At 41.4% G+C, this 72,089-nt stretch overlaps 2 protein-coding genes across 3 annotated transcripts; one reads left to right on the top strand and one right to left on the bottom strand.

Annotated features, from left to right (window-relative positions):
• Positions 1-20,959: 20,959 nt before the first annotated feature.
• LOC120052947 (zinc finger protein 764-like) lies at positions 20,960-23,810 on the bottom strand. Its single transcript, XM_039000190.1, has 3 exons — positions 23,340-23,810; positions 22,572-22,702; positions 20,960-22,401 (listed from the first exon to the last, which is right to left on the bottom strand). Exons 1-3 carry the CDS (start codon positions 23,623-23,625, stop codon positions 21,217-21,219), a joined length of 1,602 nt encoding a protein of 533 aa, XP_038856118.1. The 5' UTR covers positions 23,626-23,810; the 3' UTR covers positions 20,960-21,216.
• A 6,840-nt stretch (positions 23,811-30,650) lies between these two features.
• On the top strand, positions 30,651-57,655 carry LOC120052926 (zinc finger protein 143-like). 2 transcript variants are annotated; one of them, XM_039000162.1, is made up of 7 exons: positions 30,651-31,142; positions 31,548-31,678; positions 31,824-31,988; positions 34,029-34,193; positions 53,514-53,625; positions 54,407-54,528; positions 56,065-57,655. In XM_039000162.1, the coding sequence occupies exons 1-7, from the start codon at positions 30,854-30,856 to the stop codon at positions 56,878-56,880; spliced, it is 1,800 nt and encodes a 599-aa protein (XP_038856090.1). In that variant the 5' UTR covers positions 30,651-30,853; the 3' UTR covers positions 56,881-57,655. The 2 variants fall into 2 exon arrangements, with proteins under 2 accessions (XP_038856090.1, XP_038856089.1); XM_039000161.1 differs by lacking the exon at positions 56,065-57,655 and having other exon boundaries at positions 54,407-55,814.
• Positions 57,656-72,089: the final 14,434 nt, after the last annotated feature.

The raw sequence follows: 72,089 nt of genomic DNA, 5'->3' as shown, positions 1-72,089 counted from the left end.
TTGCACAGCCATTGAAGAGGAGTGGGACAACATTCCACAATCAACAGCCTGATCAACTCTATGCAAAGGCGATATGGCACGCTGCATGAGGCAAATGGTGGTCTCTACTCTTGAAAGTTGTAATAGTAGAACTCACTAAGGTGCGATTTCGAAATTGGGTAGTGCATCATAAGTTCCTCTCGTCATGTTAGTCATTGCATACCATAGAGAGATTTATAACTTGTCAGAAATGTCCAGATCAACTAGCCCATGTCAGCTAATGTTTTTTTTAATGTAGGTGTTTTAGCCCATTCAGCTCCCGTTTAACCCAATCAAAGCTCTTCTGTCCTGGCACCCCAATGGTGGAACCAGTTTCCCCCTGAAACTAGGACAGCAGAGTCCCTGCTCAACTTCCAAAAACATCTGCAACCCTGCCTCTTAAAAAGAATATCTTAAATTAACCCCCCCACCAATATTTTTTTACTTTGGCTACTAGGACCGACTTTGCTGAGAACTACTTTGAGGGAACTGTATTTGCTACGACTGCAATGTGGTTCTAATCCAGCCATTTTAAGATGAATTAACTAATTGTAAGCTACTCTGGATAGGAGCTCCTGCTAAATTACTCAAATGTAATGTCTCAACAAAATATCTGCATGAACTTCATAAACTGCATTCATTCTATCAATAAAAGTGTCTTGGGAAAAATGTCAATAGTTGAATGGCAGTAATTAAACTGACACTTGTGAAGATATAGCCTACACAGTACAAACACAATATCTAACAGACTTTTTAGGCTTATATATGCGTTATACAGTGCCTTCAGAAAGTATTCATACCCCTTGACTTATTCCACATTTTGTTGTGTTACAGTCAGAGTTCAAAACTGATTAAAAAATGAATAATTCCCCTCACCCATCTACAAACAATAACCCATAATAAAAGTGAAAACATGTTTAGACATTTTAGCAAATTTATTGAAAATAAAATACAGAAATTGACATAAGTATTCACACCCGAGTCAATACTTTGTAGAAGCACCTTTGGCAGTGATTACAGCTGTGAGTCTTTCTGGGTAAGTGTTATGGGAATTTTATGAATAATGACTAAATTATGTATACATTTAACGTAGCATTATAACTAACAGAATTATATCCTGTCTGATGAATCATGTTTGTCCATAAGAAAGAGGGACTGTTAGCAGGCAAGGAACTGTGTCAGACATCTTGTGACCACTGTGGAACTGATAACAGGGAAGGAAGTCTCCCCAACCAGGGAGGGGAGAAACCTTGGGCTTGTAGTAGATTGTACAACAGGTGGCAGACAATATATGAGAAGGACTTGTAAACTATATTATCATTGTATTAGAGGGACATTTATGACGAAATGAGAGGTATATAAACCAATGTACATGTAATGATTGGCAGAACGTTCAGTAAATAAATAAACATTTGACTATTGTAGACTGGGCCTCTGTCTGTTTTTATTTCTATCAGTATCCTACAATTCCTGATATAGCAGACTGAGTAATTTAATTTAATTGGTTAAAGAACATGAGAACTTAATTCTCTTATCAGTAAGTCTTTAAGAGCTTTCCACACCTGTATTGTGCAAATTTGCTCATTATTCTTTAAATCAATTATTCAAGCTCTGTCAAATTGGTTGTTGATCATTGCTAGACAACCATTTCCAGGTCTTGCCTTACAGTTTTGACTTAAATCTACTAGAAAATCTAACACGGCCACCCAGGAACATCCAATGTCATCTTGGTAAGCATCTCCAGTATATATTTGGCCTTTTGTTTTAGGTCATCGTCCTGCTGAAAGGTGAATGTCGCCATGTCTGTTGGAAAGCAGACTGAACCAGATTTTCCTGTAGGATTTCGCCTGTGATTCTCTATTCTGTTTCTTTTATCCTAAAAAAAAACTCCCTAGCCTTTGCCAATGACAAGCATACACCTAACATGATGCAGCCACCACTATGTTTGAAAATATAAAGAGTTGTACTCAGTGATGTGTTTGTCTTGATTACAAAGTGTTATGTTTGGGGCAGTTCTTTTCTTTGCAGGTTTACTTTAGTGCCTTATTGCAAACAGGATGCATGTTTTTGAATATTTGTATTCTGTACAGGCTTCCTTTTCACTCTGTCAATTAGGTTATTATTGTGGAGTAACTACAATGTTGTTGATCCATCCTCAATTCTATCACAGCCATTAAACTGTTTTAAAGTCACAATTTGGCCTACCGAGCGGCGCAGTGGTCTAAGGCTGTGCCACTAGAGATTCTGGGTTCAAGTCCAGGCTCTGTCACAGCCGGTCGCAACCGGTAGACCCATGGGGCGGTGCACAATTGGCCCAGCATCGTCCGGTTTAGGGGAGGGTTTGCCTGGGACAAGGATGTCCTTGTCCCATCGTGCACTAGCGACTTCTGTGGCGGGCCGGGCGCAGTGCACCCTGACACGGTCACCAGGTGCACGCCGTTTCCTCCGACACATTGGTGCGGCTGGCTTCCGGGTTAATTGGGCATTGTGTCAAGAAGCAGCGCGGCTTGGTTGGTTGTGTTTTGGATGACGCACGGCTCTTGACCTTCGCCTCTCCCGAGTCCGTACGGGAGTTGCAGTTATGAGATAATTGGATACCACGAACAAGGGTCAAAGGAAAAAAATTATATAAAAAAAAAAAATGTAAACATTGGTCTCATGGTGAAATCCCTGAACAGTTTCCTTACTCTCGGCAACTGAGTTAGGAAGGACATCTGTATCTTTGTAGTGACTGGGTGTAATGATACACCATCCAAAGTGTAATTAATAACATCACCATGCTCAAAGGGATATGCAATGTCTGCTTTTTATTTTTACCCATCTACCAATAGGTGCCCTTCTTTGCGAGGCATTGGAAAACGTCCCTGGTCTTTGCGGTTGAATCGGTGTTTGAAATTCCCTGCTCGACTGAGGGACCTTACAGATAAATGTATGTGTGGGGTACAGAGATGAGGTAGTCATTCAAATTTCATGTTAAACACTATTATTGCACACAGAGTGAGTCCATGCAACTTGTTAAGCACATTTTTACTCCTGAACTTATTTTGGCTTGCCATAACAAAGGGGTTGAATACTTTTCAGCTTATCATTTATTATAAAATTTGTAAAAAGACAATCAATTTAATCAATTTTAAATTCAGGCTGTAACAACAACATTTGGAGAAAGTCAAGTAATGTGAATACTTTCTGAAGGCATTGTATATCACACAATGTCTGGATGCAATATTCTACCCAGGAATATCCAACACTGAAATATGTTACTCTCATTATTCCGAATGCATCTGTGGATTTTTTCAGCTGACAGTAAAAATTAATCTTTGACTTTATTCTAAACGTTAGAAGCTATCGAGCAGAATGGTTACTTTCTATGTTATACAGCGGCATGTTTTTTCTGCTGGTGTGTCCTTAGGTAGCTCCTCTCTGAGAACCTCTTCCCACAGTGCATACAGGTGAATGGCCTCTCTCCCTCGTGGACCTTCAGGTGCATCTTCAGGTTGCCAGCCAGGGCAAAGCGCATGTGACACTGGGTACAGCTGAAAGGTTTCTCCCCTGTGTGGACCCTCTGATGCCTCTTCAGGTCACCAGCCTGGGAGAACCTCTTCTCACACTGGGGGCAGCTGAAGGGTTTCTCCCCTGTGTGGACCCTCTGGTGCCTCTTCAGGTGGTCTTGGCGGGAGAACCTCTTCTCACACTGGGTGCAGCTGAATGGATTATCCCCTGTGTGGACCCTCTGGTGGATCTCCACCTTCTGGAGGCAGCTGAAGCCTTTGTTACAGAACATGCAAAGGAACCGCTTCTCTTTACTATTGCCTGATGCTGCTCCCCCTCCTCGAACCTTGTCTCTAGCCCTTTCGTTGGAGTTAAATACCTGATCGAAAAAGACGCGGCCATGTGAATCGGAAGGTACCATCGACGTGGACACTGGGACGCGATCCCTGAACGCGTGTGAAGGGGAGTGGGTCGCGACATTTAGACTGGTCTCTAACCCATCCCTGCAGTCTAAGAAGTTACTGGTGTTGCCCTGCAAGTATCCTTTCCATATAGGAGTCTCGTCTGCATTACATGTCAGAGGAGTGTCGCCTTCCACTTTCACCTCATCTATCCCTATAACATCCCCTTTCTTATCTAGGCACCCTTCAGAGTATACGCTACTACTGTATGGGTTCCAGTCCCCTCTAGACAGATCAGTCTGTGTCTCTAATAGCAAGGGCATGATGCCAGGGTCCATCTCTGTCGTATAAGAACGAGACAGATCATTACCAGTCTCTAATGCATCACTTGAGTCTTGATGGGAATGAACTGTCCTTGGGCTCGAGTTTTCATAAAGTAAATATTTTGAGTCAGGAGCAGGAGAACAGCCCAGTCTCCCCAGCAACAGTCTCTCTGGGTCTGATCCGAGGTCAGATCCTGTGTGTAAGATCCTGTGTGTCTCAGTGTCTGTCTCTGACTTCAGGACGGCGTTCAGCGTTCCACTGACATCCGTGATGCTGGGTCGGGTCCTGGGCTGGGGCGTGGTGGCAAGGTCCACCACGGCTACTGGGGGCGCCACTCCAGCCGCTGCGCCAGCCTGGATGTCTTTGCTGTGTTGTGGGTCCTCCTCTCCTTCAGTCCTCTCCTGCTTGACCAAAGACAATGCTCCAGGACCTACAGCCTCTGCATCCGCAGGCTGACAAGAGAGGAGATGATTATTATCGGTAAAGGAGTTGAATTCGATAAATGTCATAGGGAAGTCTCACAAGCTCCCCTATGGCAGATACATATCCCAATTTGCTTACATGTATATCCTAATGTATGTGGCATATGTTCTAGGATTCATCCAATAGCACTAAGCAGCGAGTTGTGCCGGGAAAATAATTCTGGGGCCCGTAGTATTTCCTGATCTGGTAACCTAACCAGGACCTTATACAGCCTGGGGTGATTAATCTGTAGTAAAAAAGGTTAATTATAGGCTAATATATGATGGGACTAAAGTTTTTCTAATCATGTTTCATGTTTCATGTTTTTTCATCACATTTCATGTTTTGTGTGGACCCCAGGAAGAGTAGCTTCTGCAACAGCTAAATGGGGATCCTAATAAAATACCAAAATACATGGTTTAAAAAAAAGAGGATAAACATGGTTGGACAATAAAACTCACAGGGCTGTGCTTGCTTTATGCAGGTTTGAATCGCGTAGTCCTGCCCTATGCAACTGTCAGCTATTGTGTTTGATTAAGTCCAGTTAATAATTGAATTGAAAAAGACTAGGTAGCCTAGTCAGCCCAAGTTTGAATATAAACCAAATCGGATCCCATTCACATTTTCTCACTAACAAATGGGCTATAGATACACAATGTTACCGCTTTGTTTACCCTGGCCAGAGCGACAGGGAGCATAGTAGGCTAGACTATGCAGCTGTGGTTTTTAGTAGCCTACAGTTGATAAGACTGAAAAACTGTGTCATCTCCAAGCAATACAGCATATCAGATAGCTAGTGTTTAGGTGTATATGCTGCCACATTTATGTAAGAGTTTTTTTATGGTGTCTAAATAAATAAATAAATACCAGGGGAATGTGGAGAGCACACCTTGATTTCAGTGAATCTGATTGGTAAAAACACTCAGAGTGCAGCAGCACTCTGATGTGGACAGAAAAATGTGAGCGAGTTGAAAAATCAGTGTATGAGACCTGTCAATTTTCTATAATGCCTGCCACAAGAAGTAGTCATTCTTGAATGTGCATTATGCATGATTCTGTTTAAATTGGTAACATAAGCGAAATTTTAGAGACACTCTTGAAAGCCAGATCAGTGATTACTGCAAAAAAATACTATTTTGATAAAACAATATATTATTTGTGGGTCTTATGGTTGTGGAAGGCTTATATTTAGCCTAGGTATAATTTCACAAGCCCTGAATTCATTAGATTATTTCTGACTGCTTAAAATCCAGCGTATTTGACCATTAAATTGTACAACATAGCTTATTTAGAGAAAACCTTTTTAAAAATGAGATACAGTGCATTCGGAAAGTATTCTGACCACTAGCCTTATTCTAAAATTGATTAAATAAAATGAAAAACAGTGCATTCGGAAAGTATTCTGACCACTAGCCTTATTCTAAAATTGATTAAATAAAATGAAAAACTAATTAAATCTACACACAATACCCCATAATTATAAAGTGAAAACAGGTTATACATTTTTGGTAATTTATATTTAAATAACATTTAAAATACCTTATTAATATAAGTATTCAGACCCTTCGCTATGAGACTCGAAATTGAGCTCAGGTGCATCCTGTTTCCATTGATCATCCTTGAGATGTTTCTACAACTTGATTGGAGTCCACCTGTGGTAAATTCAATTGATAGGACATGATTTGGGAAGGCACACACGTGTCTATATAAGGTCCCACAGTTGACAGTGCATGTCAGAGCAAACACCAAACCATGAGGTCGAAGGAATAGTGCGTAGAGCTCCGAGACAGGATTGTGTCGAGGCACAGATCTGCTATCTGCAGCATTGAATGTCCCCAAGAACACAGTGGCCTCCATCATTCTTAAATGGAAGAAGTTTGGAACTACCAAGACGCTTCCTAGAGCTGGCCGCACAGCCAAACTGAGCTATCGAGGGAAAAGGGCCTTGGTCAGGCAGGTGACCTGCAGCACTCCACCAATCAGACCTTTATGGTAAAGTGGCCAGACGGAAGCCACTCCTCAGTAAAAGGCACATAACAGTCCACTTGGAGTTTGCCAAAAGGCACTTAAAGACTCTCGGACCATGAGAAGCAAGATTTTCTGGTCTGATGAAACCAAGATTGAACTCTTTGGCCTGAATGCAAAGCATCACGTCTGGAGGAAACCTGCCACCATCCCTACGGTGAAGCATGGTGGTGGCAACATCATGCTGTGGGGATGTTTTTCACCGGCAGGGACTGGGAGACTAGTCAGAATTGAGGGAAAGATGAACGGAGCAAAGTACAGAGATCCTTGATGAAAACCTGCTCTAGAGCGCTCAGGACCTCAGACTGGGGCAGAGGCTCACCTTCCAACAGGACAACAACCCTAAGCACACAGCGAAGACGCAAAGGGGTTGCTTTGGAACAAGTTTCTGAATGTCCTTGAGTGGCCCAGCCAGAGCCCAGACTTAAACCAGATCTAACATCTCTAGAGAGACCTGAAAACAGCTGTGCAGAGACGCTACCCATCCAACCAGACAGAGCTTGTAAGGATGTGCAGAGAGGAATGGGAGAAACTCCCCAAATACAGATGTGCCATGCCTGTAGCATCATACCCAAGAAGACTCAAGGCTGTAATTGCTGCTTCAACAAAGTATTAAGTAAAGGGTCTGAATACCTATGTAAATGAGACATTTCAGTAAAAAAAATATATATGCATAAATGTAAGAAAACCCGTTTTTGCTTTGTCTTTATGGGGTATTATGTGTAGATTGATGAGGGGGAAAATAACAATTTAATCAATTATAGAATAAGGATGTAACGTAACAAAATGTGGAAAAAGTGAAATGGTCTGAATATTTTCTGAAAGAACTGTATATTGTGAATCGGCCCTTTAAGTTTGAAAAAAAAAATGGATATGATTTTTAAGCCATATCGCCCAGCCATAGGTGGAATCCTATTACACCAGCTCCAACGCTTGTCGTATGTGGCAGGGCTTGCAGACGATAACGGATTACAAAGGGAATCCCAGCCGTGAGATGCCCAGTGTGATGCAGCACTCCCAAATGAGCAAAATGCCTTTTATGCTAGCTTCGAGGAATACAACACTGAGTCTTGCGTGAAAGCCCCTGTTATTCCGGATGACTGTGTGACCCTGCGACTGAACACCTTACCTCTGCAACTGGATCCTGGACTTCCTGCCAGGCCAGCCCCAAGTGGTGAGGGTGGGCAATAACACCTCCGCCACGTTGACCCTCAAAACCAGGGCCCCTCAGCAGAGCTCTACACTGACTTTTTTTTACAAGGAGCACATGTGAGCATAAGATGAAAAATGTAGGCGCACAATGAAAAACATTTGCTGTAACAAGCAGTTCTCTTTGTAGTAATGGTGCAAGCATGACAGTCATGAATCTGCAGGGCTCGACATTAACACTTGTCCTTTTGTCCGGGACAAGTAAAAAAAGAAGTCCGACAAGAAAAATGTAGATGAGTTGTCCGAATGGATAAGTAAAAATAAACACACAAAAAACACTATCAAACAATGACTCCGATCAGAGGCCAACATTGGAATACTATTCACATTTATTTTTCATGTTAAAGTGTAGGTGATATGCATGTTGGTTACAGCCTCATGTCCAAATCGATGCCGACATGAGCCAGAAATTGTAGCCGTTCTAACAGACAACAATAAGTGGGTCTGTCCAGGTGCTGTTGGCTGTGCCTCTGTACTACATGGACATTGTTGGCGCCCCCCCTTGGGTTTATGCCGCAGGGGAGATCTTCGTGGGCTATGCTCGGCCTGGTCTCAGGATGGTAAGTTGGTGGTTGAAGATATCCTTCCAGTGGTGTGGGGGCGGGGTTATATCCTGCCTGTTTGGCCCTGTGCGGGGGTATCGTAGGACGGGGCTACATTGTCTCCCGACCCCTCCTATTTCAGCCGCCAGTATTTATGCTGCAATAGTTTATGTGTCAGGGGGCTAAGGTCAGTCTGTTATATCTGGAGTATTTCTCCTGTCTTATCCGGTGTCCTGTGCGAATTTAAGTATGCTCTCTTTTTCTCTCTCGGAGAAGGACCATGCCTTAGGACTACCTGGCCTGATGACTCCTTGCTGTCCCCTGTCCACCTGGTCGTGCTGCTGCTCCAGTTTCAACTGTTCTGCCTGCGGCTATGGAACCCTGACCTGTTCACCGGACGTGCTACCTGTCCCAGACTTGCTGTTTTCAACTCTCTAGAGACAGCAGGAGCGGTAGAGATACTCTCAATGATCGGCTATGAGAAGCCAACTGACATTTACTCCTGAGGTGCTGACCTGTTGCACCCTCTGCAACCACTGTGATTACTATTATTATTATTAGAGCCTGCTGGTCATCTATGAACATTTTAACATCTTTGCCATGTTCTGTTATAATCTCCACCCTACACAGCCAGAAGAGGACTGGCCACCCCTCATAGCCTGGTTCCTCTCTCTGTTTCTTCCTAGGTTCCGGCCTTTCTAGGGAGTTTTTCCTAGCCACCGTGCTTCTACACCTGCATTGCTTGCTGTTTGGGGTTTTAGGCTGTGTTTCTGTACAGCACTTTGTGACATCAGCTGATGTAAGAACGGCTTTATAAATACATTTAATTGATTGATTGACAGGCATTGGCTTACCCAAACTACAACTCATGCTCCGTTTATTTATTGGCTTCCTGGTAAGATCCTAATTTGATAAATCCATAACTATCTTTGTTTTTGTCACAGGAGGCTGCTGAGGGAAGGACGGCTCATAATAATGGCTGGAACGGAGCTAATGGAATGGCATCAAATACATGGAAACCATGTTTATTTTTTTATATATACACTTTCCCCCCCCCTACCCTTATTAGAGTAAACTATGGACAACAATACTTCTACTTACAGCTACTTCGTTCCCATCTACAGTACCTGTAATTAAATAATTATACATATAATCCTAATTTCCTCTTTCTTCAAGTGCTAGATTATCACTCACAGCGGCCAATCCACCAGCCATTCTGAGTTTAACTCCAACCCTTCGATATCCACAGATTAACCCATCTTTCCCAGTATAATGCATTTTGCCATTTCCTTTTGCAATATATCCCTCCATTTTACTATGATGTCTTACAAGGGTCTTGAACCTCCCTATTTGTAACATTTCTACCAATAATTCCCTAACAATAAATAGCTTACCCAACAGTATAATGATATTTCCTATTGACTGATGGTTTTTCAGATCCTGCAACAACAGTTTTAGGGGTTTAGTCCAGAGAAATCAGAGAAATGAATTAAATAGCCACTGCTAAATAGTTAATTATTTAATTATCTGCAGTGACCCTATATTGCACTGACTATGCCAACGTGTCCCAAACTAAGGGTCGTGAATTAAAAATGGGGTCGCAAGAGAAACAATGAAATAAAATACGCTTGGTTCATTGAACCCGGGTTACGTCAGTAACCTCCGGTAGCCGCGGTTGTAATAAACTGAGCGGTTTCGGTTTCCTTCCTACAAATAAAATGTGGCTCTATCTTTTGTACGGTTTAAGCTACAAAATATTATGACCCCCATCACTGAAAGATAAGACTCAGGAATACATATGTGTCTCCCTCTATAAAATGCCCACAAGTCTCATTAGAACAGAGTGGACTAGACCAGTCACTAAATCAGACTGGTGGAGAAAGAACATCATCGATGATGTTCTTTTCTACACAGAAGATCATACAAAATGATCACCTGATGACTTTCTTAACTTCCCAATACCTTTCTGATCCCTTATTGAGGTCACTTGTTAAGGTATTGTGGCTTTCACCTGGTCAGTCTATGTCATGGAAAGAGCAGGTGTTCTTAATGCATTTTAGAACCCGCTACCCAATGAATGGTTTTGACCACTAACGTTTAAAAAAATATGTTTTGCAAGGCCCGGTGCTGCAGGTGAGCAGGATTTGCTCATTTGCAACCATTCCACTGATTCTAAATAGAAATCTCTACCCACCCTGGGGACCGGGCCAAACAAAACGAATACACGCTCCAAACCATACATTAGGCTATCCATATTACCAGATCTTCTATTCTCTCTATTTCTATGGTGGATTTGCAGCTGCGATTTAGATAATGCATTGATATATAGCTAGCTAGCTGAAATGATAGAGAGAACAAAGAATATAGCTATTTGATCATGTCTGTGTGCATATCCAAATATTAATGACATCTGGAATCCTATATGGTTTCACTGGAATTATCAACAGACAAGAATCAGACAAACGGCAACCCTCAACAGCTCGTATAGGCTCGGTTTAGCTGAGATTCAACTGTTGACAGGTAGTATTTCTGAAATAATTATTTTCACCTAACAGTACGCCTGTTAACTGAAATGGTGCTCACATAACTTTCCTGTGTCAGTCTGAGGTGGAACCTAAAACGAGAACTTCCTCTCTAGGACAGGAATGACTCGAAATAGGTGCAAAGACTTCTTCTGAGGTGGGCCTTTAATAGCTGAGTGAAGCCTTTCTGAAAGACAGGGCACATTTGATGTACTGTAATGTTTTATGTTACACTATGACACGAACCTCTATCACGATAACATGCTGGGTTGAGGTTCCAGTCTCCTCATTTATATCTATGGGTTGGTCATCTCTCCACGGGTTGAGTCCCGCTGGCTTCACAAAGCTCCTGTGGCCTCCAGTGAAATGTTCTTCACCTAGGAGTGTGAATGGAGGAAAGGGGTGGTTAAGTTAGATACTGTCAATGCTCAGTGCTATATTGTACACTATTGACACTGTCTACAATTGGCAAGGATGCAGGGTAACAGTTCTCATAATTTCTTGATATCCTAATTTATTGATTGATACTTTTCCATGCACCACATTTTTTTTTATTGAGTATGACAATAGGAAATTGGTTAGAAGCTGGTTAGAATATGATACTGTCTGTGTCTGAAATCCAGCTTGCCTACTACTTACTTAAACTGCATACTGTGTACTAATCGTATAACATACTACTTAGAATTTACTGGTTAGTAAAAAAGAATACAGTAAGCAACAAATACCAACATACTAGGCTAATCCATTTTTCTACATTAGATAGTGTGTCGATTCTGCCTGCACTCCGTCGAGGGACGAGCATCGCGGAAGGGTGACGCCATCTGACGTAGGACAGTGAGGCTCATTGTGCTTTCAAGACAACTGAGAATTCGGAAATAACCGAGGTCAAATAATGACGAAAAAAGAAAGGCGCCCGAATTTCCGACATGCAATTTCCAGTCAGAGCGAGTTTTTCCCCCGAGTTCCCAGTTGTTTTGAATGCAGAGAAGTTGGAAGTCGGAGATGTACTTGTTCTGAGTTGTTTTGAATCCGGCATAATACAGAACGCGTCATCTAATTGCGATGTTTCCCGCCAATCGTTAATTTAGTAACTCATCCATATCAGCTGTTGTCAAACACACGTGAGTCTTACTCGAAAGTCAACATTGATTTATACTAGATGAAAAGCCGACATGAGTATAACATACTGGCACTCAAAGCTTACTCAATTTTCGAAAAATTCACATACTATAAAACTATTTTGGCATACCTAAAAGGCCTATTATTTAGAACGAAAATATAGGTATTCGGACAAAGCAATTCTGTCGGTGCAAGAATACTTTTCTTAATTGACCTTCCTCGTAAAATACAAACATTGTACAGTATGGATATCAGAGAAGTATGACATACTATCCAAAAACTGACCAAGTTCCAAATCTGGGTAACACATCTGAACACGAGCAGAGGGGAACGGGGCGACAGGCCGCGCAGCCTCCACATTTAGCAAAATGTACCTCTTGCCATTCCTCTGTATCCGTCGAGGATCTTGACACTATTGGGACGACTCGAGAGGACGCGCTCCCGTGACACCTTCAGTTCCAGAAGCTGTAGTTTCCTCCGCATTGCCCTGTTTTCTTTCTGGCTTTGAGACATTTCCAAACGAAACACTGCATAGTCGTCGTCTACGAGTTTACAGATCTCAGCAACGGCTGCATTCGCTAGCGCCTCCATAATGGAGGCTATCTGAGTGTGAAAAACCACGCCGTCACAGTTTTCCATTGTTAGCTAACGCAAATTGAACACAAACTGGTGTAACGTTAAGTGTGTGATGCTGTGCAGTTAAATTAACAATGTTCCAGTGTGTTAATAAATGTCTGAATAGCAATAAAAACCTTAACCTGGAAATTGTTATTGGTCACTTCCGTTTGTTCGGCGTCATAGCTTAAAGGGTGTGGTTAAATGAAAAGGTCGTGCGCGCTGTTCTGTGAATTACGGTACATCTTATTACGTTACACATCAAATCTCTTATGATCTGTATCTTTCAAGACGGTAGGAGAAATTGATCATGAATACATTTATTCCATCTACACCTCAGTAAGATAAATATTCAATAGTCCTTGTTCTATCCAATGTTTACTGTCTCTCTAAAATCAGGTATTTACACAAGCCTGTTTCAAATGATAAATTATAGGATTAATGAGGGGTATGTGGTTATTTACCCTCTTACCCCAAGACACTAAACATAACTACAGTGCGTTCGGAAATTATTCAGACCCCATTACTTTTTCCACATTTTGGTACATTACAGCCGTATTCTAAAATTGTTCAACCCCCCCCCCTCAATCTACACAAAATACCCCAAAATGACAAAGCAAAAACAGGTTTAGGAATGTATTTCATTTTTTTATTTGTTATAGGTATTTAGACCCTTTACTCAGTACTGTGTTGAAGCCACTTGGGCATCAATTACAGCCTCAAGTCTTCTTGGGTATGACGCTACAAGCTTGGCACATCTGTATTTGGGGAGTCTCCCAATCTTCTCTGCACATCCTCAAGCTCTGTCAGGTTGGATGGGGAGCTTCACTCCACAGCTATTTTCAGGTCTCTCCAGAGATGTTTGATAGGGTTCAAGTCCGGGCTCTGGCTGGGCCACTCAAGGACATGCAGAGACTTGTCCTGAAGCCACTCCTGCGTTGTCTTGGCTGTGTGCTTAAGTTTGTTGTCCTGTTGGAAGGTGAACCTTTGCCCCAGTCTGAGGTCCTGACCATGCTTCTCATGGTCTGAGAGTCCTTTAGGTGCCTTTTGGCAAACTCCAAGCAGGCTGTCATGTGCCTTTTACTGAGGAGTGGCTTCCGTCTGGCCACTCTACCATAAAGGCCTGATTGGTGGAGTGCTGCAGGGATGGTTGTCCTTCTGGAAGGTTCTCCCATCTCCACAGAGAAACTCTGGAGATCTGTCAGAGTGACCATCGGGTTCTTGATCACCTGCCTGACCAACGCCCTTCTCCCCAGATTGTTCAGTTTGGCCGGGCGCCCAGCTCTAGGAAGAGTCTTGGTGGTTCCAAACTTCTCCCATTTAAGAATGATGAAGGCCACTGTGTTCTTGGGGACCTTCAATGTTGCAGAAATGTTTTGGTGCCCTTCCCAAGATCTGTGCCTCGACACAATCCTGTCTCGGAGCTCTACGGACAATTCCTTCGACCTCATGGCTTGGTTTTTGCTCTGACATGCACTGTCAACTGTGGGATCTTTAATAGACAGGTGTGTGACTTTCCAAATCATGTCTAATCAATTCAATTTACCACAGGTGGACTCCAATCAAGTTGCAGAAACATCTCAAGCATGATAAATGGAAACAGGATGCACCTGAGCTAAATTTCGAGTCTCATCGTAAAGGGTCTGAATACTTATGTAAATTGCACTGTTTTTTATTTTTAATATATTTGCAAAAACATTTTTACAACTGTTTTCGCTTTGCCATTATGGGGTATTGTGTGTAGAATGATAAGGGGGAACATTTATTGAATCCATTTTAGAATAAGGTTGTAACGTAACAAAATGTGGAAAAAGTCAAGGGGTCTAAATACTTTCCGAATGCATTGTACGTCAGCTACAGAAAGGTTCCCAGATGTCCTCTGTGTAAATCTCAAGCCACACTGCTACGATTTCTCCCCATTGTGGACACTCCTATGTCTGATAAGGCTACTCAGGAAGGAGAAGCTCTTGTAACATACTTTGCACTTGAAGGGCCTCTCCTTACTGTGAACGATCTGGTGCTTCTTCACATAGTTTGCCTCAGTAAAGCGCTTCGCACACGTGGAGCAGGCGTATGGCTTGTCTGCTTCCGTCTTAAGGCTCGGCCTCCCACGTTGTGACCCAATGACACCAGAGGTAGAAGCAGGAGTCACTGCACTCAGGTGGTTAGTCTTTGAGATCCCTCCTTGATCTCTAGACATTGTTTGGGTGTTGTTGGGATTGTGTGTTGTGTTATAGGCTAGGTACCTCTTGTGGTGAACGCCCATCCTTAACCTGTCTGTATTGATGGGGTAACCATGAGGTAGGTGAGGAAGGCTAGACCCAGGTCCAAGCCCAGGCTTTCTATGAACCCAGGTACAAGGCATTCGACGAGACTCTGCAGAAGACATGCTTCCTGTTAGAATACCCACCACTGTCTGTGAAGACTGAAGCCCAGGGTGACCTGCTCTGTTCCATCATGGATACTGTGGTGTTTGTATCATAGGAACAGGAGGGTCTATCTCTATTAGGCCCTGCTTCATCCCTGCTCTGAGACTGTGAAGAGAAGGGTCTGGGCTGCAGACTGGATCCCTGACTGGAACCTCTGTCTCTCTGATGACCACCAGGACTGAGGTTGTTCAGACCACCTGTCCACTGGTTGTCTTCTGTATGGTGGAGTCTCTGTCCCTCGCGGTTGGGTCCTGGTTGTGACTCGGGAAGGAAGAGCGACAACTCCTGATCCAGGGTTCTGATCCGGGTCCAGGGTTTGTGCCAGGCCACCTCAGAGGTCCAGTCTCTTCCGCCAGCAACACTGGATATCAGAAGGTCCTCATGGACTGCAGACTGTAAACACACAATTGAACAGAAAAGCATTAAGGTTTATATAAGAAACTCTGCTGTACACACAGAAACATGACACTATAAAATGTTCTCCACAGTCAAGCCCATCTCTAACGCTGATACAAATGTATTATAACAAATTGACTCAATAATTAAGTATAATGTTTTGGTTCGAATGAGATGGGAAACTCAGTCCGTGCAACAAAACAAAAATAACCAAATCAGTCAGCACAGTCAGTTTTGTATTTAACTTCAACAAAATGGTCGTACAGTACTTTTATTGCACAAAACGATACATGACAAGCAGAATAACCTCTCTTTTTACTTTTTCTGTAAATCTGGTACCCTCATTTTGAAAATAATTTCCTCATTATAAAACACCGGCATCAACCTAAAGGGACAAAGTGTGTCACTCTTCATCAGTGAAGCATTTTTACAGACACAATCACACCAACCATCACCATACATCACCATATCATCTACTACGCCTCATCATACTATAAATCCAATCTCAACAGAATGAACTACAAACTAACTAGTACTACATTACATGTCACTATCCTCTATACATGGGCCGTGTGCATTTTCTGCTGGTGTATCCTGAGGTAGCTCCTCTCTGAAAAGCTCTCCCCGCAGTACATACAGGGGAACGGCCTCTCGCCCGTGTGGACCTTTAGATGCCTCTTCAGTTGGTGCTGGTGGGAGAACCTCTGCTCACACTGGGGACAGCTGTAGGGTTTCTCCAATGTGTGGACCCTCTCGTGTCTCTTCAGGTGACCAGCCTGAGCGAAGCGCATATCACACTGGGTACAGATGAAAGGTCTCTCCCCTGTTTGCATCCTCTGGTGGATCTCCACCTGTTTGGGGAAACTGAAGGCTTTCCCACAGAACGAACACGAGAAATGCTTCTCTTTGCCACCAGATCTGCTGATAGCGTTACTACTACTGTCATTTGTCAATGGGCTTGTGTAGCCATTTAGTGTTGAGGCATTGGCATTGTCTGAGTTCTGGTTTAACATTAGGAGAGTGTGAGGAGGACGAAGGCCAGGAAGTGTCTGTGTTGTCACAGGGTCCATGTTCCAGTTGATAGATCCTATAGAAGGCAGGCTGAAGGCAGCATCTGTTAGGGGGTTATCCTGAGGAGTCATCAATCAGTATCTCTGAATCAAAACTATAGGAGCAGGATGGAGCATCAGTAGCTGAGTCTCTGTCTGTTCTCTCCCAACTCACACCGACACCTCCCTGTCCTCGCAGACCAAATCTAGGCCTTGCCCTGGTGTCAGCAAGTCTGTTGTCATGGAGACTAAGTTAGATTGTTGGTTTGTGTTCGACTGTCTGTTTCTGGTCGCGGTTAACAGTGTTGTTCCCCAGCTCAGAATTAAGGACGCTGTCCCTTCCACTGACCTCCACTATGTCGCCTTTGTTCCTGCCATGCTCAATGACGTTGTCACCTGGGCCCTTGGCTGCACCCGTCTGGGTATCCAAGATGGCTCCCCAGTCTCCTCTGTTAGCCTCCAGCCAACTACCTGCAGGAAGAGGTTACAAAATAGACTTTACAAACATGGCAGAGAACTCTACATATGAAGTTTTTTTTTTTTACCTGGTCAAGTTCATACATTATAATGTGTGTGTTTTGTATTTAAACATAAGTTGTATTGATTTAATTTTATGAATGAAGAAAATAAATAAATAATAATAGCCAGGTGCATCACTATTCCCATTGAAGGTTATTACTGTATGTAGGCTATATGTATTTATCCCTTACCTTGCTCCCCCATCTTTAGTCCACTCAGCAGATCAATGCTCTCTGGTCCATCTTCTATTGTCTCCTCTTTGACCAGCAGCAGATCAGGCTTCCCATCCTCCATGTCTACTGACTGTAAGAGATACAGAGTGAGAGGATGTTGGATCAAGAAATCTGATATGAGCACCCTGCTATGAAGCACCTTCTGATTGGGCAATGAGGGATTGCTGTGAGTACTATGGAAACAGGTCAATTTATTTGATACTATGCAAACGTGTTAGTTGATTTGATTACTTGACACTCTTTAAGGGTTTGATAATTCAAGGGCATGGTCCCACACCTAAAATGTGTCAAGACCTGGGCCCGTATTTACAAAGAGTCTCAGAGTTAAAGTGCTGATCGTCCCCAGCTGTCTATATAGTCTTATTCATTATGATCTAAAAGGAAAAACTGATCCTAGATCAACACTCCTACTCTGAGAGGCTTTGTGGATACGGGCCCTGACCTAATATCATTCTGACAGTAGTTCACAGTCCACTCGGGAGCCCATATAGACAGTTTACAGTAGGCTCACCTCAGTGAGACTGTGTGTGGTCCTGTGCTGCTCAGCTGGTTCCTCTGTGGGTTCAGGAGGAGGTGTAGTCTGGTTGTCCTCCATGACCATGGTCCCCTCAGGGTTCTCCAGACCCTCCTCACACCCCTCCTCCTTCACCAGCAGCGCCTCTGGACCCTCCTCCTCCTGGAAGAGAGGTGATACAGATTACACAGACATATACACCCTCAGGTACGTACACACAGATAATAAACACACTTTCAATATGGAGTGTTTACCCATCCCCACTACGTTTAAGTCCTGTACTGTAGTTACAGAATTACTTACTTGTTGTTAAACTCATCATGGTGGACATAAATATGATGTGGGTAAAAACAAGTCAGCTATGATAAGTCAAAAGTCATAAGACAAACCTGACTAAACTATTTTGACGTGTACAGTAGGTGTTTGTTAGTGTGTTTGGTATGTGTAGGTATATTTAGTAAGTGTATATTGGTTATAAAGCGCTGTTGTGTGTTTGCAGAATAGTGTGAGATCAGATGTGATGTATACTAAAGAGAGTCTCAATGAAAGTCTTAGAATGAAAGTCCCATGTTGTCTTTATTAAACAGAAACAAGTTTTAAATAATCCATATGAAAACCACACATACATCTCTCAACAAAAAACCTGCAACGACACTTTTAATTCATTTTCTCATTAAAAGTGTCATTGGGGGAAAAAATTAAGTAGTTGAATGGAAGTAATGAAACATGCATTTGAGAACATCATATAGCATACAGCAGGGGTCTCCAACCTTTTCTAGCATGAGAGCTACTGAAAAAAATGAGACATGTCACAAGCTACTCTTTTTCCTAGCTTTCAAATAGGAACGTTCTTCTCTCCCCTGCAACTCTTCCCTGGGTCCTTACTGTATAAGAGAAAGACGTGTTTTCTGTCAATACACCTGGTAAATTCATGGTTAATAAACAACTAGGGGGGCCCTGTAAAATCAGATTTTTTCCCCCAAAATAGTATTTTTGGTCTGCCTGGAAGAATACCAAAAAAATATTCCCCTATAATTGCGCATCTGGCCCTTTATGCATCTAGCGATGGTTCTGTACTGCTGCTGCTCATTTCATGGCAAAGTTAGCAGATAACAAATAATAGATACAAACGGTTCATATTTAATTGAAAAGGTTTTGGGGAAACTCAAAAGACAGTTATCACATCAACTGGCTACACACAGCGTGATAGACAAAGGTCTGCACCACACAGACAGACAGAGGCAATATTGCTGAAAATGTATTGGCAGATAGTGTGTTAAATTGGGCTTTTTCATCCAATAGTGACTAACCAAGGGTGGGATAATGTCAATACAGCGTTGATTAGATAGTAGCTGGGAGCTTGCGGTGTCTGATACTTGTTTATGACATTTTGCGATGGAACACGTGAAAATTGAATGTACTTGCAAAATTTCCTGCAATTATACACATTTTGCAATTGGACGTAGAGAAAATGTTGCATTTTTAAAGCAATTGCCACCAATTGCCCAGCCCTGGCCTACACAGTACAAACACAATATGTAACAGACTTTTAGGCTTATACAGTTGAAATCAGAAGTTTACATACACCTTAGCCAATTACATTTAAACTCAGTTTTTCACAATTCCTGACATTTAATCCTAGTGAAAATTCCCTGTCTTAGGTCAGTTAGGATCACCACTTTATTTTAAGAATGTGAAATGTCAGAATAATAGTAGAGAGAAGGATTTATTTCAGCTTTTATTTCTTTCATCACATTCCCAGTGGGTCAGTAGTTTACATACACTCAATTAGTATTTGGTAGTATTGCCTTTAAATTGTTTAACTTGGGTCAAACGTTTCGGGTAGCCTTCCACAAGCTTCCCACAATAAGTTGGGTGAATTTTGGCCCATTCTTCCTGACAGAGCTGGTGTAACTGAGTCAGGTTTGTAGGCCTCCTTGCTCGTACACGCTTTTTCAGTTCTGCCCACAAATTGTCTATAGGATTGAGGTCAGGGCTTTGTGATGGCCACTCCAAAACCTTGACTTTGTTGTCCTTAAGCCATTTTGCCACAACTTTAGAAGTATGCTTGGGGTCATTCTCCATTTGGAACAAAGCTTTAACTTCTTGACTGATGTCTTGAAATGTTGCTTCAATATATCTACATAATTTTCCTACCTCATGATGCCATCTATTTTGTGAAGTGCACCAGTCCCTCCTGCAGCAAAGCACCCCCACACCATAATGCTGCCACCCCCATGCTTTGGAATTGTGTTCTTCAGCTTGCAAGCCTCCCCCTTTTTCCTCCAAACATAACGATGGTCATTATGGCCAAACAGTTCTATTTTTGTTTCATCAGACCAGAGGACATTTCTTCAAAAAGTACGATCTTTGTCCCCATGTGCAGTTGCAAACCGTAGTCTGGATTTTTTATTGCGGCTTTGGAGCAGGTGCTTCTTCCTTGCTTTAGCGGCCTTTCAGGTTATGTCGATATAGGACTCGTTTTACTGTGGATATAGATACTTGTATACCTGTTTCCTCCAGCATCTTCACAAGGTCCTTTGCTGTTGTTCTGGGATTTATTTGCACATTTTGCACAAAAGTACGTTCATCTCTAGGAGACAGAACGCGTCTCCTCCCTGAGCGGTATGACGGCTGCGTGGTCCTATGGTGTTTATACTTGCGTACTATTGTTTGTACAGATGAACGTGGTACCTTCAGGCATTTGGAAATTCCTCCCAAGGATGAACCAGACTTGTGGAGGTCTACAATAATTTTCTGAGGTCTTGGCTGATATCTTTTGATTTTCCCATGATGTCAAGCAAAGAGGCACTGAGTTTGAAAGTAGGCCTTGAAATACACCTCCAATTGACTCAAATGATGTCAATTAGCATATCAGAAGCTTCTATAGCCATGACATAATTTTCGGGAATTTTCCAAGCTGTTTAAAGGCACAGTCAACTTAGTGTTCTGACCCGCTTGAATTGTGATACAGTGAATTATAAGTGAAATAATCTGTCTGTAAACAATTGTTGGAAAAATTACTTGTCATGCACAAAGTAGATGTCCTAACCGACTTGCCAAAACTATAGTTTGTTAACAAGAAATTTGTGGAGTGGTTGAAAAACAAGTTATAATGACTCCAACTTAAGTGTATGTAAACTTCCGACTTCAACTGTATATGCCTTTATATATCACACAATGTCTGGATGCAATATTCTACCCAGGAAAATTCAACACTGAAATCTGTTAATCTCGTTATTCCAAATGCATCTGTGGGTCTTTTCTGCTGACAAAAATAAAAATGAATCCTTGTCTTTAGTGAAGGGTTTGATCTCAAGTCAGAAGCTATCAAGTGGAATGGTTATTTTCTATTGAGTGGAATGTTTTTTCTGCTGGTGAATCCTGAGGTAGGTCCTCTCTGAGAACCTATTCTCACAAAGGGGGCAGCTGTAGGGTTTCTCCCCTGTGTGACCCCTCTGGTGCCTCTTCAGGTCACCAGCCTGGGCGAAACGCATGTGACACTGGGTACAGCTGTAGGGTTTTTCCCCTGTGTGGACCATCTGGTGTCTCTTCAGGTGGCCAGCCTGGGTGAAGCGCATATGACACTGAGTACAACTAAAGGGTTTCTCCCCTGTGTGGACCCTCTGGTGGATCTCCACCTTCTGGAGGCAGCTGAATCCTTTGTTACAGAACATGCAGAGGAACCGTTTCTCTTTACTGTTGCCTGATGTGGCTCCCCCTCCCTGAGCCTGGGCTCTAGTCCTGTCGTTTGAGTTCAATACCTGATCGAAAAGGACGCTGTCATGTGAATCGGAAGGCCCCATCGACGTGGACACTGGGTCGCGATCCCCGAGCATGTGTAAAGGGGAGTGGGTAATGACATCTGGATTTGTCTCTAAGCTTTTCCTGTAATCTAAGAAATCTCTGCCCTGTGAGTGTCCGTCTCCTAGGTGACTAGCTGCATTCCATGTGGGAGGAACGTCGCCCTCCACTTTCACAGTCACTTCATCTACGACCAGACCCTCCCCTTGTTTATCTAGGCACCCTTCAGAGTGTACACTACTACTGTACCGATTCCAGTCCCCTCTAGACAGATCAGTCTGTGTCTCTAAAACCAAGGGCATGATGCCAGGGTCCATCTCTGTAGCGTAAGAACAAGACGGATCATTACCGCCAGTGTCTAACGCGTCACCATCCCCAAAGGAATGAACCGTCCTCTTGCGAAATATCGGTAAATACTCTGAGCCAGAAGCAGGAGGACAGCCCAGTTGCTCCAGTCTCTCTGGGTCTGATCTGTGGTCAGATCCTGTGTGTAACAGCCTGTGTGTTACAGTTAAAGTATTGGTATCTGTCTCTGTCTTGAGGACGGTGTTCAGCGGTCCACTGACCTCCGTGATGCTGTGTCGGGATCTGGGCTGCACTGGGGCGGTGGTGGGGTCCTGCATGGCTATAGGGGGCACTCCAGCCAATCCAGTCTGAATGTCTCTGCTTTGCCGTGGGTCCTGCTCTCCTTCAGACCTCTCCTGCTTAACCCCAGGACCTGTATCTGCAGACTGACACAAGAAAAGTGGAGGTTATTACTGGTAAATTAGTTGAATTGTATAACAATGTTGTTGGGAGCTTGATGTACATGTTAGCAAGTGATTAGCTAAGGGGAGCCTTTCTGAAATAAACTTGCCACATTTGATGTACTGTAATTTTGATATAATACTATTACACTAACCTCTATAACGATAACGTGCTGGGTTGAGGTTCCGCTCCCCTCATCAACAGTGATTGGTTGGTTATCTCTCCATGTATTGTGTCCTGCTGGCTTCACAAAGCTCCTGTGGCCTCCAGTGAGATGTCCTTCACCTGAGAAAGTGATTGGGGAAACAAACTTCACATCAGAATAGGCAACCAAAATTAATAATTAATGCATGTGTGTTATATTAAACATAGAGGGAGTAAAATGTAGGCAAGCAATAAACATTTCAGAACAACTACTAGTCGAATAAGACATGGGAGAGATGACGAATTTTGGCAAAGAGATTTATTTTGGACTAATACACTTGAAACAAATAGCCAAACTGAAAACTGGAGACATTACTAGTGCCTCCACCGCGATCAAAGGACACAAATAAAAAATGCGTACTGTCTTCTAGGGTGGCTAATGCTACTTCCTGATGTTGCCAGGGGTAGACAGGCTCACGTGGTGTGCAACATCCGAAAGTGGTGGTGGAATATTTGCATTAGTACAGTACGCACATTTCGTTCGTGTTTTCCCCACAGAGGAGCCATTAACTCAACTCAAGTTAAGAAGGAAACTGAAGCCTTTGCAGCCTGAATGGAAGATGTTTTATGTACCAGCCGGTCCATGGGAGACAAGTGTATTGCTGGCCGAATACATTTAAGATGGACGTAAGATGCCAAACGATGTAAAAGGCCGGTTGGGCTAGGCTATATATGAACGGCGACAGCCCCCGCTGCCTCGGCCTTCTGCTAAATGTACCTTTTGCCATTCCTCTGTATCTGTCGAGGATCTTGACACTGGGACGACTGGCGAGGGCGCGCTCTCGCACAATTCTCTCTGCGCGTTCACGTGCCACCTTCAGTTCCAATAGCTGTAGCTTCCTCCGCAATCCCCTGTTTTCTTTCTGGCTTTGAGTTATTTCCAAACGAAACACTGCATAGTCGTCGTCTACGACTTTACAGATCTCTGCCACGGCTGCATTTGCTAGAACCTCCATGATGGAGGCTATCTGAGTGTGAAAAACCATACAGTTAACGTTAGCCATTTTTAGCTAACCAGCAGCCAGATAGCACCTATAAACAAAGCCCAAATTAAACACTGCCTGGGGTAATTATGTTAAATGTCTAAATTACAACGCATTTTTCTGGTCACTGTTCACTTCTGTTCTTCTTCTTTAAAGTTTTATGGCCGATTACACCTATTGGTGTATTGCAGCCACCTACTGTACGGGGTCTTCTTCTTTGATATTATAGAGGTCCGAAAACGAATGCTATAGGTGCATGCCGCCACCTACTGTTTTGGCTGTATATCCGCCCAAATAATTAACAAAATACAAATAAACAAGGCAAAACTCAATGTACTCCTTTATTTCGAGTCTGGGGCCTGAGAAAAAGAGCATATTCGGACAGTATTCTTTGCAATGTTTCGGCAATGAATTACTGGAAACACAAAAACCTTTCAGCTCCAGTTTCTTTAACTTTTTGTTTGTTTATGTAGTACAATTAATCATATGTTCGATAAACACCATCAAATCTTCTTCACAATCAGCATATCAGTACAATTAATCATATGTTCGATAAACACACTATTTTAAATTGTATCCATTTTAGAATAAGGCTGTAACGTAACAAAATGTGGAAAATGGGAAGGGGTATGAATACTTTGCAAATGCACTGTATTGGTGGGGTAACCATGAGGTATTCTAATTGAGGAAGGCTAGACCCAGGTCCAGGCCCAGACCTTCTATGAACCCAGTCACGAGGCATTAGATGAGACCCTGAAGGAGAAAATACTTCCTGATAGACTACCACCAGGGGAGTCTCCCACCACTCTCTGTGAAGGCTGAAGCCCAGGGTGACCTGCTCTGTTCATCATGGATACTGTGGTGTTTGTATCATAGGAACAGGAGGGTCTCTCTCTATTAGGCCCTGCTTCATCCCTGCTCTGAGACTGTGAAGAGAAGGGTCTGGGCTGTAGACTGGATCCATGACTGGAGCCTCTGTCTCTCTGATGACCACCAGGACTGAGGTTGTTCAGTCCCCTTGTCCACTGGTGGTGATCGAGTCTGTCTCTAGTGGGTCGGTGCCAGTTCCGACTCGGGAAGGAAGAGAGATGGCTCCTGATCCAGTGTCCTGATCCGGCGACAGGGTTTGTGACCAGCCACCTCAGAGGTCCAGTCTCTCCCACCAGCAACACCGAATACCAGCAGGTCTTCATGGACTGCAGACTGTAAACACAAATTGTACAGAAATGCATAAAGATTTATAGAAGAAACAATTTTCTGTACACACAGAAACATGATAATTATAAAATGTTAACCACAGTCAAGCCAATCTCTAAAACTGGGATTCAAGTACCTAACAATATGGAGCCATTGGAGTAAAAAAAAAAAGTCCATATGCGTTGATTCAAGAATGAAGTAGACAAAATCTACGCCTCGCCCTAGTCTCAGCCAGTATGTTGTCATGGAGACAAAGTTTGGTTGTTGTTTTGTGTTAAACTGTCAGTTTCTGGTTGTGGTGAAAAGTGTTGTCCCCAGCCCAGATTTGAAGACGCCGTCCTATCCATTGACCTCCACTATGTCACCTCTGGTCCTGGCCTGATCTGTGATGTCGTCCCCTAGGCCCTTGGCTGCACCCATCTGGGTCTTGGAATCCAAGATGGACACGCAGTCTCCTCTGTTAGCCTCCAGCCAACCACCTACAGAAAGAGGATAGAAAATGTGACCCGTTTCAGGAAGCTAGGCGTTTGTCGCATGTCACTACTTCACAGGAGAGGCATTTGAACGTAACAAAATGTTTTTTTATCATAATGCGTTTTTGTGCAGAAATGCCTTCTGGAACATGTAAACTTTCATATGCCTTTATTTCTTATAACAAACTTGTATGCCATCTGTAAATATGAATACAATTGTTAAATTGCGAGCCTAATTGGTTTAGCCACAGAAAGAGACAAGAACCTTCCTGCTAGCCATGACTGGCTAAGATAATGGATGGGTTGGACATGCAGAGAGATGAGCTCGGATTGGTCTGCCATGTAGCATGCTTCCGTCTATAACATGAGCTTCTCAGTATGTGTAGATAATCATTTCTACCACAGATTTGTGAAATATGTCATGAAGAACTGCAAAAGTGTCACTACTGCTCTAAACATTGCTGCCCTTAATTTAACAGGCGCTATCGACAACGATCAGAGAGAAAGAGTTGTGAAGGTCTACTTTCTGGAGGACGATCGTGCCATGCTGACTCTAGGACTCTTAAAATGAATCAGACAATGAGTAAATCCCTGACTTAGGTAAAAACATTTTCATTTAACCAGACATTGTAGTCTTCCGATGACAGTGATTTGGAAGAAACGGCGATCAACAGTGTTGTTGTCATGGAAGAAGTTGACCAAGTTTTGAAATCAGTGGAATGTCTGGTGGAAGCAGAGTAGGATTGCAATTGCGAAGGGAGTCGAAAAGAGGACCCCGAAGGAGGTTGTATAAAACAACTGTCTCTGGATTACATTTCAAACTAAGGCCAACCATGGCATCCATGACAGAGAGGGAGAAGCGGTCATCCATGTATACGGGTAAGAGTCTAGCTACATTTTCATATGTGTTAAACATTTTTTCAGAAAGTTGTTTATGCAAGTTAAAGTGTACTGTTGACTAGCTAAGATTAGCTGGCTGGCTCGCTAGCTAACGTTACGTGTATTATCTGTGTAGTAATATTATTTGACTCTCAGAAAGCCATTTGCATTGCTAGTTATAGCTTAATGTTAGCTAGCTAGCTACCTGTCTAAACAACACACTCCACTATGCAAGTAACCATTTCACTGTACCGTTTACAACTTCTAGGCCACAATAGGTCACAAATAGGTGGTAAGTCAAGTTCATACATTATAATGTGTTTTTGTAACATACGTTGCATTGATTTAACTTTATGAATGATGAAAAAGACAAAATAATAACCAGGCGCATCACTTTACCATTGAAGATTGTGAGAGAAAAATAACAAGATTATGTTATAATACTGTTTATGCATCGAACAGCTTTGATGAGTACTTTCTCATCTGTGTCTGTGTGAACTGAGAGGAGCCTAAAAACCTACAGCTGGCATTCCATAGATAAGATGTGGTGGGTGTAACAGAGAGAGAGAGCCTAGAGGAATAGAACAAAACCCTTATTGTGTCTAATCATTCTTGCATCTGGGAAACAGCACCAAAGGCTTTCCACCCCTCCCATGCCGCCGATCGGCATGATCGGCATGGGAGGGGTGGAACCAGCCATGACTAAGCATTCTTAGTGTCAGTTATATAAAAACTGGCATTGTCTGTAAAGGTTAAGCCTCGGCAACACATTTTAGAGTGTGGGGTCGACAGCTTCATTATTGCAATAATTAATCGATATTGAATAAAGATGATTGTTTGAAGAAATGACAGTCTCTCTTAGTATGAATTTCCACAAAAAGATCTACTGTATGTAGGCTATATGTATTTCTCCCTTACCGTGCGCTCCCATCTTCAGCAGATCAATGCTCGCTGGTCCATCCTCTATTGTCTCCTCTTTGACTAGCAGCAGATCAGGCTTCCCATTCTCCATCTCTATTGACTGTAAGAGATACAGAGTGAGAGGATGTTGGATCAAGAAATCTGATATGAGCACCCTGCTATGGAGCATCTTCTGGTTGGGCAACGAGGGATTGCTGTGAGTACTATGCAAACATATTGGTTGATTTGATTACTTGACACTCTTTAATGGTTTTATAATTCAAAAAGTAATGGTCCCACACTTAAGACGAAATTAATCAAGACTTTGGCCGATTTACACAAAGATTCTCAGTGTAAAAGTATTCATTATAATCTAATAGGCAAAACTGTTCCTAGGTCTGCACTCCTACTCAGAGGCTTTGTGAATATTGACCTTCAATTAAACGCAGTCTCTCAAATTTCACCGCCTGTCCCTTTTAATAACAGGACAACAGCACACATTTCAGCAAATAAAGGCCTGTTTCAAATAAACACGGGGTCTAAATTATATGTTTAATGAATTTACAATGAATTGTTTAGGGACAGTTAAAATAAACACCCTCCTCCCTCATAAAATTAACTCTAAAATGGTTATTAACACCATGAATAACAATAACTGATGCAACCCTGTGTTTGTAAACTTGGATATCGACTTTACCACTTCAGAATGGTTTTGTGGCACAGTCGATGCCACGCAGGGCTAGCTCTCTGACCACTACCGACAAACACACTCTCATTACACTATGATCAGAGCCGGCTGCAGATAATGATTAGCTAGGGGGAAGTCAGATTTTCAACATTTTGATGCTATATTCATGATGATATCAAATATATCCAATGAATTTTGCACCAACAGGTTTCTGTACGAATGCACCACACACAACCAATCAGCAACGCACAATTGAATACCGATTACCGACTTTTAGCGCTTCTCATCATGGTTTGCGCCACAATCAAGTAGAGTACGTCAATCTCGACAAACAAAAAATACATCCATCCCTACTCAGTATCGAAGGCTTGGTTTGACAATCTTTGAACGTCATTAAACTTTTTGGTGTTTTGCAACAGATGTCTCTTTCCATTAATCGAATGGCCATTGTGCAGTTTGGAGTTATATTAGAGTGGAGTGGATGAACATGGGCAGGTAGCCTACAGGGGACTTTTGAAGTAGCCTAATCAGATTAACACATTGTGACTGCAACTCCCAACGGGCTCTGGAGAAGTCAAGGTCGAGTCATGAGTCCTCCGAAACATGACCCGCCTAACCGCGCTTCTTAACACCTGTTTGCTTAACCCAGAAGCCAGCTGCACCGTGTCGTCGGAGGAAACACTGTTCAACTGACGACCAAAGTCATGCTTCGGAGGACGCATGACTCGACCTTGCCCTCTCCCGAGCATGTTGAGAGTTGCAGTAATGAGACAAGTTAGTAATCACAAAATTGAGGAGAAAAAAATATATAATAATTAACCTTATTTACATAAGTATTCAGACTCTTTGCTATGAGCCTCGAAATTGAGCTCAGGTGCATCCTGTTTCCATTGATCATCCTTGAGATATTTCTACAACATGATTGGAGTCCACCTGTGGTAAATTCAATTGATTGGACATGATTTGGAAAGGCACACACCTATATACAGTTCCCATCATTCTTAAATGGGAGAAGTTTGGAACCACCAAGACTCTTCCTAGAGCTGTCTAAACTCATAGGCACTGAAGCTTGTGGTGATCGGTGGCATGTTATATAACCTATCCACAATATTGTAGGCTACAGCTTAGTCGTTAAGGTTGTAAAAGATGTGGAAGTTACTGTCTCACTGACCAAGGCCAATTTCGACTCAGGGTTGGTCACAAGACCCACTACAATGACTGTTTTTCTCATTCCAATGATTTGATGATTGACAATCTATAAAATGTTTATTTTGCATGCTCGCGCACATGACGCGGGCAGTGTGGTCCGCATGTATAATTGCGCAAGCGCTGGAAAATAAATTTACACATACATGTTATTCAATCATTTCACCCACACTGCTTGCGCACGTCTGCGTAGCCTCTCCCATATCCTCATTGGTTTTTAGGAGCTTATATCCACGTGGGTGATTTGAAAGGTGAACTGAGGTCCACACTCCAGTCCTGTTGGTGTTGGTACTGCACCTTAAAGTTGGTTGCCAACTGCCATATAAAGTCCAAAGAAGATGGAGGAGAGATTACTAGAAACAAACTCTGTTTTCCCTTTTATCTGTGGATTCATTGTCAGAGTAGAGGACCTTGTGCATTTCAGGCAAATTAACAACCCAATGTTTATATCCCAGGACAAATTAGCTAGCAACAGCAAGCTAAATTGCTATAAATGTTTAATGGTTTTCGACCTGTCCCCAAATGAATACAGTTGATTCAGAGTTCCTTTTGATATTTCAACCTGCGTGTCCTGATAGCGTCTGATGTGGGTGGCCAAAATCAACATGGACGCGAGCGGTGTGGTCAGCATGTAAGACACTGCATTGCAGTGCTAGAGGTGTCACTACAGGGTAGGGAGGGCGTCATCTGGGTTGGCGACTCCTTGTGGCGGGCCGGGCGCCTGCAGGTTGACTTCGGTTGTCAGGTGAAATGTGTTTCCTCCGACACATTGGTGCGGCTGGCTTCCGGGTTAAACGGGCGGGTGTTAAGAAGCGTGGTTTGGCGGGTCATGTTTCGGAGGACGCATGACTCGACCTTTGCCTCCCGAGCCCGTTGGGGAGTTGCAGCGATGAGACAAGATCGAAAAAGGGGGTAAAATACAACAAAAAATGAACATTTTCTTTTTTAAATAAAAATAACAAGTTGTATGCAAATCCCTTTCATTTGAACCATTACAGGCAATATTATAGCTACAATGTCAATTGCACCTCTTCTGTGTTAATTGGTTCTGTATCCTGATTGTCTATGGCGTCAGATGAGTGCCAAATCGAGATGGAGCACGCAAGCAAGAATATAAATCACAGCGCGAGCAGATTTGTATCTAAGAAAACCAGTTGTGCGAGCGCATAATCTACTTTGATCGTGCATAGGCAGGGTTGGGCTGGAAATTAAACTTGAGAGCTTGAAACATTGATATTGAACAAGTTGAAAATCATTGTCGAATGCAATAAATTAGTCCGAGTGCATGCAGATTTCTGCACTCTCACAAATACACCCTGCCCATGCATGAAAGTCTCTTCTCACAAACACAATTAACATTTTGCTCTCATTATCCATCTCACGGAGTGAACGTTTCACAGTTCTATATCGTGGGGCTCTGCTCCTAGTGGTTTACCCAAGGTGCCAGGGTTCTGGTCAAGAAGTTCGGATATTGATTGAACGATCCGTACTTACTCTTTCACATTCAGAAAACCATAAGGTGATATTGTATTTAATAATGTATTCCATTTCCTTAGGTATAATGGTTTAATTGGGTAGGGATGTAAACTAGGCTTTTGACCCTCGCCGTCTCTGGTCCACACTCCAGTTCAATTTGTGGCGGTAATGCATCACTAAAGTTGGTTGCCAACCGCCATTTAAAAACCACTGAAGAAGAACTGTAAACGGAAGTGAAAAGTAACCAAGAACAATATCCACGGCGGCGTTTTTATTGTTGTTATATAGACTTATTATCACCTTGAAACTCAAAATATTACTTATGTAACTGCACAGCCACACACACTTACCCCAGGCAGTGTTAAATTCGCGTTGGAGACAGGCCTTGGTTGATAGATGTTATTAAGGTAACGCTAGCTAGCTGCTAACAATGGCTAACTGTAGGCCTATGGTTTTTCACACTCAAATAGCCTCCATCATGGAGGTGCTAGCGAATGCAGCCGTGGCAGATATATGTAAACTCGTAGACGACGACTATGCAGTGTTTCGTTTGGAAATAACTCAAAGCCAGAATGAAAGCAGGGCATTGCGGAGAAAACTACAGCTACTTGAAATGAAGGTGGCACGGGAGCGCGCAGAGAGAACGACGCGAGAACGCGTCCTCGCCAGTGGTCCCAGTAGTGTCAAGATCCTCGACCGATACAAAGGAATGGCAAGAGGTTGGCTACATTTTGTAGAAGGCCGATGCTGCGGGGCCTGTCGCCCCGATCACATCTGCGCATGTGTGACGTTAGATGTGCATACCACATATGGTTAATCAGAATTGGGTCTTGGTCAGTTTTGTGATAGTATGCAATAATTCCCCTGGTTACTTAGCTAACTTGCAGAAAAACACAATATCATATTCCAACCAGATTATTGATTTACTGGCATTTCCTATTTACCTATAGAAAACAATATGATGCATGGAACATAATACATCTATCAATACATAGTAAATCAAGAAATTATAAGAAGTGTTACCTTACATCCTTGCCAATTGTAGACAGTGTCAAAACTCAATAGTGTACAATATAGCGTTCAGCATTGACAGTACCTAACCAACCTTTTCCCCAATCACTCAGGTGAAGGACATCTCACTGGAGGCCACAGGAGCTTTGTGAAGCCTGCGGGACACAATGCGTGGAGAGATGACCAACCAATCACTGTTGATGAGGGGAGTGTAACCTCAACCCAGCACTTTATTGTGATAGAGGTTTGTGTAATAGTATTACATCAAAATTACAGTTCATCAAATGTGGCCAGTTTATTTCAGAAAGGCTCACCTGAGCTATTCACTTGCTTACATCCCTACAACATTGTTATCCAATTCTACTCATGTACCGGTTTTCTTGTGTCAGTCTGCAGATGAAAATGCAGCAGGTCCTGGGGTCAAGCTGGAGAGGACTGAACGAGAGAAGGACCCACGGCACGAGACTGGAGCAGCGGCTGGAGTGGCGCCCTCTGTAGCCACCGAGGACCTCGCTGCTGCGCCCCAGTCCAGGACCCGACACAGGATCACGGAGGTCAGTGGAACGCTGAACGCCATCCTCAAGTCTGAGACAGACATAGAGACTTTAACTGTAACACAAAGGCTCTTACACACAGGATCTGACCACAAATCAGACCCAGAGAGACTGGGCAGTCGTCCTGCTCCCGGCTCAGAATACTTACCGGTATTTCACCAGAGCCAGGGGACGGTTAATTCCCGTGGAGATGGTGATTGTGACGCGTTAGACACTGGCGGTGATGATCCGTCTTGTTCTTACGCTACAGAGATGAACCCTGGCAACATGCCCATGGGTTTAGAGAGACAGACTGATCTGTCTAGAGGGGACTGGAACCGGTACAGTGGTAGTGTATACTCTGAAGGGTGCCTAGATAAGAAAGGGGAGGTTATAGTGGTAGATGACGTGACTGTGAAAGTGGAGGGCGACGCTCCTCCCACATGGAATGAAGATAGTCACCTAGGAGACGGACACTCACAGGACAGAGATTTCTTTGATTACAGGGGAAGCTTAGATACAAATCTAAATGTCACGACCCACTCCCCTTTACACTCGTTCAGGGATCACGATGCCGTATTCACGTCGAAGGCACTTTCCGATTCACATGGCAGCGTTCTTTTCAATCAGGTACTGAACTCAAACGACAGGGCTATAGCCCAGGCTCAGGGAGGGGGAGCCACATCGGGCAATAGTAAAGAGAAACGGTTCCTCTGCATGTTCTGTAACAAAGGCTTCAGCTGCCCCCAGAAGGTGGAGATCCACCAGAGGGTCCACACAGGAGAGAAACCCTTCAGCTGTACCCAGTGTCATATGTGCTTTGCTGAGGCTGGCAACCTGAAGAGGCACCAAAGGGTCCACACAGGGGTGAAACCCTTCAGCTGTACCCAGTGTCAAATGCGCTTTGCTCAGGCTGGTGACCTGAAGAGGCACCAGAGGGTCCACACAGGGGAAAAACCCTTCAGTTGCCTCCACTGTGAGAAGAAGTTTTCCCGCCAGCACCAGCTGAAGATGCACCTGAAGGTTCACACGGAAGAGAGGCCATTTGCCTGTACGCACTGCAGGAAGAGGTTCTCAGAGAGGAGCTACCTCAGGATACACCAGCAGAAAAACCATTCCACTCTATAGCGTCTGACATTTAGCTCAAACCCTGCATTAAAGGCAAAGATTAATTTTCGTTGTTGTCAGCAAAAAGATAACGATAGTAATAGATTTCAGTGTTGAATATTTCTGGGTAGAATATTGCATCCAGGCATTGTGTGTTATATATGGCATATTTAAGCCGGAAAAGTCAGTTACATATTGTGTTTGTTCTGTGGTGCCTATATAATGTTCACAAATGCCTAGTTCCTTACTTTCATTCAACTACTTAATGTTTTTCCTAAGACACTTTTAATGAGAAAATGTATGCAGTTTATCTAGTTCATGCAGATTTTTTGTTGAGTGTGTATGTGTGGTTTTCATATGGTGTATTTAAAACTTGTTTATGTTTAATAAACACAAAATGGGACTTTTCATTCTAAGACTTTCATTGAGACTCCCTTAAGTATACATCACATCTTATCTCACCCTATTCTGCATACACATTACAGCGCTTCATAGCCAAGTTAGTCACTAGTTAACAAAGTCATGATTATGGCTAAACCCTGCCTATTTCTAAAATGTATCTTCTTAAAATTAGATTATAAACTTAAACTTAACTACACTGCTGTACCTTATGTCTAATCTTAAATTAAAACCAAAAAGCACATTTTTGTTTTCATTAATGTTTATGTTATAGCCAATTTTTACTGTGTTAATTAGGGACGACCAATACCTAACAAACACCTACTGTACACGTGAAAAGATTTTAGTCAGGTTTGTCTGATGTTGACTTTTGACTTATCAACATATTTATGTCCACCATGATGGGTTTAACAATTAAGTAATTATGTAACTACAGTATAGGACTCAAACGTAGTGGGGATGGGTAAACACTCCATGTTGAAAGTGTGTTTATTATCTGTGTGTACGTAACTGAGGGAGTATGTCTGTGTAATCTGTATCACCTGTCTCTTCCAGGATGAGGAGGGTCCAGAGGTGCTGCTGGTGAAGGAGGAGGGGTATGAGGAGGGTCTGGGGAACCCTGAGGAGAACATGGTTATGGAGGACAACGAGACTACACCTCCTCCTGAGCCCACAGAGGAACCAGCTGAGCAGCATAGAACCACACACAGTCTCACTGAGGTGAGTGCACTGTGAACTACTGTCTGAATGGTGTTTGGTCAGGGCCCGTATCCACAAAGCATTTTAGAGTAGGAGTGCTGATCTAAGATCAGTTTTGCCTTTTAGATCATAATGAATATATAGACAGGTGGGGACCTGGGCCCAGATTCACAAAACACATCTTACGCAAAAACTTACGAACTATCTTAAGAATTTTGGGGGGATCCTTCTTGTTCTTAGTTCATAAGATAGTAAGTGCAATTCCTCAACAATGTCTTAAGATTGAATGATTTTCTTACGAGCTTCTCAAATATCTTCTTCTTAAGATATTTGTTGCTAGGCAACCGTTTTATCTAGCTATTTAGCTAGAAATGACAATCATGTTAGCATATTTCGTACTGAGATGACTGTTCTAAAACATGTTCTTAGGTTTAAAATAATCAATGCTGAACTTTCAGATGACGTTTGTGGGTGTATTAAACATGTTCAATTGCTTTCATGAGCTTTTTCTCTCACCGCCCTGAGTTTAAGACAAGGGTTTAGCTATCTTGGAATTAAGAACATTTCCAATAACTTCATTTTCAAGAATCTAATTTCTTCTTAACTTTTTGCTGAAGGAGAAACATTGGAAATAGCGCAAGAACATTTCCAATAACCTTTTTGAGGAATAGCAACTTTGCTTAACTTTCTATAGTTAAGGAAAAAATGGCAGTTAAGAACACATTTTTTCTTAAGAAGGTTTTGTGAATCTGGGCCCTGATCCTCGATCAGCACTTCTACTCTGAGAAAAACTTTTATTATTTTTTTATAATTATTTCTTTACAACACATCACACTCAACCAACATCAAAACACAACACATTTCAACACATTACATCGTTCTCTCTCATCCTGGTCTAAATACGTTTTTGACTGTGGGGTTTATTGTTGATGTACTCTTCTCATACTTTGTTTACTCGATATCTAGCAAACTCATTCAAAACTGTCGCTGTCCCGCTGTCTTAGCTGTGTTGACACTCGCGCACAGCCTATCCTTGCACCCACCGTCACAGCGGATTAATGAAATGCGTAGTTCGGAGAAAATAGTTACAAAAATAAATGTTTTTCAAACAACTAACGTTAAAATAAGAGCACAAAGTGTGAACCACCTAGCTTTGGAATAGTTACAATGTCTATTTCCCTGCCTTTGAGAGGAGCGGGCTAGTAGATACCCATAGACTTAGCAATTGCACTAAGCTAATTACAGTATATGCTACCTTCAACTTCCTTTAAACTGCATGCAGAGACATAAAAATGGTATCCATGAGTTTGTCTGACTGGGTAATTATGAAATCACCAAAGATACCAAAGTATCCATTTAACCAATTTACCAACTGGTGATTTCACCAGGCAGGCCAAAACTCCATCCCACCAAAACAGGCTGAAATTTCAGGTGGACTTTTTAAACAGCTCTTACACTAAAAGGCATTATCATGATTTTCACAATTTTACAGTATTATTCAAACCTAATAGTGTGGAAATGGATATAAAATACAGGAAAAATACGTATGACTGCACTGGGCCTTTGAGACTAAATTTATCAAGACCTGGGCCCGTATCCACAAAGTCTCAGAGTAAGAGTGCTGATCTTTCCAAATAACCTTACTCATTATGATCTAAAAGGCTAAACTGATACTAGATCACTCCTACTCTGAGAGGCTACTTCATCCTATGGTACTACAGCTATGACATTTGTTTACTCATTTGTATTTTAATTTATGTCCAGTAGACAGAAGACAGGTAATGAATTGAACATAGTTTCATGGAATGTGAAATCTATGGCACGTCACATTAAAAAGAAACTAATAATTAATTATATTAAGAAATTAAAATGTGTCATAGCCCTGTTGCAAGAAACTAATTTAATGGGACAAGTCTTGGAACAAATGAAAAAATATTTTGATGGAGAAATATATTTCACATCTTACTCACTGTTAGCAGTTTGTTATTCTTCAATAAATCAAACTCCAAAGCAAATCAGGGGGAGAAAAATAGATTTCTTTGAAAAGGACAAATCATAGATGTTATGCTGGGAGGTAGATTTTCATTCCCCCTGTCCTCAGATTTTCTCCACAGAACAAAGAAACAGGATGCCACTTATAACACCCCACCCTAGCCTGGGGTTGACCAATCAGATGACCTTGCAGTACAACTGGGCCAATGGCCAAATAACAAGTATCCTGCTCCAGACTCAATGTACAGACCAATGAAATTCGTGGCACACGTAGCTCTGAGTTCAGGACTGACATTCCACAGATTCTAAACAGCTGTTTAACTGAAAACCAACTATTTCCATTGACAATTTCCTATTGACCATTAGTACTCTCGTCCTCTCATCCTCTGCGTTGTGTATTTATCTCCAAAATATTATTATAATCACCCAAAGCAAGGGGAGAGGCAGTGCTGTTCAAGAATACTATTAAGCACAAGTTAAAGTCTCAGTATGTTGAGCTCAACGGTCGGTTTATTTTCAAACATGTTATATTGGGCAATGCAGAAGTGCTTATTGGGAATATTTATGGGCTGCTGAGTGGAACAGCAGTCAAAGGCATTGCATCTCAGTGCTACAGGCGTCACTACAGACCCTGGTTCGATCCTGGGCTGTATCACAACCGGCCGTGATTGGGAGTCCCATAGGGACTTAACTGACTTGCCTAGTTAAATAAAGGTTAAATAATGAGGATATGACTTTGCTTTTTTTCTGATATTCAGTGTCGACTATACAATTTCCCAGAAATACCATGTATTATAGGAGGGGATTTTAATCAAATATTGAATGTGGAGGACAGATCAAGTAAGAAGGCCTTTCCAGCTACAAAATCTAGAATATTACTATTATATATGATCAATAACAATGGGCTTGTAGACATCTGGCGAATACTACATCCAGTAGACAGAGTATAAATTTTACTCTCCAGTCCCCAAGGTCTACTCCAGACTAGACTAGTTTTTTTGGTCCAATTTACAATCAGTGACAATAGATAACATTTTTATATGATCACAGTCAGGTAAAGTTGGTTGTAGAAATAGAGGTAAACCTAGGGCTGTTGCGGTGACCGTATTACCGCCACACCGGCGGTCACGAGTCATGAAGGCAGTCAAATTCCACGTGACCGTTTAGTCGCGGTAATTAGTCTTCTCCAAGCTCTGATACTGCTGATGGTCATTATTAGCCTACCAAACTTGCTAACTGCCTGGTACTCAGCACTCTATTGTCCCTCTAATCACACTGAAATCAATGAAAATCTATTTGAAAATCTAATCAAACACTTCTTGAGCTCCCATGAGCTCATGTTGTGCAACATTTCAAAAGGCCATGCAATTGTGTGAGAAAATAGAGTGATGGCCTCTACTAAAAATAGGAGGATCAGCTTTCTATAGGCTAGGCCTACTATATATATTTCTCAACTTTCCTAATATTAAGCACATTGCATATATTTACAACAGGAGTATAGCCTACCTGGCTGGCATGAAAATAAACCACGGGGGAAAGTGTCCTCCTTTCGGTATTTAAGTGTATAGATGACATGTATTCTTTCCCGCTGACCCTGTTTCAATACAGGTGCATAATAATGGTCCATTCTAAATAAAAACAAATTTCACACACATACTAAATAATATGTAAAGGCAAGATTAAATCAAGAATAGTCTGATGGGTGACAATATAAGCCTATCACTTGTGAATGATGCCCAGCATAAGAAACAATGCATTTTTTTGCAACTTTTTCAAATCATAGTCACACACCTCATGTAGCCTAGCCCATAGGCCTATATGTTTCAATAAGGTTTGTATCACAACTAAAGTGGCCAAATAACTTCTTAAAATTTAGCACATTAATCCGCTTTACAAGGGGTGTAGAGCCTAACTGGCATACATAAGCAGTGCGTAAGTTTCAAGTTTGGGTTAGATAATTTTCACCATAAAAATGCACTTTATAATAAAAGCATCACATGCATAATTGCGTTTGCGATCACTTTTGATAATGGTGTTTTCCGCTAATGGAACATTCGCGCTTATAGCCTACTACCATGTGCGCATTGCAGCGCTTATAATGTGAAGAAATAGCCTAATAGTTTATCAATATTTTAAGCTAAACGTTCTGATCTGTTGTGTCAGTCACATTGCATAAAAAAGTTTTTGGGATGCTAGTAGTTGTATTAATTTGAGATCTATCGCATCCCACAACTGTCCCAGACTGTTTGGAATATTTATTTCTCGCACAGAATAGAATAGGTCGACCTTTGTACTAGTAGATTGAATAGTGCTTTTGCTGTTCGGTAGGCCTACTCATATTGTTGGCTGACGAAAATTAAATGGACAGGTCTTCTAATATGTGACCCGTTTCAGAAACTAGGCGTATGTCATTTGTCACTACCTCACAGGAGAGCCGTTTGAATGTAGACTTTTTTTTAAATCAAAATGCGTTTTTAGGCAGAAATGCATTCTCTAACATGTGAACTTTCATGTGCCTTAATAACAAACTTGTATGCTGTCTGTAAATAAAAAATAAAATGGTTAAATTACAAACCTAGTTGGTTTAGCCAGAGAAAAAGACAGCAAATCATGGCTAGTGGGAAGGTTGCTAAAATAATGAGGGGGCTGGACATGCAGAGAGATTAGTTTAGATTGGTCTGCCATATAGCACGCTTCTGTCTATTTGAGCTGGTCAGTATGTCTAGGTTATCCTGTCTAACGCTGCCTTTTTTTAAAAAATGGATCCCGTAGTAAAAATGCATAAACCTAATGTCAAGTTAAAGTGTACTGTTAACTAGCTAGCGTTAGCTGGCTCGCTAGCTAAAGTTATGTGTATGCTCTCTACTTTCTGGAGACCGAGTTTTGAAATCAGTGGAATTTGAGTATGATATCTAAGGAGATAGAGTAAACACCTGTCTCCGGATTACATCTTCAAACTAAGGGCAACCATGGCATCCGACAGGAGTCGCGTCCAACCATGATGTATACTGGTAAGATAGTCAACAAAAATGGCCAGGCCTTATTTAATTTGGTAGCTCCTCTTTACCGCCGAATCCGGATACCTATAAAACTGCCGAATTTCACTACCCGCTTTCCCAAGGCCATAGCCTCAGGAAACATTTCAAAGCGAGAGAAAATGACTACCCCCATTCTCCTGGAAGAGAAAGTGTCAATTACTATACTAATATCATAATCAGCAACCCCAAAGGTTTTAACTACAAACAAAACATGATTATAATAATCCCACTGTACTCCCTCAAATCATGAATCGTTTGTTTTAATGTACCCCAAAGTTTATGTGCGCTTAATTTAGCATGCGCTACCCTTAGACATGGCAACATGTATCTCGCCACCGAGTCTAACAATTCCCTTCCATATCATATTATATGACTGGTCTCTCTTTTCCATAACCATGTAAAATTATCCTGGTATTGTTACTAGACCAATGTCCAACGGCATACGTAATAGCTGATTCGCCTTAGATTGTTTATGTTAAAACTTCTTATGGCTGCAATCCCGTTAACGGGATCTATATGACAACAGCCAGTGAAAGTGCAGGGCGCCAAATTCAAACAACAGAAATCTCATAATTAAAATTCCTCAAGCATACAAGTATTTCACACCATTTTAAAGATACACTTCTTGTTAATCCCACCACAGTGTCCGATTTCAAAAAGGCTTTACAGCGAAAGCACCACAAACGATTATGTTAGGTCACCGCAAAATCACAGAAAAACACAGCCATTTTTCCAGCCAAAGACAGGAGTCACAAAAAGCAGAAAGAGATAAAATTAATCACTAACCTTTGATGATCTTCATCAGATGACACTCATAGGACTTCATGTTACACAATACATATATGTTTTGTTCGATGAAGTTCATATTTATATCCAAAAACCTCAGTTTACATTGGCGCCATGTTCAGAAATGCCTCCAAAATATCCGGAGAAATTGCAGAGAGCCACATTAAATAACAGAAATACTCATCATAAACTTTGATGAAAGATACATGTTTTACATAGAATTAAAGATACACTTGTTCTTAATCCAACCGCTGTGTCAGATTTCAAAAAAGCTTTACTGCAAAAGCACAATATTCAATAATCTGAGAACAGCGTTCAGCCACAAAAGGAAGCCATACAGTTACCCGCCAAATTGTGCAGTCAACAAAACTCATAAATAGCATTATAAATCTTCACTTACCTTTGCTGATCTTTGTCGGAATGCACTCCCAGGACTCCCACAAGAAATGTTCGTTTTGTTCGGTAATGTCCATCATTTATGTCCAAATAGCTATTTTTGTTAGCGTGTTTGGTAACAATTCCAAGGCCAGGAAGCGCGTTCACTAAAAGCAGACGAAATGTCAAAAAGTTCCGTAACAGTCAGTAGAAACATGTCAAACGATGTATTGAATCAATCTTTAGGATGTTTTTAACATAAATCTTCAATAATGTTCCAACCGGAGAATTCCGTTGTCTTCAGAAGTGCGATGGAACAGAGCTCGCTCTCATGTGAACGCGCATGGTCAGAGCATGGTCAGCTCATGATAGACCTTACTCATTCCCGTCTCCTTCGGCCCCACTTCACAGTAGAAGCATCACACAAGGTTCTACAGACTGTTGACATCTAGTGGAAGCCGTAGGAAGTGCAAACCGACCCATATCCCACTGTGTATTCGATAGGCGATGAGTTGAAAACCTACAAACCTCAGATTTCCCACTTCCTGGTTGGATTTTTTTCTCAGGTTTTTGCCTGCCATATGAGTTCTGTTATACTCACAGACATCATTCAAACAGTTTTAGAAACTTCAGAGTGTTTTCTCTCCAATAGTAATAATAATATTACATTATTTTCCCTAATGTTTACTGACACCGGCCATATTCAACAGGCAATAGACAAAGCGAATTTACCAAGTACCCCATTTAACAATGTCCATTGAGAACGCACAACGACTAAAGTGGCTTGCGAAAGTATTCACCCCCCTTGCCATTTTTACTATTTTATTGCCTTACAACCTGGAATTATAATATATTTTTGGGGGGTTTGTATCATTTGATTTACACAACATGCCTACCACTTTGAAGATGCAAAATATTTTTTATTGTAAAGCAAACAAGAAATAAGACAAAAAAACTGAAAAACTTGAGCGTGCCTAACTATTCACCCCGCCAAAGTCAATACTTTGTAGAGCAACCTTTTGTAGTAATTACAGCTGCAAGTCTCTTGGGGTATGTCTCTATAAGCTTGGCACATCTAGCCACTGGGATATTTGCCCATTCTTCAAGGCAAAACTGCTCCAGCTCCTTCAAGTTGGAGGGGTTCTGCTGGTGTACAGCAATCTTTAAGTCATACCACAGATTCTCAATTTGACTGAGGTCTGGGCTTTGACTAGGCCATTCCAAGACATTTAAATGTTTCCCCTTAAAACCTTTTCTCAATAGGGGGTGCTGTTGGGACTTTGTAATAATTACGTTCCCAAATTAAACTGCCTCGTACTCAATTCTTGCTCGTACAATATGCATATTATTATTACTATTGGATAGAAAACACTCTCTAGTTTCTAAAACCGTTTGAATTATTTATCTGAGTGAAACAGAACTCATTCTGCAGCACATTTCCTGTCAGGAAGTGAGATTTCTGAAATCGAGGTCCCTGTTCTGAGGTCAGTTTATAAGTCCCCATGTAAGCTACGGGGCTACATGCACTGCATACGCCTTCCTCTAGATGTCAGTAAGCGGTGAGAATTTGAATGGAGTGGATTGCACAATCTGGGACACTATAAAGGCTCATGGAACGGAAGTACCGTTCTTTTCAACGGGGCGCCTGGCGCAAGAGGGACATCACAATGGCGTCCTGCAAAAGCTTTCGTTTTAGCAGTTCGATATCTCCGGTCATATTTTTATTCGTTATAGGTGTTAAAGACATCATAAGGTAGTTAATTTAAACCGACTTATAGCAGTTTATATCAGTTTATTGCGATTTTCTGGAATTTCTTTGTGACGCGCTTTCACGAGTTGGACACCTCTCCAGTGGGTGGCTATCGTTAGCTGCTATTTCTACAGGAGAAGAGGACATCTTTCAACCAAAAGACGATTGTTCTGGAGAAAGGACACCTTGCCCAAGATTCTGATGGAAGCTCAGCTAATAGTAAGCAGTCTTTATGCTGTTAATTCGTATTTATGTTGACAAATGTCAAATAATAATTCCGCCATGAATTTCGGTGCGGTCTCGCTTTAGCGCACGCTGTATTGCGCAGTAACGTTAATTTTAAAAATCTAACACAGCGATTGCATTAAGAACTAATTTATCTTTCATTTGCTGTCCAACCTGTATTTTTTAGTCAAGTTTATGATTACTTATTGATTAGAATAGGTGCCTCTCCAAGATGGCGCCGGACAGATTGCTTGAAGTTTTGGCCACTAATCACATTGTATAACCACGATTTGTGCCGCTAAATATGCACATTTTCGAACAAACCCTATATGCATTGTGTAATATGATGTTACAGGACTGTCATCTGATGAAGAATATCAAGGTTAGTCAAAAATTATATATCTTTTGCCTGTTTGTTACGATCGCTAACCTTTGCTGCTGGTAAATGGTGTTGTGTTTCTGGCTATTGTGGTAAGCTAATATAATGCTATATTGTGTTTTCGCTGTAAAACACTTAGAAAATCTGAAATATTGGCTGGATTCACAAGATCTGTGTCTTTCATTTGCTGTACGCTGTGTATTTTTAAGAAATGTTTTATGATGAGTAATTAGGTAATACACGATGGTCTCTGTAGTTATTCTAGTTGCTTTGGTGAGAGTTGTGATGGTGGCTGCAATGGTAAACTATGATTTATACCTGAAATATGCAAATTTTTCTAACAAAACATATGCTATACAATAAATATGTTATCAGACTGTCATCTGAGGAAGTTGTTTCTTGGTTAGTGGCTATTTATATCTTTATTTGGTCGAAATTGTGATAGCTACCTATGCAGGAAAAAAATGGTGGACAAAAAAAGTTGTGTCTTTTGCTATCGTGGTTAGCTAATAGATTTACATATTGTGTCTTCCCTGTAAAACATTTTAAAAATCAGAAATGATGGCTGGATTCACAAGATGTGTATCTTTCATCTGGTGTCTTGGACTTGTGATTTAATGATATTTAGATGCTACTATTTACTTGTGACGCTATGCTAGGCTATGCTAGTCAGCTTTTTTACTGGTGGGGGTGCTCCCGGACCCGGGATTGGGAGGAAGTAGAAGTTAAACTACTCGAGTGTTGCTTTAGCAGTATGCTTAGGGTCATGCTGCTGTGGGGATGGTGTTCTCGAGGTGATGAGAAGTGTTGGGTTTGCGCCAGACACAGTGTTTTCCTTGATTGCCAAAAAGCTAAATTTTAGTCTCATCTGACCAGAGTACCTTCTTCCATATGTTTGGGGAGTCTCCCACATGCCTTTTGGCGAACACCAAAAGTGTTTGCTTATTTTTTTCTTTAAGCAATGGCTTTTTTTCTGGCCACTCTTCCGTAAAGCCCAGCTCTGTGGAATGTATGGCTTAAATCTTCGCTGTGGAGCTTTGCAGCTCCTTCGGGGTTATCTTTGGTCTCTTTGTTGCCTCTCTGATTAATGCCCTCCTTGCCTGGTCCGTGATTTTTGGTGGGTGGCCCTCTCTTGGCAGGTTTGTTATAGTACCATATTCTTTCCATTTTTTAATAATGGATTTAATGGTGCTCCGTGGGATGTTCAAAGTTTGGGATATTTTTTATAACCCAACCCTGATCTGTACTTCTCCACAACTTTGTCCCTGACCTGTTTGGAGAGCTCCTTGGTCTTCATGGTGCCGCTTGCTTGGTGGTGCCCCTTGCTTAGTGGTGTTGCAGACTCTGGGGGCTTTCAGAACAGGTGTATATATACTGAGATCATGTGACACTTAGTCCACCTGTGTGCAATCTAACTAATTATGTGACTTCTAAAGGTAATTGGTTGCACCAGATCTTATTTAGGGGCTTCATAGCAAAGGGGGTGAATACATATGCACACACCACTTTTCTGGTTTTTATTTTTAAGATTTTTTTTTTTTCCATTTCACTTCACCAATTTTGACTATTTTGAGTATGTCCATTACATGAAATCCAAATAAAAATCAATTTAAATTACAGGTTGTAATGCAACAAAATAGGAAAAACGCCAAGGGGGATGAGTACTTTTGCAAGGCACCATATACCATTTAGCTAAGCTAAGAATGACGTGAATAGTCAAGTCAACAAACGCTGGGCAGTTGAATAGCATATAGTTAATATACTAGCTCGATGCAATGATATACTATGCAGTTCATAAAGATAGCGCAAGCAACAAATTTCATACTTAGTTAAAACAAATAATTTATATCTTAAGACCAATAAGCATACTACATACTCAAATGACTTCACAAATAGTACGGTTAGAGCGATTACGCTGATATAACGCTAATATCAATACACTGGTGTATTGAGCTAATGATTCTTCTTTTATATCATTGTGCCAAGTCATAATTGCATCCCTGAATTCTCTATTAGATTTCCTGTCAGCAGGGAAATGCTGCCAAATTCGATCCATGATTAGATTTTTTGATATTCGTGCCGAATTGGTAGAATGCTTGTGCGCTTCTAATAGTGCCTCTATAGCTTGGGAAAGTAATTTATTCAATAAATATAGCATATCATCTCTTACTGCGAAAAACACATTTTCAGGCCTTTTCTCTTTTTTTATTTATTTCACCTTTATTTAACCAGGTAGGCCAGTTGAGAACAAGTTATCATTTACAAATGCGACCTTGCCAAGATAAAGCAAAGCAGTGCGACAAAAACAACAACAGAGTTACACAAACAAACGTACAGTCAATAACACAAAATAAAAAATAAAATAAAAATCTATGTACAGTGTGTGCAAATGTAGAAGAGTAGGGAGGTAGGCAATAAATAGACCCTAGAGGCGAAAATAATTACAATTTAGCATTAATACTGGAGTGATAGATGTGCAGATGATGATGTGCAAGTAGAGATACTGGGGTGCAAGAGGGTAAGTAATAATATGGGGATGAGGTAGTCGGGTGTGCTATTTACAGATTGGCTATGTACAGTGATCGGTAAGCTGCTCAGACAGCTGATGTTTAAAGTTAGAGAGGGAGATATAAGACTCCAGCTTCAGAGATTTTTGCAATTCGTTTCAGTCATTGGCAGCAGAGAACTGAAAGGAAAGGCGGCCAAAGGAAGTGTTGGCTTTGGGGATGACCAGTGCAATGTACCTGCTGGAGCGCGTGCTCCGGGTGAGTGTTGCTATGATGACCAGTGAGCTGAGATAAGGCGGGGCTTTACCTAGCAAAGACTTATAGATGACCTGGAGCCAGTGGGTTTGGCGACGGATATGTAGTGAGGGCCAGCCAACGAGAGCATACAGGTCGCAGTGGTGGGTAGTATATGGGGCTTTGGTGATAAAACGGATGGCACTGTCATAGACTGCATCCAGTTTTCTGAGTAGAGTGTTGGGGGCTATTGTGTAAATGACATCGCCGAAGTCAAGGATCGGTAGGATAGTCAGTTTTACGAGGGTATGTTTGGCGGCATGAGTGAAGGAGGCTTTGTTGCGAAATAGGAAGCCGATTCTAGATTTAATTTTGGATTGGAGATACTTAATGTGAGTCTGGATGGAGAGTTTACAGTCTAACCAGACACCTAGGTATTTGCAGTTGTCCACATATTCTAGGTCAGAACCGTCCAGAGTAGTGATGCTATTCGGGCGGGCGGGTGCGGGCAGCAATCGGTTGAAGAGCATAGAGACTGCCAGAGGTCCGGACAACAGGCCCTCCGATTTGACACACTGAACTCTATCTGAGAAGTAGTTGGTGAACCAGGCGAGGCAGTCATTTGCGAAGCCAAGGCTATTGAGTCTGCCAATAAGAATACAGTGATTGACAGAGTCGAAAGCCTTGGCCAGGTCGATGAAGACGGCTACACAGTATTGTCTTTCATCGATGGCGGTGTATTACCTGAAATGTATTACCTGACGGAAAAATCCCGTAAGCGTTTAGACAATCATATAATGTTTTAACCATATCTCTAACAAATGATCCATAAAGAGACCACTCTGAACCTACGTACATCTACGTATGGGTTGTTTAAGTTACATCATTATATTCCCAGTATTAATTGATCAAATCTTAAGTAATCGATTATACACACATGGTTATTTCTCATTCATTTTTTTTCTTCATATCTTCACAGAATCAATATATAACGTAGGAAATCGTAGGTACTCACATTAATTAATCACTCTGTTTCCAACGACTCATACATACACTCCCAGCGGAACCCAAAAATGTTACTTTCCCGGGCGCTGCCCTATGGGAATAATGCTCCACGGTTATTATAGAATAACATCTAGCACTTAATACCACCCCTTGATATTCTATGATGGGCAGTGTTGAACGGAACCCCAAGATAACGCTACATATCAAAACTTATTATCCAAAATGTAATATCAGCTTATTATACACATTACTATTTCTTATTATTCAAATTTAAGATTAACATTTATTTCTACCCTCACACACTATCATATCACATTCACAAACACAGTACACACAGGGGAAATGAGACAGACAAGAGGAAAACAGTTAGCGCTGTTTTTAGATTTCAAAACCTTGTCTATATAAACAGGGAAACCATACCATTATCAAAATATTGCCTAATTAGTGGTCCCACAACGAGGTATTGCATCCACACTGGGATGCCGCCTACTGCGATTACTATGGTATAGATTATTTTATGTCTATCCAAATGTGCAAAACTACCTACAGAGTACCTATGTCTCCTATCTAATTATGTAACACGGTCCCAAAAAATCCAACCTTACCTCGTATTTCCTAAGTATCAGGAATAACAAAACACTTACAATAACACAAAACAATAGTAACCTAGGGCATACCTGTTTACCTCATCAACAAAATATTTAATCAATTACATACAGTTTATAATTTGAACTTCAGCAAGCCAGATGCCCTCACAAGGCGTCACCTGCACTACAGTCCCTCATTCAACGAGCTTCACCAAGCCGAGTTCTCTCTCAAGATTACCCACGCTCTAGTCCTTCACTCCACATTAACCTGTGATCAACTCAGTATGACGGATCTGGACTTTTGGTTGCCTGCAACTGGCTAATTAACAAGGATACCTCACGGAAGTCCACTCTTATCAACTCAACTCAGTCCTGCTAGTTACCTCAGCTGTGGCCCTCTTAAGGAAGACCTTACTCTCAACAGGGGCCTAGCCATCACTTAATCAGTTGCCAGCCCAAGCTTCAAAAGACTCCTCTCAGTTAACTCAAAGGGAGAGAGAGAGTCCTAAGAACCTTACTCTATTTCATAAAACAACCATATGGTGCATAAACATAACATAATCTTGTAATTATGCTACCACAAAGTTGATCAACTTTCAAAGCAAAATTACGTTCCCATTCTTCCTCAACTTTTGTAGCTCTGAGTCTCTACTTTTTTCAAATGTAAAAAACACAATTTCAAAATGTTCTACATAAGACCTATTTGAGCCGGTCGGTCACATATCTTTAATATGCATCTCGGAATTGGATAAGCACGCACGCAGTTGCATCCCTGATGTGTCTGTCTTAACTTGTAGCCTGTAAGAAAGACCCAATCACGTGATGGAGCGCGCCGCACTCAGGGAGAAGCGCACAACAACCACTGGCCGCAAAAGGCATGGATTTTTTTTAGGTGGATTACGGCCACACAAAGGGAGTGCCACCGTGAAATTCTAGGTATTATCAAGTGCTTGTCAAAATGTGAATGAGTGACTGATGTAGTGTGTACAGCCTGCGTAAAAAACTAAGCAGAGCTCATGCCTTTCAAGCAACTTTTTCAAATTATCATTAGTCACATCATGCAGCCTTACAATGAATAAAACAATCTAAACATATAGCCCAACATTTGTAGAACAACTAAATATACATTAATAACTCTAAATTAAGCATATATGAATACCTATTTCTTTGTTAACCGCTCAACACAGAATAGCCGCGTGTGTGCACTCCCTCAAATCGAAAATATCCTTTATTCAGCGTTGTTCAATTGTATTCTTCATACTATAAAATAATGCCACAGAATTCTAAGCAAGTCTTGTCTGCTAAATGAACTAGTGTAGCCCACAGCCATTTGGCACAGCCAGATCAGGACAACTCAGATGCTATTCAGTTCTTCTGAAATAGACTACATTTTCTTTATATCATGTTTCTTTAGACCTGTCTAAAATAAACAATGGATTTATTGTGATGGTGCAGGCTATATTAAATGGTTTTATTAGACGTTTTACAATGTAGATGTTCCTAAGGTCTGCATCAGTGGCTTTTAGGCTATGTGTGGAAGCCAGGAGATGGAAAGATTTGGGTTTGGTCCTTTGTTTATAAGATGGGTCTGCAGTATATACAATAGCCCTAGAGCAGCAGTTATAACAAATTGTTTATCTCCTTTATGTTGGAGAGGGGCAGAAGGCAGGGATGTTTTTTGTTTTAGCGTTAGAAATATTAGTAGAAGCCATAAGACGACAGAGTGATATTGAAGGTATTGTGGTGGGAAAGTATGAGCATCAACTGGCAATGTACACAGATGACATGTTGTTTGTTAGGAATCCTGAAACATCAATTACGGGGCATCTCAATTTGGTCAATGAATATACAGAGATTGCTGGCTTCAGAAAATTTTGGAAAAAGTCAGAGGTACTACGATAAATTATCGATGCACTGAAGACCAAATTTCAGATTTCAATTTAGTTTGGGCACCATAAGGTCTGAATTATCTTGGTATTTTCCTATCATCAAATAATAAGTTCATGCTTGAAAAGAACTTGGAAGCTATTTTGAATTCCTTGAAAGCAGACTTTGAGATGGTCCTCCCTCTTTTTGATGTTCTGAGCAAGAATTAAAATAATACAAATTACAGTGGCTCCAACAATCAATTTTAAACTAAGCATGCTGCCTCTCAATCTACCACAATCCTTCTTTAAGAAGATCAATTAAATGATCAGTCAAAAGTTTGGACACACCTACTCATTCCAGGGTTTTTCTTATTTTTTAAAACTATTTTCTATATTGTAGAATAATAGTGAAGACATCAAAACTATGAAATAACACATATGGAATCATGTAGTAACCAAAAAAATTGTTAAACAAATCAAAATATATTTGAGATTCTTGAAAGTAGCCACCCTTTGCCTTGAAGACAGCTTTGCCCACTCTTGGCATTCTCTCAACCAGCCTCATGAGGTAATCACCTGGAATGCATTTCATTGAACAGGTGTGCCTTGTTAAAAGTGAATTTGTGGAATTTCTTTCCTTAATGCATTTGTGACAAGGTTGGGGTGGTATACAGAAGATTTTGGTAAAAGACCAAGTCCATGTTATGGCAAGAACAGCACAAATAAGAAAAGAGAAATGACAGTCCATCATTACTTTAACCTGTTTGGGAACAGGGGCAGCATTTTCACGTTTGGATGAAAAGCGTGCCCAGAGTAAACTGCCTGCTACTCAGGCCCAGAAGCTAATATATGCATATTATTAGTATATTTGGATAGAAAACTCTGAAGTTTCTAATACTGTTTGAATTATGTCTGTGTATAACATATTTCACATGCCAGGTGAAAACCTGAGAAAAATCCAACCAGGAAGTGGGAAATCTGAGGTTTGTAGTTTTTCAAGTCATTGCCTTTCGAATATACAGTGTCTATGGGGTCATATTGCACTTCCTAAGGCTTCCACTAGATGTCAACAGTCTTTAGAACCTTGTTTCAGGCTTCTACTATGAAGGGGGAGCGAATAAGAGCTGTTTGACTAAGGGGTCTGGCAGAATGCCATGAGCTCGAGCTGCGTTCCTTTTCATTTCTAAAGACAAAGGAATTGTCCGGTTGAAACATTATTGAAGATTTATGATAAAAACATCCTAAAGATTGATTCTATACATCGTTTGACATGTTTCTACGAACTGTAATATAACTTTTTTGACTTTTCATCTGGACTTGCCTTGTGAATTTCGATTGGTGAACTAAACGCGCTAACAAAAAGGCGGTATTTGGACATAAAAATGAACTTTATCGAACAAAACAAACATTTATTGTGGAACTAGGATTCCTGGGAGTGCATTCTGATGAAGATCATCAAAGGTAAGTGAATATTTATAACGCTATTTCTGACTTTTACTGACTCCACAACATGGCGGGTATCTGTATGGCTTGTTTTTGTGGTTTAGCGCTGTACTCAGATTATTGCATGGTGTGCTTTTTCCGTAAAGCTTTTTTGAAATCTGACACAGCGGTTGCATTAAGGAGAAGTATATCTTTAATTCTATGCATAACACTTGTATCTTTTATCAAAGTTTATGATGAGTATTTCTGTAAATTGATGTGGCTCTCTGCAAATTCGCCGGATGTTTTCGAGGCACAACATTACTGAACATAACGCGCCAATGTAAAATGAGATTTTTGGATATAAATATGAACTTTATCAAACAAAACATACATGTATTGTGTAACATGAAGTCCTATGAGTGCCATTTTATCTCTTTCTGCTTTTTGTGACTGCTCTCTTTGGCTGGAAAAGGGCTGTATGTTTTTCTGTGACTAGGCGCTGACCTAACATAATCGAATGGTGTGCTTTCGCTGTACAGCCTTTTTGAAAATCAGACACGATGGCTAGATTAACAAGAAGTTAAGCTTTAATTTGGTGTATTGCACTTATGAAAGTTAAATATTTAAAAAATATATTTTTGAATTTTGCGCTCTGCCATTTCAGCGAATGTTGTCGAGGAGTTCCGCTAGCGGAACCCCTAGCCTTAAGAGGTTTTAAGACATGAAGGTCAGTCAAGAACTTTGAAAGTTTCTTCAAGTGCAGTTGTAAAAACCATCAAGCGCTATGATGAAACTGGCTGTCATGAGGACCGCCACAGGAAAGGAAGACCCAGAGTTACCTTCAAAGTAGCAACCCTTCTCCTTGGTGACAGCTTTGCACACTCTTAGCATTCTCTCAACCAGCTTCATGAAGAATGCTTTTCCAACAGTCTTGAAGGAGTTCCCACATATGCTGAGCACAGGCAGTCAAGCCGACAGATAAAACAATTACATTTAAACATAATTTGAATGAATTGTAAAGTTTCATAAAAGATGTCCATTCCAAAAACCACCTGGCATCCAGGGTGTAAAAATAATTCTTAAATGAAAAAAACAAGGGGACTACACCTTCCTTTAAGGGAAAAATGGGGTGAAGTTTATAAAATACAAGAAATATAATGGAAAAAGGTGTCGACACTGTTTTAGAACGCAAAGACATTCTAAAACACATAGTTTAGCATAATATAAATCAACTGAACTCCATGTAAAATGAACAAGGCAAAAATGACAACTGACAGCAAATATTGGAGATGTAAATCAGATGATGGTGGGCTTTGAAGCTACTGTCTTAGAGTGAACAAAAACAGGGAAATGTCATTTGAAATTAACACCAAATGTGTATTGATACCAAATCATTATACCAATCAATAAAATATAATTCATACAAATCATGTAAACAATGAGAAACTGAACTGCTGGTATTTCTTTCTCTATGACTGCAATTTGATCATTATTCATATTATCAATGACCTATTTATTTGTTTCTTGTTTTTGAAATTTTGTTGCAGCCCTCCCATATATGCAACATTATTGTTTATTTATTTTTGGGGATGAATTCATATGATATGCAAAGAAAAGAAAGTATAGAGATTTAGGTTTCAAGCTTATTTCCTGCAATTCTACACATTTTGTCATGGGGTGCAAAGAAAATGTTGCAGTTTTAAAGCTAATTTTGTATTAATTCTACACAGTTCTCTCCACCAACAAGAGTGGTGTGAACAGTTTGTCATGAACAGTGCTTGTGCCTATAGAAATAGACGTGGCGCGTACGGAATGCGGGCCCCCGAGTGAAAAAGTTTCAGAACCCCTGGTCTACTGGCTCCGCTGATTCAGCCTCCCTCTGTGCTCACTAAGCATCCAACTGTGCATGTTCTTCCTCAGTAAATTCAGGCTCAAATAAACAAGTCTCTGAATAAAAATTGTCTTCTACCTTCAAGTCCGACATGATTTATCAAATATTATGATGATTTGCCAATTAGCAAGCTAGCTACTTTAGCTACTAGAGTACGCAACAGCTGGCTGCCTCCCAGGAGTTTTGTTTACAAAACCACATCAAGTCTCAAAGGAAGAGAGAGCAGGCAGAACCCAAAGTAGTCCGTAAATCAGGAAGTTGATAGAATCTAGTTTCTTACGATTATCAGTAATTTTAACAAATGTATAAATATTGATTACTATGTAAGACAAATTACCAACCACCCAGCTATGGAGAAGTTAGGTCTATTTCCCTGCTTTTGAGAGGAGCTGGCTAGCAGATACCCATAGATTACCAGCAATTGCTCTAAACTAACGATATGCTACCTTCAACTTCCTTCAAATTCCACGCAGAGACACATAAATGGTATCAATGAGTTCGTCTGACTCTGGTTAAGAAATTCCCAAATACCTAGTATCCCTTTAATAGACCAATAAGAAACAGAGTTCCAAACCTCTCTACCAATAACAGCTAGTTTTCAGTTTTCCCCTCACCACTCCCAGACAGTCCTAGCTAAATTATTGCTTGAGAAATTGCTCTTTGCTAAGAAACTATTTAATTTAAAACAATCACAGTAAGGTACTTAATTGTTACCCAGAAATACTTTTATATTGAGATAAAAACAGCTGCATTGGACCTTTAAGTCTGGGACTATGACTTTGAATTATCAAACCATTAAAAGGGTTTGTTTGGGATTTTGGCAATTAAGCTCTTTATCTACTTCCCCAGAGACCGATGAAGTCGTGGAAACCATTTTTACATCTCTGTATGTAGGAAGTTAGAGGTAATTTTGCAAGCCAGTGCTAACTAGCTCAGCTTAAACACTGGAAGTATTTGGGTACAGCTAGCATGCTAGGTGTACCCAAAGACCTCCATTCTTTGCCCTAAACTAGTTAGCATTGGCTCTGCAAATTACCTCAAACTACCTGCATACTAGACGCAGAGACATAATAATGGTATACACCAGTTCATCTGACTCTAGGGAAGTAGATAAGGGCTTCATTCCCAAAATCCCTAACTATCCTTTTAAAGAGTGTCAAGTAAGCAAATCACCTAACATGTTTGCATAGTACTCATAGCAATCCCTCATTGCCCAATCAGAAGATGCTCCATAGCAGGGTTCTTGATCCAACATCCTCTCACTCTGTATCTCTTACAGTCAGTAGACATGGAGGATGGGAAGCCTGATCTGCTGCTTGTCAAAGAGGAGACGATAGAAGATGGACCAGAGAGCATTGACCTGCTGAGTGGACTAAAGATGGGGGAGCAAGGTAAGGGAGACATAGATATACTTCAATGGGAATAGTGATGCATCTACATAAAATGAAATCAATAAAACTGAGTATACCAAACATTAGGAACACCTTCCTAATATTGAGTTGCACCCCCCCACACTTTTACCCTCAGAACTGCCTCAATTCATCAGGGTATGGACTCCACAAGGTGTCGAAATCGTTCCACAGGGATGCTGTCCCATGTTGACTTCAATGCTTCCCACAGTTGTGTCAAGTTGGCTGGATGTCCTTTGGTTGGTGGATCATTGTTGATACACACAGGAAACTGTTGAGGGTGAAAAAAAACAGCAGCGTTGCAGTTTTTGACAAACCGTTGAAAAGGCGCTTACATTTTTGTCTTGCCCATTCGCCCTCTGAATGGCACACATACACAATCCATGTCTCAAGGTTTAAAAACCCTTATTTAACCTGTCTCCTCCCCTTCATTTACAATGATTGAAGTGGATTTAACAAGTGGCATCAATAAGGGATCATAGTTTTCACCTGGTCAGTCTATGTCATGAAAAGAGCAGGTTTTCTTAATGTTTTGTATACTCAGTGTATGTTTATAACTCAAATCAAATGTATTTATATAGCCCTTCTTACATCAGCTGATATATCAAAGTGCTGTACAGAAACCCAGCCTAAAACCCCAAACAGCAAGCAATGCAGGTGTAGAAGCACATAATGTATAAACTTCATGATTTAATTGACTTAAACTCCATATGTAGAGTTCTCTGCATGTTTGTAAAGTCTATTTTGTAACCTTTTCCTGCAGGTGATTGGCTGGAGGATAACAGAGGAGACTGGGTGGCCATCTTGGATACCCAGACTGCTGCAGCCAAGGGCCCAGGGGACAACATCACTGAGCAGGCCAGGACCAGAGGCGAGATAGTGGAGGTCAGTGGATGGGACAGCGTCCTCAACTCTGGGCTGGGGAACAACACTGTTAACCACAACCAGAAACAGACAGTCGAACACAAAACAACAACCAAACTTAGTCTCCATGACAACAGACTGGATGAAACCAGGACGAGGCGTAGATTTGGTCTGCAGGGACAGGGAGGTGTCCATATGAGAACAGACACAGACTCGGCTAGCAATGCTCCGTCCTGCTCCTATAGTTGTGATTCAGAGAGACTGATGGTGCCTCAGGTTAACCCCCTAACAGATGCTGCCTTCAGCCTGCCTTCTATAGGATCTATCAACTGGAACATGGACCCTGCAACAACACAGACACTCCCTGGCCTTCATCTTCCTCACACTCCTCTAATGTTAAACCAGACCTCAGACAATGCCGGTGCCTCAACAATAAATGGCTACACAAGACCATTGACAAATGACAGTAGTAGAGACAGAATCAGTAAAGGTGGCAGCGCCAAAGAGAAGCGCTTCCAGTGTTCGTTCTGTAGGAAAGCCTTCAGTTTCCCCAAACAGGTGGAGATCCACCAGAGGATGCACACGGGGGAGAAACCGTTCGGCTGCCACCTGTGCCGGGCCAGTTTTTCTCAATCGTCCAGCCTGAATAGGCACCAGAGAGTCCATACAGGGGAGAAACCCTACAGCTGCCCCCAGTGTGAGAAGAGGTTCTCCCGCCAGCACCAGCTGAAGGTGCACCTGAAGGTCCACACAGGAGAGAGGCCATTTGCCTGTACGCACTGCGGGAAGAGGTTCTTAGAGAGGAGCTACCTCAGGATACACCAGCAGAAAATGCACATGGCCCATGTATAGAGTATAGTGGTGACATGTAATGTAGTACTAGTTAGTTTGTTAGTAGTTAATTTGTATAGAGTATAGTGACATGTAATGTAGTTAATTATATTGTTTTTATATGTAGTGTGGAACTGGATGAGGTTAACTGAGGAGATCATGAGTATGATGAGGCAGAGTAGATGATATGGTGATGGTTGGTGTGATGGTGTCTAAAAATGCTTCACTGATGAGTGACAACTTTGTCCTGTTGTTTGATCTGGTGTTTCATAATGAGTGCCTTAATTAATGTTTACTTGACATAAAGTAGTGAAGATGTGTGTAATGTAATGTTGAACCTTTCCCAAAGTATTCTAGTTACCATAGTGAGAAGTTATTCTACTTGTCACGTATCATTTTGTGTAATAAAAGTACTGTACTTCACGTTATGTGAGTGTATGACCATCTTGTTGAAATTAAATACAACATTGACTCTGTGCTGACTGACTTGGTTATTTTTGTATCATTTCAGGGACTGAGTTTCCCTTGTCACAGTCGAACCAACACATATGGACATTATTTATAATAAACTCCAATGGCTCCATATTTTTGGGTACTTGAATCACAGAATTAGAGATGGGCTTGACTGTGGCTAACATTTGATAATATCATGTCATGTTTCTGTTTGTACAGCAAATAATTACTTCTATAAACCTGTATATTATCTTCTGTACAATGTGTTTACAGTCTGCAGTCCATGAGGACCTGCTGATAACTGGTGTTCCTGGCGGGAGAGACCGGACCCTTGAGGCGGCTGTTCACAAACCCTGGCCCCGGATCAGAACACTGGATCAGGAGCCGTCGCTCTTTCTTCCTGAGTCGCAACTAGGACCGAACCACGAGGGACAGAGACTCCACCACCACACAAAACACAACCAGTGGACAGGGGGACTGAACAACCTCAGTCCTGGTGGTCATCAGAGAGACAGAGGCTCCAGTCAGGGATCCAGTCTGCAGCCCAGACCCTTCTCTTCACAGTCTCAGTGCAGGGATGGAGCAGGGCCTGGGGCTGATAGAGATAGACCCTCCTGTTCCTATGATACAAACACCACAGTATCCATGATGAACAGACCAGGTCAGCCTGGGCTTCAACCTTCACAGAGAGTGGTGGGAGATCCCCCTGGGCCTGGGTCTAGCCTTCCGCAGCTGCTTCATTGTTACCCCACGAATACAGACAGGGGCAGTATGGGCAGTCACCACAACAGGTACCTAGCCTATAATACAGCACACAATCCCAACAACACCCAAACAATGGCTCCATCTCATGGAGGGCTCTCTGGTGACATTGGGTCAAAACGTGGGAGCCCGAGCATTGGGACCGACGCCGACAAGCCATACGCCTGCCCTACGTGTGGGAAGCGATTCGCTAAGGCGAAATATGTGAAGCAGCACCAGACCGTTCACACCAAGGACAGCTTCAAGTGCAAACTATGTTACAAGAGCTTCTCCTTCCTAAGTAGCCTTATCAGACATAGGAATGTCCACAACAGGGAGAAGTCATAGCTTGATATGTATACGAGGGATGTCTGGGAACTCGTTTTTTATTTTGATCCCTCAGTTGAGCATCTGGATATGCTCACATTCTCACATGATACAGACTTGTTTGGTGTGCTGGCATAGCCAAAACACTGTCATGTTATTGAAGAGTAAGACTATATTTCCCCTCTGAATGTGTTTTTCTATGTTCTATTCATAAAATACATTTTTTTTTATAACAAGTCAGGTGAGATGACCCTGAGGTCATGCTTTCATTGGGGAAGAGGTCCAAAAACAACCCCTTACTGTGTCCCTTCCCCCTATTGCCCTCCCATGGCACTGGGTAGTAGGTAGGAGTTCTCCTTAATCAGATAGTTTTCATCTCTCATAGCTGTTATAGCTGTTATAGCTGTAGCAAACATTGCCACTCAATAATTGACTTACTCAGACACTGTTGGCTATATTTATACTGATGTACGTCAAAACATTCTCAAGTCAGGTCCCACTTAACTGTTTCTGTTAAGAAAAACCCCAGAGTTCACAAGCTTATCTATCATCAATGGTATGGGATCTTTACAAACAGTCCTTGGCCTCAAGCTGTTTGCAGTAAATGGCCTGAAGGCTCCAGGTCTTGTGATGACGGGTGAAATATTAAACATGAACGAATGTAACCCTGTATTTGATATTACAGACTGACTGTTCTCTACAAACTGGAGTGTACATCATTTTAACTCTTTGTTAAATTGTCATTTGAAACAGGCTTGTGTAAATACCTGTTTTAAGAGAGAGAGTAAAAATAGGCTAGAACAAGTATAGTTTAATATTTACCTTTCCTGATGTGATGTTGATGGAATAAAGTAATTCCATGATTTTCTACTCTATTCTTTCTAACATACTGTTCTTTCTAAAGATAATAATAACGAGGCTATATGCAGGGGGTAAATAAACGGAAGTTTAAAAAAAGTAACAAAATAACAAAGCCATATATACAGGGGGTACCGGTACTGAGTCAATGTGCAGGGGTATGGGTTAGTCAAGGTAATTGAGGTAATATACACATGTAGGTAGGGGTGAAGTGACCATGCATAGATAATACACAGCGAGTAGCAGCAGCGTAAAAAAGGGGGTAAATGCAAATAGTCCGGGTAGCCATTTGATTAACTGTTCAGCTTGCGGGTAGAAGATGTTAGGGAGCCTTTTGGACCTAGACATGGCGCTGACAATTTTTAGGGCCTTCCTCTGACACCGCCCGGTATAGAGATCCTGGATGGCAGGAAGCTTGGCCCTAGTGAAATATTCCTAAACATGCTTCCTGTTTGCAACAATGCACTAATGTAATACTGCAAAAAATGTGACAAAGCAATTAACTTTTTGTCCTGAATACAAAGTCTTGTTTGGGGCAAATCCAATACAACACATTACTAAGTACCACTCTCCATATTTTCAAGCATAGTGGTGGCTGCATCATGTTATGGGTATGCTTGTAATCGTTATGGACTGGGGGGGGGGGGGGGGGGTTCAGGATAAAAAATAAATGGAATGGATCTAAGCACAGGCAAAATCCTAAGTGGAGATGCAGCCTGACAGAATGCTCTCGATGGTGCATCTGTAGAATTTCGAAAGGGTCTAAGGGGCCAAGTCAAATTTCTTCAGCCTCCTGAGGTTGAGGAGGCACTACTTCACCACGCTGTCAGTGTGGAGGGACCATTTCAGCTCCTCAGTGATGTGCACGCCGAGGAACTTGAGCCTCTCCATTGCGGCCCCTTCTATCTGGAAGCAGTGAGAAGAGTGGAAGGAGCAAGTGGAGTTGAAGAAGAAATGGTAATTGAAAATCTGCTCCAGAGCGCTCAGGACCTCAGACTGGGGCAAAGTTTCACCTTCCAACAGGACAACAACTCTAAGCATGCAGCCAAGACAACGTAGGAGTGGCTTCGGGACAAGTCTCTGAATGTCCCAGCCATAGCCAGGACTTGAACCCAATCTAACATCTCTGGAGAGATCTGAAAATAGCTGTGCAGCAACGCTCTCCATCCAACCTGACAGAGCTTGAGAGGATCTGCAGAGAGGAATAGGAGAAACTCCCTAAATACAGGTGTGCCAAGCTTGTAGCGTCATACCCTAGAAGACTCGGGGCTGTAGTTGCTGCCAAAGGTGCTTCAACAAAGTACTGTGTAAAGGGTCTGAATAAACTCAGCAAAAAAAGAAACGTCCTCACTGTCAACTGGGTTTATTTTCCGCAAACTTAACATGTGTAAATATTTGTATGAAAATAAGACTCAACAACTGAGACAGAAACCGAACAAGTTCCACAGACATGTGACTAACAGAAATGGAATAACGTGTCCCTGAACAAAGGGGGGGTCAACAAAAGTAAGTCAGTATCTGGTGTGGCCACCAGCTGCATTAAATATTGCAGTGCATCTTCTCCTCATGGACTACACCATATTTGCCAGTTCTTGCTGTGAGATGTTACCTCACTCTTCCACCAAGGCACCTGCAAATTCCCGTACATTTCTGAGGGGAATGGCCCTAGCCCTCACCCTCCGATCCAACAGGTCCCAGACGTGCTCAATGGGATTGAGATCCGGGCTCTTCACTGGCCATGGCAGAACACTGACATTCCTGTCTTGCAGGAAATCACGCACAGAACGAGCAGTATGGCTGGTGGCATTGTCATGCTTGAGGGTCATGTCAAGATGAGCCTGCAGGAAGGGTACCACATGAGGGAGGAGGATGTCTTCCCTGTAACGCACAGCGTTGAGATTGCCTGCAATGATAACAAGCTCAGTCCAATGATCCTGTGACACACCGCCCCATATCATGACGGACCCTCCACCTCCAAATCGATCCCGCTCCAGAGTACAGGCCTCGGTGTAACGCTCATTCCTTCAACGATAAATGCGAATCCTACCATCACCCCTGGTGAGACAAAACCGCGACTCATCAATGAAGAGCACTTTTTGCCAGTCCTGTCTGGTCCAGCGACGGTGGGTTTGTGCCCATAGGCAACGTTGTTGCCGGTGATGTCTGGTGAGGACCTGCCTTACAACAGGCATACAAGTCCTCCGTCCAGCCTCTCTCAGCCTAATGCGGACAGTCTGAGCACTGATGTGCGTTCCTGGTGTAACTCTGGCAGTTGTTGTTGCCATCCTGTACCTGTCCCACAGGTGTGATGTTCGGATGTACCGAACATGCCTCCTTGCAGCATGCCCAAGGCACGTTCACGCAGATGAGCAGGGGACCCTGGGCTTCTTTCTTCTGGTGTTTTTCAGAGTCAGTAAAAAGGCCTCTTTAGTGTCCTAAGTTTTCATAACTGTGACCTTAATTGCCTACCGTCTGTAAGCTGTTAGTGTCTTAACGACCATTCCACAGGTGCATGTTCATTAATTGTTTATGGTTCATTGAACAAGCATGGGAAACAGTGTTTAAACCCTTTACAATGAAGATATGTGAAGTTATTTGGATTTTTACGAATTATCTTTGAAAGACAGGGTCCTGAAAAAGGGACGTTTCTTTTTTTGTTGAGTTTACTTGAGTAAATTTGGTATTTCAGTAAAAAAATATATAAATTTGCAAAAATGTCTAAACCTGTTTTTGCTTTGTCATTATGGGGTATTGTGTGTCGATTGATTTGGGGGGGGGGAAACGTTTTAATCAATTTTAGAATTAGGCTGTAAGGTAACACAATGTGGAAAAAGTCAAGGGGTCTGAATACTTTCTGAATGGACTATATTACATGTGAAACGGGTGAACTTTGTAGCATTTTTGCAATGGTCATAAACTGCACAGCACAAACGAAGAAATCAGAGTGCAGCTTTTTTGGGACTCGGTGAGTTGACAGCCGAAGCATTGTAAGAAATCCTGTCAAAAGGATGTGAATGAAGGAGTGGGATGTTTTTTTGTTGTCTATTTTGTATGAAGTTGGTTTTTTTGCTGTCGACTTGACTTCCTGTGACCATGGGACTTAGTTGATAGATGTTATCTAGTTTACGCTAGTTGCTAACTGTGTGTTTTTTTTTTTTAACACTCAAATAGCCTCCATTATGGAGGTGCTAGCAAATGCAGCCGTGGCAGAGATCTGTAAACTCGTAGACGACAACTATGCTGTGTTTTGTTTGGAAATGTATCAAAGCCAGAAAGAAAACAGGGGATTGCAGAGGAAACTATAGCTACTGGAACTGAAGATGGCACGAGAGCGCGCAGATCGACCCATACGGCGCCGTATGGGGGGAAAAGTTAGGACGATTCTAAGGGCCTGTGACTGACAGGAGCCCTAAAATTATTAGAACATTAGGTTAATAATTTAATATTGAAAAAAATGACCTATCATCATTAATATATTTTATTTACAATGCAATAATAAAACTAACGGTTTCTTTTCTTGTTTTTGTCAAAAAGTAAACATCCAGAGAGCCTCCGTATGAAAAAAGAAAATGATTAAATCCTTTTCAATGATAAGAATTCAAACACTAATTATTTTCCCACAATGATCATTATATAAAACAAAAACAGCCTATAGTCTGTATTGGATGCTGTTTGATAGTTTGAAGCATTGAGTGACTCAGTCTGTATAAGTGACAGCCAATGTTAAAATAATACCTTCAGGGCTTCAGGTCATTTGCACACAGATTTTCTATTTTTCTTTTGTGTTATTGACTGTACGTTTGATTATGTGTAACTCTGTGTTGTTTTTGTCGCACTGCTTTGCTTCATCTTGGCCAGGTCGCAGTTGTTAATGAGAACTTGTTCTCAACTGGCCTACCTGGTTAAATAAAATAAATAAATAAAATAAAATAAATAAAAATGGCCAAGGTATGTCTCCATGGCTTTGAAGCAGACTGAAATATGGTCGTTTTCTGACATCTAGTGGTGGTAATACGCAACTGCAGGTAATTTGGGTCCATATTCTGCAGGATTCAGTGCAGTTAAATTTTTTCCATGGTGCATGTAACTGAAATTTTGGTTGATGTTATTACAAATGGTATTATATTATAGGATATATTATCATATGTGTCATGTACATTCTACAGAGCCAGGATCCTCTTCAAGTGATACAGTTTTGTCAGGGAGGAGTGTGGAAGTGAAGGAAGAGGTGAAAGACTGTGCCGGCAGTACCAATACAGATGATGAGGATGGAGCAAATGAGAGAAGGTGCCCAGAAAGAGACAGACAAAGTGAGGATGTTGAAAAACAAGCTGATCAGTGATTTTGCTAGCAAGAAGGCTCGGCGTTGGCTCTTGGTGAGTAAGGCTGAGCAAGGGCCAGTGATAACTGTTAAATGCCATGGCTATGGATATTGGATCACTACACCCGATGCCCAAAGGCTGAGAACAAGATATAAGAGAATACAGTAGACGGCATGTGTCCGAAAGTGATTGATGACCTATTTTATGTGTCACGTGGTTATGCCCATTTATGTACATCCTGTCTGGATGTTCTCACGCTATAGAGTGAGTGCTTATGTAACCTGATAGTGCAGCTGTTTTGGGTAAAGCATGTGTTTGCAATAAAGCTGTCCTGGTGATTGATGTGTAGTGACCTTGTTGAACTCTGGAATGTGTTTGAACATTTGAAAGAGTTGGGAAATTTTGTAGTGAACTTATGGCTCTGCTGTTTAGGGATCTTGTATATGAAACAGTAATTTCCGGGAATGCCTGAGTATAAGTAAGAGCTGTGAACACTACGAGCGACAAGAAACCTCAAGAGAGATAAACCACCGAAGACTCTAAAGAATAAATAAAACATGGCTCCTAGACCAATGGGTATTGTGTCCTTCGTGTCATGAACACAATGATAAATCCATCGAAGCCATTCTTTGTGATGCACCTGATTGTTTTAATGATGTGACGGACATGTGGAGTACATTTTCCAACCGGACAATTCAACGGTGAAGATTTTCACAAACAGCTGCCTCAGCACCCTTTTTCAACCAAAAACGGGGAGTTTTTTGGCTTAAGATGAGACTTGCTCTATGTCAGTTCGAACAGGCCCTGAGTGGAAATTCCCTGCCTGGGTACGCATTGGAAGAGGAAGTCTGCGGGCGAGATGATTTGAAAGCCATAAGAATCTCTTCAGTGGCATATAGTCCAGACTCCAAAGTGACAATTGTTGGTTGTGCCAAATTCAATAGTTCAAATGCAATCAAATCAGTTAGTTCGTATGTATTTTCAAAAGCCTGCACAGAGGTCAACTATTTTGTGCCTGTCTTTAGCTTTAGGTGGGGAGATTATTATAAAGTCCTTGAAATGATGAAACAAGTGGAAAATATTTTCCAACATCGTGAACATTTACAGAGATGAGCCCTTCTGTTCTCAAGACATAACTTGGGGCTAAAGGCAAGAAGGTCTATCATGGAAAAGAAAACATACAAAACCTGGACGGTAGTATTGTTCAATAATAACGTGTAATATGTATGCATTTCGGTACTAAATGAATTAAATATCAGGCTCTCTCTGTCTCTGTCCCTCAAAGGTTGTGTGTGTGTGTGTGTGTGTGTGTGTGTGCGTGCGTGCGTGCGCATGTTTGTGTGTGTGGAAGGTCTTTGAAACAACTGTCTGAAAACAGTGGGGGTCCTGTGGCGTCTGAGGATCTCATGACCTCTGTCACCCCCCTCGGGGTGTGAACATGTGGGTGTGGCAGGGCGTTAGGTTACAAGCAGAGAAACTTGCTGAGAACATTATTTTCTAAGAAAGGAATGAAAGAATAATTATAACTGTAAACATTTAATAGATATTAAAGTGTAGTATTGGGAAATAATATGTATGATTTATATTAATGTTTAGTAAAAATAAAAAAAACATTCCGGCATATTTTTAATATTGCATAGTGCACTTTTTAATAATTGTAACATGTTTAAAGGTCTGTACAGTAGGCATTTCGGGATTAACATTTTGGAAGAAAATATATTTAAAAAGAAAATTGTATCTTACCTTTAATGAAGGAAAGCTCTATGTCTCTCTCTCTGTCTCGCCGATCTGTTTCTCTCTATACATGAGCCAAGGGTTCCTGGAAGGGGGGGGGGGTTATGTGTGTGTGGAAGGTCTTTGAAACAACGGTCTGAAAACAGTGGGGTCCTGTGGCTTCCGAGGATCTCATGACCTCTGAACCTCCAAAAGACTTCTGAGGATCTCATGACCTCTGAACCTCCAAAAGACTTCTCGGCATATCCATATGTAGGGTCAGCATTTTTGTCAGAAAACAGTTTTTATGTGTTCTCAGAATGTGTCCTGGTGTGGTTGTCGCAGTCAATCAGGCCATTCTCTTAAACAAAGAGGCTACCTATCCATACAACCTGTAAATAGAGAGTCCATACATTTTCTCAGTTAGGACACAGAGGACCATAGGACTGCTGACAGAACAATCTCAAGAGACTCCGTGAATCCTTATCACCCATGGAGCATTTTGAAGGTGAGTTGAAATTACAATATAATGAATGCTTTTGATATCTAACGATGCAGGTTTATAAAGATATATTGTATATTATAAAATGACTGTTTTTAATAAGGTAATATATAACCATTTTTATATATATACATATATATATATATTGAATGAGAGGTGGGGTTATTGATAAATGTTTTATTTATTTGTTAAACGAGAATGGACTAGGGACTACATAGGTATTCATCCCAAAATGTTTTGGATAAAACATATATCAGACTGTTAAATAGCCATCACAAACTACACTGAGACCCAATCACTGGACACTTTAATAAATGGATCAATAGTCCCAATGCCACTTTAATAATGTTTACATATCTTACATTACTCATATCACGTGTATATACTGTATTTTATACCATCTACTGGACCTTGCCTTTGCCGCTCGGCCATATATTTATATGTACATATTCTCATTAACCCCTTTAGATGTGTGTGTATTAGGTATTTGGAGGGGAATTGTTAGTTATTACTTTTTAGATATTACTGCACTGTTGGAACTAGAAGCACAAGCATTTCGCTACACAAGCATTAACATCTGCTAACCATGTGTATGTGACCAATAAAATTTGATTTGGTCTATGGCCACATACAAAGAAAAGCTATACTCAAGAGTGGACCACTGGCTCCACCTAGCGGATGTTCAGTTACATAACCAAACGTTACATGGCTTTTCATTATAGGTGTGTTCGTGTGGAATGTAGCTCTCTCTCTCTCTGTATAATAAGGTTTCTTCAAATATTTAACTGGTTGTTTTATATATGGTTTCTTCAGACATTTTAAGACTGGATGACTTGCAATTTTTAGGTAATTAATATTGTTACTATATGGTGTTATGTCAAATGTATTTTTTAAGTAAAAATGTATATATTTTTATAAATATATTTTAATATTATTTAAAACGTCTATACGATACCCTACATTTACCCAGGTGTTACCCGCAATAATTGATTTGGATCATCAAGCATCAGAAGTTATCATGAAAGAAGACGATGATTTTGAGGACCAACAGACCGCAGCTGTCTTTACTCAGTCCCACACCATCAAGATATTTTAGACGCGAGTCAAAAATAAAATGCATAATAATCTTTATGCATTAAACAAATCGTGTACACTATTTTAAAAACTTAATCTTCTGTTTACAGCTTTCAACCCCCAAACAAGAGTACCCGAGGCATTATGGGCTCTACCATTGAATGACATCGAGGGTATTGAAAACGATGATATTCTACCGTTCCGTAAGGCCGGCTTTGACAAAAAAAAACTTGTGATGTGTGGTGATAGTATGCAAAACACAGTATCTCTTGTTTTACCTAATGGCGAAGCAGATTTTGAACAATTTATAGCCCTGCTGGAACATCTTGTTCAATCTAATGTATCCATCATAGCTGATAGGACCTTAGAACTTGTTGTACAAATAGTCCGCCAAACCCTAGGCGGAGGTGGTCAAAGAAGGAAACTTGATAGTCTCATGCAATCAGAAATCATATAAAATAAGCAGGCCTATCTCCTAAACGTTAACAATCCTGGTAATCAGTTATGCTTTGCAATAGGCCTATCACATTTACTCAACCCTGGATGTACTGATCTAGAAGCTTTACAAAAGGCTAGTGACCTCCAAAAGGCTGTAGGTCTATGTATACATGAGCCTGTGGCTTTCTCTGACATAGTCAAATTTGCTTAACATCAAGATTGTGGTTTTGTACCATAGTAGAGCTAATTCAGCTCTCTTGAAATTCCAGAACCCTGTACTTTTAAGTGCAAAACAACCATTTCTATGGTATTACCGACATCAGAGCTTTCTTAGGAGCACCATATGTGTGCCCATCATGTCATCCAGGCTACACCCGACAGGGGGGGCACGCTTGTCGTTATAACTGTTCAGTGTGTCAGGATGAAAAATGTCCAATGCAGCCCTTACACCTAACACAATGTGAGGATTGTCATCGTACATGTTGTTCCTCCTACTGCTACGAAAAACACAAAATTGAAACATGGCACCCCAAGGCATGGAAATCTGTAATCAGTTGTGACATTAACAAGAAATTTCCAAAATGCAATTAAAAAGGGTTAAAAAGGGGTTCCATCTACGTAATGCCCCACTTACTAAAAGATTCCGGGTAGTCTATGACAAGAGATCGCTTTTACCTGACGGGACCACCTTGCCCTTTGGTTACTGACTTTATGTTACAAGCCCTGTGTGTCTTAACCCTTAAGATATAATGGAAGCTGTAGAAGGTTTTGATCCCAGGTTGCAGTTACCATTTTTTTCGGCCTTAATCGCAGACCCATCCAACAGCGGTAAAACTTGTTTTGTAAAAAGTATTTGAGAATTCTGAACATGTATTATCTCAGAAACCTGACAATATTGTGTGGTGTTATTCATGTTATCAACATCTGTATGATGAGTTGTTGAAGGAATACACGCATCCCTGTCTGATGATGAACTCTTACCTCATAAAAACAATCTGCTGGTTTTGGATTCTATGTTTTTTGCCGGTAGTGAACATCCTGAAATAGCACAAGCTTTTACTCAATATACTCATCATTGAAACCTGTCAGTGCTTTACTTGGTACAAAATGTGTTTCACCAAGGTAAAAATAGCCGTACCATTAGTTTGAACGCCAATTACTTGGTTTTGTTCAAAAACTCTAGAGACAAACTACAAACAAACATTCTAGCTCAGCAGATGTACAGAAATCCTACTTTATGGAAAGCTATGAGGACACTACCAAAGCACCATTTTCTTATTTAATCGTAGATTTAAAATCAAATACTCCAGAACACCTGAGGCTCAGAACAGGATTGTTTCCGTGGGAGTGGCTGACAGTTTACATTCCAAAAACGTTAAAAAATAATAATAAGAATTCTCTGCGTTTAAAAAGAAAACCTACCACTCTTGAGATCCCTAGTTGGGGCTACCCATAAAGAACGTAAGGCCATCTTGGGTCATTGTTCTTCAGATCTCATATTATCACTATGTGAGATTGCTTTGAATCTTCTCAAAGGACGCATTCCACTCACCCTAAAATAAAATAAAAAAGAGACAAAAGACAGCGATCAGACTCTTTGCCAATAAAAGGGCAAGTCTTCAAAAGAAAAGACATACAACAGTCTGGGGGTTTTCTTCTACCTTTCCTCAGTATAGTCGTGCCCTTCATCACCAGCCTTATTGCTGCCAGACGTGGGGGTTGAACACAGAGTGTGATGGCCAATAAAATGTACTTAGTGACTCAACAAGAGTTGGATAGACTTAAACAACAATTACAGGGTCCTGAAAATATCAGACAAACAGCAGAAAATGATTTGGATAAGGCCATGAAGGATATTTTGAACAGAAAAGGATTGAATCTCTATGATAAGGTCCAAAAATACACAAAACTCTTGCAAAGATATTTGGCCTTGGTAAAACAAGGCGAGAGAGAGACCAACCATTTATCGCTTTCCCTACCGGAAACCTTAAAGGATGAAGAGCATAGAGAGAGCCATGCCCCTGTAATGCCTGGACCAGAGATCTTACAGGTTGAAGATCAAATGCATGTTGAAGATAATGTTATGCATGACATGTTGACACATGTTCCAGCACTTAACAGGAAAAATGTTAGATACATTATGAACAAAATAAAAGACTCAAAGGGGGCCGCTACTTGGAATGACAAAGGAGAGTTTATCTTTCAGGGGGATGTTGTCAAGGGTTCTCATATGATGGACTTGCAAATACCACTACATCCCACAAGACCTCCTGGGTGGCGTCTGTAACTGACAGTTAGACTTACAGGTTATGTCGTTGTTTTGTGTTTGAATTGTGTAACTGACAGTTAGACTTACAGGTTATGTCTGTAACGGCTTTCCTCTTCCTCTTCATCCGAAGAGGAGGAGCATGGATTGAACCAAGACGCAGCGTTGTGATAAGACATGATATTTAATAAACAAAACAGAAAACACGACGAACACTTGAATAATTACAAAACAATAAAACGATGTAGACAGACCTGGACGACGAACTTACATGAAACACGAAGAACGCATGAACAGGAAAAATGACTACATAAAACGAACGAACAAACAAAACCGAAAACAGTCCCGTGTGGCGTAACATACACAGACACTGACACAGGAGACAACCACCCACAACAATCAATGTGACAACACCTACCTTAATATGGCTCTCAATCAGAGGAAATGAAAACCACCTGCCTCTAATTGAGAGCCATATCAGGTCACCCTTTAACCAACATAGAAACACATAACATAGACTACCCACCCAAACTCACGCCCTGACCGTCAAACACATACAAAATAACAGAAAACCGGTCAGGAACGTGACAATGTCGTTGTTTTGTGTTTGAATTGTTTACGTGTCCGCTGTGCGGGGAAATGATAAGAGAAGCGGAACTACGTAGCTAATAACTGTTGTAACGGGGATCCTTATTGTAGCAAACACACTTTTGGAGGGAAGGCAATCCCGCGCTGTGTTAGCTAAGTTTTCATGTCATCGGGTGTAGTTCATAAAGTTTGAAGCGTATATGTTAGGATGGTAACGTTATAATAATTAAGGATGAAGCGTGAATTCATGCCAGGAATAATAAGTGTGAAGTTTGATTTCCTCCCTTCTGTAATAAGCAGCCAATGAGGTATTTTTCCTTTATTCATGTGTTTAATCTAATACTGTTATAGCGCCGGCTAAACTGTTTATGTATGTAAGCACTTCAGAGTTATACCAAGCTAATAAGTCACTCGTAAGATAAGGTTGTAAGAGTGTGCTTAACTGTATTTTTCATTTACTTTATAGTTCTCACGGAAGGTGATAATTCTGACTAAATCTACAGAATAAAGCCGCCAGTTAAAATCAAGGAACGGTTGTGCTCGTGGTTACTGGAGGGAGCTACAGTGAGAACTCAATGCTCTTCACGAGCAAGAGAGAAAGAAGAATCTTACCCAGCTGTAAAACGTCTACAAGATTCCCAAATCCTGGTAGGCCCTGTCATCTGCCAGATAAGAGTTTTGCACCTACCTGCAACCTAAGAAGAAAATCTCCACATAAGGAAGCATCGTGAGGCAACATAAGGTCAAGACTAACAGGAAAGTCAGACACGCAAGTACAAGTCAAGGTGTTTGAAGGTGGTCCTAGCCTTGTGAACAGCTAATAAGAGACTTTAAGATTACAATTCGTAAGGACTGGAAATAGTTGTGTATTTCAAGAGGCTGGTATTATGCATTTGTTCTTTCTATCTTAATGTATCGCTGGTATGTGTATTACTGGAAAAATATTCTTTGATACTTACTAAAAAATATATATATAAAAAAAGGGATATATATATATATAGTTACAAAACATTAAGGGCCAGCGTACACCTATTAATTCTATTTTCACTTGTAAGTTAATAGTGTAATTGTTTGGTAAGGTGTTTGTTCAAGCCTTTGTTACAAGCATTATACATGTTTATACCACGTACTAAGGTTTAAATTACAGTGAATTAGAGTATAAATTACCTACTCACTTATCCAAACCTTACCTAGAATTGATTTGATTTAGAATGTCAGAAAGAGGTAGTTTCACTAAAGGTGATAGAAATGGGGTAGGTCAAGTTGAGCAGCTGCAGCAACACCTCGCAAACTTCAAGCCTTCATCAGAACAAACAGAGCAGCAGTAAGAGGCCCAGACTGGTGTGGAGTCACTTCTGCCAGCGAATGATGATACAGAGGCTGCTAATGAGATATCACAACAAGAGCCACGAAAAGGTGAGAGGGTCCGCAGGTTAACTGAAAAGGGCAGAGAACTGCGCGACGAAAGGTGGAGACAGCTCGAACATCGTTTCAGGGTCAGCTATGAGAAGTGGAAGGCTCTGGTAAAGGAAGCAAAACAGTCACTGACAGGCTGTTGCTCTGAAGACCTACTAGAAGACCTCTTAAGCAAGATTAGTCATACCTCTACAGAACTAAACCTTGTCTATGTAAATTTGCGTCAAATCGACATTCCCGACAACGATATAAGACGCAGAGTTGATACTTGTGAAGCAGTTACAATGTCTATTATCAAGACTGTAAGGTGTCATTTAAAAGGCAGGGAAGAAGGTCAAAGTAACCAGATAGAACTGAACTGGAAGGACAGCAATTCCTTGTGCGTGTCCGAACTCTCACATAAGTCAAGTCTCAACTATCAGCCCTCAAGTGCTTCCTCCCAGTCTCAAAGCAACTCAAAGGTCAACTCCAGACGCTCAAGCGTGTCATCTGTCAAGAGACAAGAGGCTGCGGCGGAAGTTGCTGCTAACCAAGCAGCTTTAGAAGTAATGGTTAAGCAAGAACGCCAACTAGAAGAGCTTCAGAGACTCAAAGATGAAGATAAGAAGAGGACAGCGGAGCAAGAAGCTGAGGCTGTGAAACGCAGCTTAGAAGAAGCTAGGCTGCGAGTCAAGTTAGAGGTAGAAAATGCTGCCAGACGAAGGACGCTAGAAGACAAGCGTAGAGAGTTAGAGCGCCTAGAAGTGCTCAAGAAACTAAATGCAGCCAAGGCGCGGATGCAAGTGTATGAGCAAGATGAAAACTCAGAGGACGAGAAGAGAGAACTACTCTCTAACTGCAAATCTGTGAAAGAAGTCATGCACAGAAGTGGGTCATTTCACAGTCTCTCACCACAACATGTTGTGACAAGCACACAACAAGAAGATGGCACCAAGACCATGTTCAGGTTACTAGCGGAATCAATCAGTGAAAGCCGCCTCCCCATACCAGAACCAGTAACATTCAATGGAGAACCACTCTCGTTCACTGACTGGAAAGTCTCTTTTCAGACTCTGATAGACAGGAAGAACATACCAGCAACTGAGAAGATATATTACTTAAGAAAATATGTCGGTGGGCCTGCCAAGAAAGCCATCGAAAGTTACTTTATGTTAGGAACAGAGTCAGCCTACCATGCTGCGTGGACCATTCTTGAAGAAAGGTACGGAAACAAATTCCTCATCGCCAAGTCCTTCAGAGATAAGCTCAATGCATGGCCTAAGATAGGATCCAAGGACAGTCTTGAACTTAGAGACCTTGTAGACTTTCTTCGCAGCTGTGAGGCTGCTATGTCTCAGAATAAGGGCCTGGAGGTGCTTAATGACTGTAATGAAAACCAAAAGATCCTCGCTAAACTTCCAGATTGGCTAACTTCAAGATGGAATAGAAAGGTCGTAGACATCTTAGAAGAAACTGAGACCTTTCCAAGCTTCAGTCAGTTTGTGAAGTTTCTCACGAGAGAAGCAAAGATCGCTTGCAATCCTGTAACATCCCTTCATGCTTTGCAATCAAGCGAAGATGGAAAACCTAAGACACCAAGGATTCAAAGCCCCGGAGCAAGGGTGTTAGCAACTAACTCTGATGAGAAATATACTGTTACTAGTTGTGTCTTCTGTGAGAAGTCAGGTCACAGTCTCCACAAATGCTGTAAGTTCATGGATAAGCCCACCACAGAGCGACAGAAGTTTGTTCAAGAGAATAAATTGTGCTTTGGCTGTTTAAGGCCTGGGCATCACTCAAAAGATTGTGATAACAGGAACACCTGCGACACGTGTCAGAGGAGGCATCCATCCTGCCTGCACGAAGATCGTACTAAAGAAAGGTTAAGGGATAGGAAGACAGAGCCCCCACAAGATAAGGGGACAAGAGCGTCAAGTGAGGCCATATCCAACAGAGTCGTAAGGGACATTAACAACACTCACACCTCCACAATCATTCCAGTATGGGTGTCAACCACAAGCGAGCCAGATCGTGAAGTTCTTGTGTATGCACTTCTTGACACCCAGAGCGACAC

Source organism: Salvelinus namaycush, chromosome 8 (genome assembly GCF_016432855.1).
Source record: "Salvelinus namaycush isolate Seneca chromosome 8, SaNama_1.0, whole genome shotgun sequence".
NCBI lineage: Eukaryota > Metazoa > Chordata > Actinopteri > Salmoniformes > Salmonidae > Salvelinus > Salvelinus namaycush.
Note: the sequence above shows the minus strand (reverse complement) of the source record. Positions and strands in the feature narration are given on the sequence as shown.

Coding starts and splice junctions, on each gene's coding strand:
- LOC120052947 (XM_039000190.1), bottom strand. CDS start 23,625: ATGGCTAACGTTAACTGTATGGTTTTTCACACTCAGATAGCCTCCATC. Junction 22,703..23,339: donor ATACAGAGGAATGGCAAAAG/GTACATTTAGCA, acceptor TCACTTTCTCAG/GTGAAGGACATCTCACTGGA. Junction 22,402..22,571: donor AGCACGTTATCGTTATAGAG/GTTAGTGTAATA, acceptor TTCTTGTGTCAG/TCTGCAGATACAGGTCCTGG.
- LOC120052926 (XM_039000161.1), top strand. CDS start 30,854: ATGGCTAACTGTAGGCCTATGGTTTTTCACACTCAAATAGCCTCCATC. Junction 31,143..31,547: donor ATACAAAGGAATGGCAAGAG/GTTGGCTACATT, acceptor CCAATCACTCAG/GTGAAGGACATCTCACTGGA. Junction 31,679..31,823: donor AGCACTTTATTGTGATAGAG/GTTTGTGTAATA, acceptor TTCTTGTGTCAG/TCTGCAGATGAAAATGCAGC.